This window comes from Schistocerca nitens, chromosome 8 (genome assembly GCF_023898315.1).
Source record: "Schistocerca nitens isolate TAMUIC-IGC-003100 chromosome 8, iqSchNite1.1, whole genome shotgun sequence".
Classification (NCBI taxonomy): domain Eukaryota; kingdom Metazoa; phylum Arthropoda; class Insecta; order Orthoptera; family Acrididae; genus Schistocerca; species Schistocerca nitens.
Window position 1 is genome coordinate 430,318,173 of NC_064621.1, and position 72,089 is coordinate 430,390,261.

General features: G+C 43.2%; 1 pseudogene; it reads left to right on the forward strand.

The window, feature by feature from the left end:
* Positions 1–29,559: 29,559 nt before the first annotated feature.
* Positions 29,560–29,676, forward strand: LOC126200093 (5S ribosomal RNA; annotated as a pseudogene).
* The last annotated feature ends 42,413 nt before the right edge of the window (positions 29,677–72,089 follow it).

Here is a 72,089-nt window from a genome sequence, read left to right on the forward strand (position 1 = left end):
TACATACATGAGAAACGGTAGTGGACCTAGGATTGAGCCTTGGGGAACCCCATACGTGATTTCTCCCCAGTCAGAATTACGTCCCTGGATTCCATTGGTTGAATTACTACTAAGTACGACTTCTTGCTTTCTTTTGATTAGTTATGACATGATCCATTGGTTGGCTATACCATCAGTCCCATAAAACTTCAATTTATCTAGGAGTTTACTATGATGCACACAGTCAAATGCCTTGGACAGGTCACAGAAAATACCTACCGGTGCTATTTTGTTATTTCATGCTTGTAATATCTGGTGTGTGAAAATGTAAATGGCATTATCAATAGAGAAACCCTTCTGAAACCCAAACTGTGATTTCCCGAGGATATTATTGTTGCCATGGTGAGATACTATTCTAGAATACATCACCTTCTCAAACGTTTTGGAAAATGATGTTAGCAGTGAAATATGTCGGTAGTTACTGACGGCTTTCTCATCACCGTTATTAGAGAGGGGTTTAACAACGGCATATTTTAGTCTCTCTGGAAAAATGCCTTGAGTTAGTGATGCATTACATATTTCGGACAATACTGGACTTATTGTATGGGAACAAATTTTTTCCGGACCGGGACTCGAAACCGGATTTCTTGTTTTACGTGAACAGTCTTAGCCACTTCGGCTGTCCGAGCACGCTTTCCGTCCAACTCAAATTCTCAATTTGTCGCACATGTAGTCCATTATCCTTACTGCTCGCAGCTTCACCTGATTTCCACAATAGTTCGGACGAAGTGTGCATCCGCATAGAAGGTACCAGTATTCACCATCAAACCACATATATATTATTTACATGAACTGTGTCTGTTCTTTCCAGAAACATCCAAAATTTAGTGTAAATTGTTCCAGTGTTAGCGTGATTGACATGATCTCCTCTGACTTCATTATATCCAGGTTCCTGAGAAAGTTTGTATGTTCATTTCATAATCAGCTACAGCTAGTAATTTCAGCTGTTTGTTCATTCAGTTTGTGGCCGATTTTTACGAAAATTTAGAAGTTCGGTACGAAACAATGTGATGCTAGATGGTTTCATCTCTATGATGTTTAGGTGACTTAGTTTCGTGTTAATTGTTGCAAAAATGACTCCTAGTGTGGTAGCGGCTGTAAGGAAGATGGCTCGGCCATATAAAAATTGTGTTGGGTTATGTGAAGTATAAAAGGACTGCAGCTCGTCAGGCTAAGGGTGTATTGACACTGCGCGCCTGACCGCGAAGTGACGGGCCGGGGCCGGCCGGAGTGGCCGTGCGGTTCTAGGAGCTACAGTCTGGAGCCGAGCGACCGCTACGGTCGCAGGTTCGAATCCTGCCTCGGGCATGGATGTGTGTGATGTCTGTGGGTTAGTTAGATTTAATTAGTTCTAAGTTCTAGGCGACTGATGACCTCAGAACTTAAGTCACATAGTGCTCAGAGCCATTTGAACAATTTGACGGGCCGGGCCGTGAAGCGCCGGGATACATAACACATTGATTTGCACTGCGAGAACCGTGCCGCGCCGCCGACATCCAGGACGTTTAACATTTCAGGCGAACCGCCAGCCGTCACGAGCCGCTGAGCTACGCTTCAGCTTCTGTAGTACAGACGTCAGGCACTCCTGCCTGCCGTTATCAGAATTACATTAAATTTATTCGCAGCTGCGAATACGAACCGCCATCAGCTGTGTACTGAGGTGACAAAGTCATGCGATACCTCGTAATATCATGTCGGACCTACGTTTGCCGGTGTAGAGCAGCAACTCTACGTGGCGTGGACTCAACAAGTTGTCGGACGTCCTCTGCAGAAATATTAAACCATACTGCCTCTATAGCCATTCGTCAATCCATTAGTGTTGGCAATGCAGAGTTTTGTTTGCGAGCTGATCTCTAGATTATGTCCCATAAATTTTCGATAGGATTCATATTAGGCGAGCTTGGTGGTCAACTCATTTGCTAGAATTGTCCTGAATCTTCTTCAAGTCAATCGCGAACAACTGCGGCCAGGTGTCATGGCGCATTGTCATCCATAAAAATGCCATCGTTGAATGGCTACAAGGCTACAAGTGGTCTCCAAGCAGCCGAACATAACCAGTTGCTGTCAATGATCGGTTCAGATGGACTAGAACACCCAGTCAGTTTCATGTAAACACAGCCCACACCTCCAGGTTGCACAGTGCCTTCTTGACAATCTGGGCCGGCGCCGCACTCTAACCCTACCATCAGCTCTTACCATTTGAAATCTGGACTTACCTGACCTGGTCGCGGTTTTGCAGTCGTCTAGGGTGCAGCCAATATGGTCATAAGTCCAGGAAAGACGCTGCAGGCGATGTCGTCCTGTTAACAAAGGCGCTCGCGTTGGTCGTCTGCTACCATAGCCCATTAACACCAAATCTCATAACACTGTCCTAATTAATACGTTCTTCGCACGCCCTACATTGATTTTGTACGGTTACTTTACACAGTGTTATTTGTCTGTTAGCACTGACAACTCTACGCAAACGCCGCTGATCTCGGTCGTTAAGTGAAGACCGTCGGCCACTGCTTCGTCCGTCGTGAGATGTATTGCCTGAACTTTGGTTTTGTGGGTCGTGGAATATTGAATTCCCTAACGATTTCCGAAATGGGATGTTTCGTGCTTCTAGCTCCAAGTACAATTCCGCATTCAGAATCTGTTAATACCCATTGTGCGGCCATAATCACGTCGGAAACCTTTTCAAATTACTCAACTGTGTACAAATGACTGCTCTGTTAATGCACTGCCCTATTATACATTGCGTACGTGATACTACCGACTTCTGTATATGCGCATATCGCTATCCCATAACTTTTTGGCAGTTCAGTGTATAATGAAATAACGAAAATTAAAATTTGGACTCGAAACTGGATTCCGGCTTTACGCGAGAGCTCACCGTAAATGCTTTGGCTATCTGTGCACGACTTACGGCCAGACACAAACTTTCATTCGTCATCGTCGTTCATGCGTCACAACCTGCACTCGTACACATTACGTAATTCCCGTATAGGAGGAGGACATATTAATTGAAAGTCGCTGCCTGTATTGGCGGATAAATAGGATATTGCAGTGCCTGTGTTTGTCAACAGTACGATGCAATGTTCCTTAGGACATGCATGCGAATACGGACAACGCCCAAACACGCCTGTTTTCTGAACATTGCATCGTACTTCTTAACAACACAGCCACTGCAGTACTGTATTTATTAGAAGTGTCACTGCACAGGATTTCCTTCTTTTTTTTTTAACATATCAGTGAGAAAAAATTGCAAGTATTGTAACGATGCATGTATACTTACCTTGTCCATCTATTTTTATATCTCTATAACAATGAAGAGCGACATGTTTACACATATTTAAATCATTCAGTTTAAATTGGCGAAATTCAAATGGAAACACCTTAGATACAGCGAAAAGATTGGCAAAATCATTTGATCCATTGAAAAATAGTTCCACTTGGCCCTGGTTTCATCACAATTTCTTAAAAGCTGTCATAATTCCAAGAGCTGTGCAGACTTCCTTGTTGGTGGCATTATCCCAAGAGCCGCGCGGGATTAGCCGAGCGGTCTGGGGCGCTGCAGTCATGGACTGTGCGGCTGGCCCCGGCGGAGGTTCGAGTCCTCCCTAGGGCATGGGTGTGTGTGTTTGTCCTCAGGATAATTTAGGTTAAGTTGTGTGTAAGCTTAGGGACTGATGACCTTAGCAGTTAAATCCCATAAGATTTCACACACATTAAAAAAAAGAAAAGAAAAAAAAAGAAAAAAAACACATTATTCCAAAATTTTTTCCATTCAGTCATCGTCAGAAGACAAAGAAAATCGTTCTAAAATGTTGTCACTGGCTAGAGGTCGATGAACCGTCGTCACTGACAACTACCGCATCAGGAAAAAAAGGAAAATTTTCGAATTTTTGAAACTCGACCTAATACTTTTGTTTAAAGTACAGCAAAATGTTACCGAAGATGACAGCGCTAATTACTTCCTCGTGTCTCTCAGGTCTTCTGAAGTATATACTGAAAGGTTTTATTCAACAACGTTCAGGGAAGTTTTTACTCACTGCCAAAACAGTGCCAAGAAGGTAATGAAGTCATTGTTCTATATGATAGCACAGACTTGACGGCAGCGAAGAACTGGTGGCTGCACCTATGTTATCTACGACGTTCTATGTCAGCAGTAGAAGCGTGTGGATTCCGTTGCTGGTGCAGCTTACGCCCACATTTGCATCGACCCAAACTAATTAGTCTACCAGCACTGCAATGTTTGAGGGTAGGCTGAACATATCCATTATTCTGTTTGTTACCCGTCTCTAATGAGCCCGATATCGACAAGACGTTAAATCCTTATCTTCCTCCCTCCTTTCTGTTCAAACAGAGAAACCGAAACTCCTTAGGAATGGAGCAGTCGGAGTGAGGATCTGGCATAGGTGCGCTAAAGACCGAAACGACTGGATGTGATAGAGGAAGCCAAAGTCCTCAGAAGACCCTAGTGCCATGGAGTAAGTTAGGGATGGAGGTGAGTCGTAATGCTTTACAGCATTCTCACAGAAATACGAAAATGAAAATTTCAAAACGGAACCCCTTGTGTCTTAGTCGACTTAGATGCAGAAATATCTATAAATGTAATTTAGTTTTTCATCTCCAACTAAAAAACACTTAACTAAATGTCTCAAGCTTTTAATATAGACCATCAACAGCAAAGTCCCAGAGTAATTTATTCTTATCTTGTAGTTCGAAAAACGGTCTGTACATTCTACTAATTGTAGGAGGCCGGCCGGTGTGGCCGTGCGGTTCTAGGCGCTCCAGTCTGGAACCGCGTCACCGCAGGTTCGAATCCTGCCTCGGGCATGGATGTGGGTGATGTTCTTAGGTTAGTTAGGTTTAAGTAGTTCTAAGTTCTAGGGGACTGATGACCACAGATGTTAAGTCCCATAGCGCTCAGAGCCATTTGAACAATTGTAGGACGTTGACAACAAATACACTGCAGGAAAAAAAGTAAATTAGTAATCTTGGAAAGACGATGATTTTGATCTCGTGACGGCATATGCCACCTGGGAGATAGGAGATGTACTGATTATGGTTTCAAAGTCATCTTCCAGCAGACAGCGTAACGGTATAGCTACCAGAGCGCCATCTGCCTCCACTTTAATAGGGAGTGCTCGTAGTCAGAAGGCTAATTGTAGGGCAGACGTGTGCAGCAAGCAGGCAGTAATGCCACGGAGAGGCGCTCGTGCTTACTTCAGCCAACTGAAGGAGTTTGAAAGGTGTCAAATTGTGGCCTTCCGAGTGACGGGATGGTCCTTTCGGAGAACTGCCGCACAAGTTGGGTGTGGTGCGTCAGTTGTCCATCGATACTGGGGTCAATAGTCACGTGAACATTCCCACACCCAAGAGGTTCTGGACGTCCATGCATTCTTACGAGAGCGTTTTAATTTGCTTTTAAGATTTTTAGCCAAAAGTTTAGTTTTTGGAGTGTTGTGGGTTAAAAATGACGATCTGTAGCAACTAGAAAGTGTAGATTCCAGTAAAGGCACTATAAGATGCGGGACTTGCATTATGTTTGTTTTTTCTCTGTAAATCTAGCCAACTTCACGCTATTATTTGCATTGTGTGGCTCTCTGTGGAAATACATAAGCACTCAGGTATCGATAGTAACAATCTGAGGGCCGAGTTTAGACTCGGTAACCATGGTTTGTGTCTCTTGTTGGGATTTTGTAAGCATGATTTGTTGGGACTTTTGTGTATCTTGTTGGAACTTGTTATTAGTTAACAGGACCCAAGCAAACTCCTTTTTATTAAATTCAGTCTTAGTAACAATAGACTTAGCCGCTGCTGCTGGATGCTGCTGCGAATTGCTGTAAACCAATTGGGAAAAGACAGTCATCTAAAGAGGTTAGTACAAAACTTAAGGCCAAAACTGACACACCACAACATGTCATGTACTCTAATACAGTAAATTCCGTTGCACAAGCCAGATTCTGTAGCACTTGTAAATTATTATTCATATACGCAGTCAAATATCTTGGTTATTCATTGTTACACGTAGATTGTTCCTGCAATTTTTCATATTCAAATACGCAGTGAGATAGTCTATCAAAATGTTAGTTTTAAGTTTTTCATGCAACGACCTGTTGAGGGCTTAAATGACAGTGAAACTGACCTTCATACAACATGTACATAGTGTTGTGCAGGTTACATTCATATTAGCGATAGCTCAGGTTGCTTATTGAGACAATTTTCACAGACGAACATAGGTTTTATTTGTTGTAGGTACGTTACATGTTTCAGGATTAAGATTTTTTGCTCCTTTTGTCCTATTTATACACAAGTCCCGTTCAAATCCTTATAGAACAACAGTGAGGCTGTGCAAGGAGTGTATCTGAATGAGTGTGTCTGAACTCTCCTTTACATTCGTTAAATATTTCATTGAGTATCGAAAACAATATAGCCAACTTAAGGCTATTATTTGCATTGTGTAAGATTCTGCGATTCTCTATGGAAATAATTAAGCACTCCGATATCGATAGTAACGATCTCAGAGCAAAACATGGGAGCGCGATTCTAAGCATTGTTGTGAAACGAGCTCTGTCTACGAGAGTAACATTTCAGCAGTGTTGCCAATTTAGCGACTTTGTCGCTAGAAATGGCGACTTTTACATTCGTCTTAGCGACAAAAAAAAATTTTAGCGACAAAAATTATTTAGCGACTTATCTGGCGACTTTTGAAGTACTGACGACTTTTCAAGTACAAATCAAAACTATTTTGGGCCAGTATTTTCATTAACAAAACTAAGATTTTAACTATAGAATGGGTACTACACTGACTTTGTTCTAGATTTACCAAGTTAAATTAAGTTCGTAGCAGATCATGTAGCATTGTTCAGCATTTGGTAAACCTGAATGTGGGAATTGCCTACAGAGTAAGAAAACCTTGACTATAGAACAATTCATTATTCATTACCCACTAGCCTGTTATCGTCGATAGCGTATCGATCTATAATACGTCAACATTTGAACTCCCTTTATTTTTCGAATTGACAAAAAACATACGTAATATTAAGTATAATAAAATACATTTCTGTCCAGCAACCTCTAATTTTTCGAAATGTTAACTCGCAGTCAAATTATTACCGCATGCACAGTGGTAACGCAACAACAATTCGGTGGGGGTATCTAAGAGATTATTACGTTTTAAACAATGAACAATAGGACTGATATCGAGTTACCGAGTGAGTAGATTGTTTCATGACCTCTAGTTCGCCTGAGTTTTAATGTATTTTCAGTGACTGTGAATTGGTGAAACTTAGGTTGTGGTGGTTTACATAATGGATTTACCACAGAAGAAGAAGCAGTACGCTCAAAAATATCGGGATGCGTGGGAAGCAGAACCTGAATTCAATGGGTGGCTGAAACCAGTCGTTGGAGACTTATCGAAGGCAAGATGTCAAGTATGTGCAACAGAGTTTTATGCTAAATTGTGTGATATTAAAAAGCATTCGAAAACTATTAAGCATAAACAAAAAATTGATTTAAAAAAAAACACAAACCACCTTACCTGTGAAAATTGTTCCGAAAACTATAGTTAGAATACCAAGCAGAGCGGAAGGCGCCCTTTCTTTATTTATTGCTGAACATTGTTCTATTTTAGCCGTAGATCATTTAGGAATACTGTGCAAGAAGGTGTTTTCCGGTGATGAGGGCGCTTAAAACATGCAATTACATCGTACAAAGTGCACTAACATTATAACTGAAGTTTTGGCTCCATATTTTACACAATCATTGGTTGAAGATATAGGTAACCAAAAATACAGTGTACTAGTAATTGAATCCACAGATGTATCAATATCTAAAATGCTAGGTATCGTTATACGGCACCATAGTGTAACCAACCAAACCATTAGATCAGCATTTCTCAAACTCGCTGTAGTAGAAACTGCAGATGCAAGAAATCTGGCTGCTGTTCTTGTGAATTCTTTGAAAGATCTCAAACTTCCAATCGCTAATATGGTAGGAATTGGCACAGATAATGCTTCTGTAATGGTTGGAATAAACAATGGGCTTTTCGAACAACTCAAGAGAGAATATAGTTTGAAGCATTTGGTATTGATCCGTTGCATTTGTCGCTCTCTTCAGCTTGCAGTTTCGCACGCCTCAGTGAATACCATACCTAGAAACATAGAGTTTCTTGTACGGGAAACCTACAATTGGTTCTCCATTTCACCCAAAAGACAAGAGGAATATAAAAAGGTTTATGAGACAATAAATTGTGGAAAACAGCCACTAAAAATTTTGAAGGTCTGTGCAACACGTTGGTTTTCACTTGAACCAGCAATACGAAGAATTCTGGAGCAGTGGGAAGAACTAAAGCTACATTTTTCACTTACCACAGTTCAAGACAATTGTTACACTGCCGATCTTTTGTACAAGATGTATTGTGACGAATCAAATCATCTTTACATGTTTTTCCTTAAACATGCTTTAAAAGACGTACAAATAGCAATAAAAGCTTTTGAAGGAGAAGACAATGACCCCACTAAATTACTAGATACACTTGTATTTCTCATGCAGTCACTCGGACAAAACATAGTTTTTCCAACTGTTGATTTGTTGACAACACCAGTTCCAAGCGAATGTATGTACGCAAATCCGAACCTTGGCTTTATGTTTGAACAGAAATTGTCTGAGTCAAGTTTGCCTGAAGAAAATAAAGTTTATGTGAAGAAGAGATGCATTCAGTTTAGTCTGAAACTCATTAAAGAAATTCTACAAAGACTGCCAAGTAACGTTACGATCCTCAAAAAAATGTCAATGCTGAATGTTGAAGAAACACTAAAAGTGAATAAAAATAATGCTGTAGCGGATGTAGCCAAATAATTGGGTTTTAGTGGCGATTTCATAGACGGTGTGCTGCAAGAATGGCACAATATCAACTTCATTAGGTGGAATAACACTACTAACACTGTTGGATTTTGGAGTGAGGTTTTGCAGTATAAAAATGCCGCAGGGGAGAATCCTTTTTCTTTGATTTCACAGCTAGCAATGACTGTTCTATGCCTACCGCATTCAAATGCAGAAGTGGAAAGAATATTCAGTTCTATGAACATTATAAAAACTAAACAACGTAACAGTTTTTCGTTAAAGACAATTAATGCTTTTATCATATTGAGAGACCATCTGATCACTGGAAGTAATTCTTTTGCGACAAAACCAGTAGAACTGCAACATCGTCTTTTGAGCGACGTTCAACCCTCTACATCAACTACAGTTCTGTCAGAGCATGAAACAGAAGAGTTATTCGATCTTCTGAGTGACGACGATGAATAGCTCACATACCGGTATGTATATATTTTGTAACCTAATTTGAGTTCTTGCTTTCTTTTGTTACAAATATAGTTGTATACTTCTAGTATATTTGACTGCTGCGATTGAAACAACAATTTGTGTGTTGCGTCAATTATAATAACATGTTTAATTAAACGTTAGCGTATTTTATATGTATGTTGTTGAAAGCGATGCGTCATTTAATTAAGACAATATAGCAATTACGTATGAGACAATTTTTATTGATATTTTATTAACTCCCCCCTCCCCCCCTCCCCCCCCCACACACACACTGGCTTATTGCGCCATTCACAACACGAAATTTTCAGTACACCCCTAGTAAAATCAGTTTTAGCGACTTTCTAGCGACTTTTGATATTGAATCTAGCGACTCGGGTTTTTTAGAGTTGGCAACGCTGCATTTCAGTAGTGTTGGTCGAGAGCTCGGAGACAGAAGACGTGTCACGCTGCCCTCACGTCTGTGATGGTAGATCTTACCACACTCAAGGCTTGATTTCATTTATATGGCAGGAGAGATTGAGATGGCTTAACTACGTTTGAAGATGGAATTCAAGCTAAAATTCGCAAGTACAGCGTAGAGCGCAATTGCAGGGTTAGGCTCATGATTGTTAGTCCGAGTTTGCAATAATCTCATGTTTTGCTTGTCGGTTAAAGAAGCCTCCTTATCCTCCAAATAATAATTATTATTCTCCACTTCTAATTCATAAATATGCTGTGGTTATTAAATATTAAGGTAACTATGAAATTGAAATAATTTGTTAATCTGCACTCAGCCATTATTGATACTTACAAGGACATTGTCAGGCATTTCGCCATTATTAATACTTGTCAAGCTATTATTGGTCATGATGATTCCTAAAGTTTTTAAATAGACTTAATTTATGAAATCCCTTCTTACAAGTTGTTTAGTAGTTAACAGGATCCTTATTTCCTTTTATCTTTACTCTCCTGAAAACCTGGAAAATATAAATATTTCGTTTTAAATACCACCGGAGAGCAAGAGATCTATTCCACAGCAGCGATCTCGCGGAAACTCCTCGCCGTTACCCGCTCCACCTGAAATCTCTAAAACCTTTACTCGCTACGCAGATCGTTCAGCACAGCTGTGTGCTACGTTGTTTGATGAGTCTGGATGATAGGTCCAACAATTTACCAAGTTAAAGTTTATTAATTCGGAGATAATCTCTCGAAGAATTCTGACCGTGGTAAGTGCAGGTTCGCACTATCGTTCCAAACTTCACCTCCGACCGATCTACTTCTCGTAATGTCTGTACCATGATAATTAACTAAATTTGGCAGGGAGATATACACACCTTGAATACTTGATGTTAGTTATTGGATTTAATTTTGAGTAAAAAAACTATTTGAACATTTACTGTATAACGTAATTGGCGTCTCACAACAATACAATCTCTCTCCTCCTCTCACACGTCCGATCTCTCTATTTTCTTCACCAAGAGTCTCAAAAACAAAATCTTTGGTTCAGTAAGGCACAGAGATGCGTTCGTAGCACGGAACGTCCGATTCTCGCATTAGGTATATGCCGTTCACCACAAAATCAGTTTTTGCATCCAAATTAGAGCTCAGACACAGATGTCTTTAAGATCTTGCTGTGCACGGAAAAAAGCATTTCGATCAGCGGACAACAACGCCAGTAATGACATCAGGGCACCTATCAAGCGGATAGTACTTGGAGGGTAGTCTCACGTCCACAACCGCTATGTACACAGTCATAGACGGTGCAGTATGGCACAGAGAAGACGCCTACAGTCTTTCCACTGTCGAGGGCCACAGGAAGAATGAATGGATGCAGGAGAGTCGCAAACTGATGCGGCCCGTTGGCCTAATGTGAATTGTTCTGTTGTGTCTCGGATGAGGCGACAGTTGATAGGACTGAAACTGTGTCCCGGAGACCATGACAGGGCCTATCACGTGTGACATCAGAAGGAGTGGACCGTTAATTGGCTGTAAGGGCACGACAGTACCACCCTACTGCTGCACGGCAATTGGCCGAAACTGCATCCCGGAGAACAGGATAGGGCCGACCAGGAGAGACATCAGAAAGAGTGGACCGTTATTTGACTGTAAGGGAACGACGGTACAGCCTCACTACTGCACAGAAACTGGCATCTGGACTCGCTGCATCCCCTGGACATGCTGTATCGAGGCAAACGGTGTACAGAAGACTTCACAAGAGTGGCCTTTATTGTTGGAGACCGGCTATCGGTTTACCTCTGGCGTGTCTTCACAGAATGGAACGTGTAGAGTGGATCCGTCATCGTACCATCTGGACGGTCGAACGGTGGGCCAATCTTCTTTCCACAGATGAGTTCCGATTTCGTCTGGAGAGTGATTCTCGACGGATTCCCATCTGGAGGGCACGTGGAACACGATTACGGGACGCAAACATTGTGGAAAGAGACCGATATCGTGGACTATCCCTAATGGTGTGGGCAGGGATTATGTTCACCACTCGAACGCCTCTTTATGAAATTGTACGGATGAATCAGCAAGGTTTTACTGCTGTCACGTACCGTGAGGTGATCTTGGGATCTCATTCGCAGTTGTTGCGAGGTGCTGTGGGTCCAGACTTCGTACTGATGGACGATAATGCTCGACCTCATAGAGCACGGGTGTTAATGTTTTTTTGGAAACGGAACATATTGCACACTTGGTGTGGCCTGCTCGCTGTCACGATTTGAATCCCATGGAGTAGGTCTGGAACGCACTAGGGAGGCGGGTTTCATCATGTCAGCATCCACCAACCACTCTCAAAAACTTGAGAGCACCTCTACAGGACGAATGGGCGTTATAGTTTCAATATTGATGATATCATTCACAGTATGTCCCGTCGTTGTCAGGTCTGTATTTGCGCCAGAGGTGGTCACACCTCATATTGAGCACATCAACCGTTCGTCAGAAAGTGTGTGCAAATCCGTTAAGTTGGAAAAAAAACGAAGAACATTTTTGCCTACCGTTATGCATGTTGCAGTTGATTACGTTCTCTATTCTTTACTATCAGCTGTTTATACGGTTTCCTGGCAAAATCAACGCAACAACATTTCCATTTGTTTCTTTACTTTTGGACACCAGTATACTTCTTTCAATTAAACTAACTCCACTGGATATCGCTGGTGCACAACTATCGTTCAGTATTCGAATGTAAAGTATGGCAGCGGTCAGTCGCAAGCTGCGTAATTTACTGCACATTTACATTTAGAGTATAACTTGGCCGTCATCGATGCATTACTACATAGGCATAATCATGTCAAAACATAAACATGTGACAATTGTCATATGACATGTCGAACAGCTGTTCGACTATCTTATAGTCGAAATCTAGACATTTAATAAGTTACTGGTTCTGCGACTGCTGTCCATCTTTACATTTTAATATTTCTTTCTTATTTTTAGACACTTCAGACTAAATACGGTTGACGGAGAAGATAGCGAATGCGTCTGATTTACTTCAATGTTGTACTAGAGCTGAACTCGTTATTCGTCATTTCCTTCTTCGGCAAAAGGAATATAGAGGGACGAAGGCGCAGATGAACTGATGAACTGTAATTATCATCTATGGTCTACCCAATTTTAAACTGAAGTAAATTTTTGATATTCTCTTCAATACGTATTTAATTACCGATTCAATTCCGAAATATTATGGCGGTGGAAAATGAACAAATATCACAAGCACCAGCCGAAATAAGCGAATATGCTTCTGTTTAAAAGGCTTGACTGAAACGTGAGGTACCAACTGCCTCATTCTACCTTCCACAGAACCTTTTAAAATTTTCGTAAAAATGTTGGCATGCGAATATGTTCGCTCTTCTTTTTAACTTACAACTCGCCCCTCACTCCCACGAAGTCCCCTAACTGTAACTCACTCACACCCACTAGTCCATCACTGTAAGTCGCTCACATTCATCCACTCCCACTTGCTCACTTCACTCTATTTGTGTCCCTAATCGTCACTATCTCCTGTCTCACAACCACAGTCTCCTTCTTTCTGTCCTGCTATTACTGCCTCCTGTAACTGTCACTGTCTCCCTCTTGCTCCCTCGTACTGCTACTGTCTGATTTATTCCTTCCCACTGCTTCTTCCGCTTCTCGCCGGCACTGTCTCTTTCTTCCTCGTTGTCATTGTCATATACTCTGTCTCTCATTATTACTTGTTCTCATCCACCTGCACATTCTCGTCCTCTTCCACTGGCACTGTCTGATTCACTCTTTTCCTAACACTGTTCTGTCACTGTCAACTATGTTCCACTGCCACTGTGTTCCTCTCTTTGTCTCCTACTACTATTATTTCCTTTGCTCTTTCTATAGCAGAAACACTGTGTTCTGTCTTCCAGTACTTGTTACTTTCCCGTCTGTTTCCCACTGCCACTGTTTCCTTCTCTTTCACTACAAAAAAGTGCGAATGTGTTCGCATGCCAAAATGGTTTTAAAGGTGTTGAGGAAGGTAGAAAGAGGCAGCTGATAACACACTTTTCTGTAAGAGTCTTTCAAACATGAAAAAATTCGCCTTTTAGTGCTCCGGCTTTTCCACTGGTATTCTTTTCCCCACTACAGCAAAGCATGTCACCCACATCAAAAGAAGTTTATGGTTCGTAAAATTTTGCTAATTTACTGATGTGAAATTGAAATAATGGAAAACTAATTTTACACCTCAACCGAATTTTAAGCGCACAAAAATTTTGTATCTGCTTCATTACTGCAACATGGGGTTCCAAAACCATTCTTATGATAACGATGAGACTTTACAGCACATTTACCCGTGCTACGCCACTTTATAAACTACATTTTTGTCTCTCACCGGATTTTAGGTGCATATTTTACTCGTACAAGTCGGGTAACTTTGAGCCTCTGTATTTCGGAAACAGACGAGGATAACAAGAAAATTTTTCAGTATTGATCAAGATAGCTTAGTAATCACAAATTCCTTTTTTAAACATAAGAACATTCACCGGTATACTTGGGAAGGCAGGGGAACCAGATCTGTCATTGACTATATAATAACAGATCAGGAATTCATGAAGGCTGTGAGGGACACACGTGTATTCAGGGGATTCTTTGATGACACTGATCATTATTTAATCTGCAGTGAAATTGGGATTGTGAGGCCGAAAGTGCAGGAGGTCAGGTCCATATGTAGGAGGATAAGAGTGGAGAAAGTTCAGGATAAGGAAATCAGGCACAAGTACATAACAGTGATCTCAGAAAGGTACCAGTTAGTTGAATGTAGTCAAATACAGGCATTGGAAAAGGAATGGACATGGTACAGCGACACAGTACTAGAAGTGGCTAAAGAATGTCTTGGTACAGTAGTGTGTAAAGGTAGGATGAAGCAAACAGCTTGGTGGAATGACACAGTCAAGGCAGCCTGTAAAAGGAAAAAGAAGGCGTATCAAAAATGGCTACATACTAGAACTCAGGTAGACAGAGAAAGTTATGTTGAAGAAAGAAACAAAGCCAAACAGATAATTGCAGCATCCAAGAAGAAATCTTGGGAAGACTTTGGAAACAGGTTGGAGACTTTGGGTCAAGCTGCTGGAAAACCATTATGGAATGTAATTAGCAGTTTTCGAAAGGGAGGCAAGAAGGAAATGACAAGTATTTTGGACAGGTCAGGAAAACTGCTGGTGAATGCTGTGGATTCCTTGGGCAGATGGAGGGAATATTTTGAAGAGTTGCTCAATGTAGGTGAAAATACGATCAGTAATGTTTCAGATTTCGAGGTACAATGGGATAGGAATGATGATGGAAATAGGATCACATTTGCGGAAGTGGAGAAAATGCTCAATAGATTGCAGTGCAATAAAGCAGCTGGGGTGGATGAAATTAAGTCGGAACTCATCAAATACAGTGGAATGTCAGGTCTTAAATGGCTACACAGGATAATTGAAATGGCCTGGGAGTCGGGACAGGTTCCATCAGACTGGGCAAAAGCAGTAATCACGCCAATCTTTAAACATGGAAACAGAAAAGATTATAACAACTACAGAGGTATCTCTTTAATCAGCGTTGTGGGTAAAATCTTCTCAGGTATTGTTGAAAGGAAAGTGCGAGTATTAGTTGAGGACCAATTGGATGAAAATCAGTGTGGGTTTAGGCTTCTTAGAGGTTGTCAGGACCAGATCTTTAGCTTACGGCAAATAATGGAGAAGTGTTATGAGTGGAACAGGGAATTGTATCTATGCTTTATAGATCTAGAAAAGGCATATGACCGGGTTCCTAGGAGGAAGTTATTGTCTGTTCTACGAGATTATGGAATAGGAGGCAAACTTTTGCAAGCAATTACAGGTCTTTACATGGATAGTCAGGCAGCAGTTAGAGTTGACGGTAAATTGAGTTCATGGTATAGAGTAGTTTCAGGGGTAAGACAAGGTTGCAACCTGTCTCCACTGTTGTTCATGTTATTTATGGATCATATATTGAAAACAATAGACTGTCTGGGTGTTATTAAGATATGTGAACACAAAATAAGCAGTCTTGCATACGTGGATGACTTAGTTGTGTTGGTAGATTCGATTGAAAGTTTGCAAAGTAATATTTCAGAGCTAGATCAGAAATGTAAGGACTATGGTATGAAGATTAGCATTTCCAAAACGAAAGTAATGTCAGTGGGAAAGAGAGATAAACGGATTGAGTGCCAAATAGGAGGAACAAAGTTAGAACAGGTGGACGGTTTCAAGTACTTAGAATGCATGTTCTCACAGGATGGCAACATAGTGAAAGAACTGGGAGCGAGGTGTAGCAAAGCTAATGCAGTGAGCGCTCAGCCACGTTCTACTCTCTTCTGCAAGAAGGAAGTCAGTACCAAGACTAAGTTATCTGTGCACCGTTCAATCTTTCGACCAACTTTGTTGTATGGGAGCGAAAGCTGGGTGGATTCAGGTTACCTTATCAACAAGGTTGAGGTTACGGATATGAAAGTAGCTAGGATGATTGCAGGTACTAGTAGATGGGAACAATGGCAGGAGGGTGCCCACAATGAGGAAATCAAAGAAAAACTGGGAATGAACTCTATAGATGTAGCAGTCAGGGCGAACAGGCTTAGATGGTGGGGTCATGTTACACGCATGGGAGAAGCAAGGTTACCCAAGAGACTCATGGGTTCAGCAGTAGAGGGTAGGAGGAGTCGGGGCAGACCAAGGAGAATGTACCTGGATTCGGTTAAGAATGATTTTGAAGTAATAGGCTTAACACCAGAAGAGGCACCAATGTTAGCACTGAATAGGGGATCATGGAGGAATTTTATAAGGGGCCTATGCTCCAGACTGAACGCTGAAAGGCATAATCAGTCTTAAATGATGATGATGATGATGAAGATAGGACTAGGATGAACTACACGTGCCACAACGCTAAACCGCCTCTTATTTTAACAACAATGTGTTTTATGTGATTCTTCAGTTTCTCCCGGCGTATGTTCTGTCTTTTGCCCACCAAATAAAATACGAGCATTATTGGGAACTGTCAAAGACGATCTCGGTTTGCGGAAGGCCGGCATATACCAGATTCCGTGTCAATGTGGAAAGACTTATATTGAACAGACAGTGCGCACCATCGAAGGTCGTTGCCGAAACATCAGAGGCACACTCGACTTGGGTACCCCAACAAGTCGGCGGTCGCAGAACACTGTTTGTCCGAAAATCACGAAATGGACTACCAACATACCAGGGTCTTGGCACAGACATCTAAATACTGGGACAGCGTCGTCCGAGAGGCTATCAAAATTCGTACAAGGGACGGACTCATCAACCGAGATTGCAGCTACAGCCTCAGCAGGGCATGGGAATCAGCATTGAGTCTAATTAAAAAGATGCTCAGCAAAGGAAACGAACGGGAGACGAGGCAATTACACCGACGCCACCACAGGCGCCGACTCCAGCTTCTCAGCGACGGGTGACGCGCGGACGCGGACCGCGGAGAGAACGCCTCGCGAGGCTAGGGGATTTAAGACGGCCGCCCGCTCTCAGGAGCTCAACTCTACGAGTTCACCGGGATCCTGCCTCTCTGAGACAGGTTTCGCGCCATCGCCAGGAAGTTCTACGAGAAGACGGGACGCTCCCGCAACCGGCTCATCCGTGGACTGGGCCAACAACCTCATTACAGGCCAACCACGCGTTGGCCTAACCTGCTGAGGGATTAAGTTTTACTAATCCCTCAACAGAGTGTATCTTTCTCTTTTTCAGGTTACACCAGCTAGGACCAATCAACGAGAGTGGTAATATATCTTTCTCTCTCTTACAGGAACCGCAGGAATGACAAATTTTTGTCTAAACTGCACCACCACGAGCCAAGGGCAGGCTCGTCATTCCAGCGTCAGCGTCAGCGTCTCAGGAGCTCAGTTCGGCAGCGCACCTAACGATGGCGAATGTCTGATCGCCGAAATATTGTGCCCGTTGGACACTATGGAGCAACAGTACACCCGTGGACTGTTCGAGCAATGTGTTTTATATTTATTTTTCATTTTGAATTTATTTATTAGGCTGCGTGGGACCAAGCGAGCCTAAGCTACTTGGTCATGTAACAAGTCAGTACACAGTTTACAAGATGGCGTTCAGAAAATTTATAAACAAATTGCTTATTTAATAAAAAAAACGAAAAAATGTGGCAGAGAATGCGACTATGTGACATATTACAGAGAAAAGTTCTCAACTTCTGCGAGAAAATTCTGTACATAATAGGAGGAGAGTGTCACAAGAAAACCATCGAATTTTTCACTTCTGCTGGAAGCCATCTTTCATTTCTGCTGGGAGCCTACTGAAAATGAAATATGCTGAATAGGACACATCTTTATCTACGATGCTTAGGGAAGTGTTATAAAAGTGAATATCGTTTCTCGGTCTAGTACTCATTGCTCTAGGGACCGGCACGGTAGCTCAGCGTGTTACGTCAGAGGATTAGCTGCCCTCTGTAATAAAAAACCGAGTGAACGGATCAGCGATGAACTTGAGCGGGTGTTGCGGAGCGTCCGCCCCGAACAACTACAACGAACAAAATCAGATAGAAAAGGGGGTAGGGTCAATGAAAACTTCCTCGGTCCCGAGTTCGAACCCCACAATCGCTCAAATTTTGGATAAAAATAATCAGCAGTGGCGTCCGAAGTCTTCCGGCATAAGAACGCGGTTTTGCCTCGTCGCCAATGTTTTGGTTGGCAGGAGAGCCAACACCGTGTTAATAGAGGAGGCCAAAAGGCACGCGTTTTAGCTCACACAGGCTGGTGTGAGGTCTGGAACAGGACAAGGAAATTAGAATTTAGAAAAACGGACGTAGCTGGTGGAATACTTAACTTTAATCCGTTAATGGTGAACGTCGGTCTTGACGGTAAATGATTCCATATCAATAGTAACTGATAATGGCGCCTTGCTAGGTCGTAGCAAATGACGTAGCTGAAGGCTATGCTAAACTATCGTCTCGGCAAATGAGAGCGTATTTTGTCAGTGAACCATCGCTAGCAAAGTCGGTTGTACAACTGGGGCGAGTGATAGGAAGTCTCTCTAGACCTGCCATGTGGCGGCGCTCGGTCTGCAATCACTGATAGTGGCGACACGCGGGTCCGACGAGTACTAACGGACCGCGGCCGATTTAAAGGCTACCACCTAGCAAGTGTGGTGTCTGGCGGTGACACCACAGTGATACTCCCCCATTCGGATCTATGGGAGGGCATTACCAAGGGCAAGGTGACCATGAGAAAAAGGTTGAATAACCACCAAAAGGATAACGTTCTACGAGTCGGGGCGCGGAATGTCACAACCTTGAACGTGGTCGGAAATGCAGAAAACGCAAAGGCTCAATCTAGATAGAGTAGTGGTCAGTGAAGTGAAATGGAAAGAAGACAAGAATTTCTGGTGAGATGAGTATATAGGTAATATCAACAGCAGCAGAAAGTGGTATAACGGGAGTAGGACTAATTATGAATAGAAAGGTGGGGCAGAGAGTGTGTTATTGTGAAAGTTAAGTGATAGGGTTGTTCTTATCAGGATCGACAGCAAGCCAACACCGACAACGATAGTTCAGGAATACATGGCGACGTCGCAAGCTGAAGAGACAGAGAAAGTGTATGAGGATACTAAAAGTTTTATACAGTACGTAAAGGGAGATGAAAATCTAATAGTCATGGAGGAATGGAATGCAGTTGTAGGGGAAGGAATAGAAGAAAAGGTTACAGGAGAATGTGGGCTTGGGACAAGGAACGACAGAGGTGAAATATTGATTTTGAGAGGCACCCACATGCCTTGCTCATACTGTGGCATCAAGCAGTCTGGCCTGCAAGATGAGTGGTCTGCCAAGCGAGTGGATTCATTCTTATTTATCGAGTAACATGAACTCTAGTACCCACACTTAAGTTACAAGTTATCCTCCTATATGATTAATACGCAACGGAAACACGCATCTGACTATCAGTAATTTACAGAACTCTGACTGTACACTACGCACTGGCAATACATTTTCTTTTTGTCTTTTATTTAACGGCTTTTGTCAACACGTGGCCACCACACTGAATATGAATGGCGCACACATTATAAATTCGGGACATTATGACAACATACAATTCGAAGGAAAAGTCCACCAATCTTTTTCTTTTCACTATCTTATTTATTCCGATAAATTCTCTAACCTAAACACACAAATTCTATAATCTACAACAATAACACATGAGAAATTCCGCCCAGTGGGCATGGCTTTACATTGGTGAATCTCTATATTATGGTCTCGTAATTATTTAACGCTACAGTGCACTTTCTGGATAGGATGGTGGATCTATTATTATTTCTCACACTTCGACTCTCACAATCATCATCACGAAACTATCCTCCAGACCGAGCAGTACAGAAGGAACAAGCATAACCCACTAATCTTTTGAAACTACCTTGCTACTCTCCCATGCAAACCACACATACCCAAATTACATGAAATACATCACACTACAATATGAAAAACAAAACACTAAATAGTCACAACACCATCACTTTCAGCTTTCCCACTTCAATTAATATTTACCCCAGTTTCACACGACACTGCCCCACTTCGTAATTCTACTTTCCTACTATGAACTCTGGAGATATATGCACGTCTTTCTGTGCAATGCAAGCCAAGTGGCGTTGCTGGATAGATGGCCGACTCATATCACGCAAAGTAATATTAAGAACGTATTCATCACACACGCGAGTCCTCAACTGATATCATGGACGAGTACTTCTCTTTATCTTTTGTCTCATACACAGTTTGAGACTCACACAGTACTCACCACGTGGAAGTACTCGTCTCTAATTTCAAGTCCTGCACACGCCATTTCTTAAATATTTCAACTTATGGTACACACGCTATTTCTTAAATATTTCAACTTATTGTACACACGCTAGTAATTCAGCTTAACTTAAGCACACGGAAGTATTTCAACTTATTGCTACACGTGGTTTCATTGTGACCGTTGGTCACTACCGAAGATTACTACAATCCCATTAATATTACCTGCCTGACACTTAATTCTCCCCACAAAAGTTCCTGAAATAGAGAAATTATTATTTCAAACTACTCTTAAATATTCCACATGCATACCATGTCTCCACTCTTTCGTCAGTACGAAGCACAACTGAAACAAGTCTTAACAGCACAAGATCCAGCGGCAGAGTGCTGAAACATGGCCGTTCTCCAGGTCATCTCCCATCTCTGTCGAGGTGGGGGAAGACCATGCTACCGTATTGGTCAGCCACATTTCAGGCGCTCAAAGCTCAGGTAAATTTCATCTCTTTGGTCCCACCAAAGGTGGCCAAAGGATCGACTCAAAGATGATCATATATTCACATTCACTATCTGCGGTTATCAGACGACCATACATTCATTCATTTCACAGATCTCACCAAACTGGATGTAGGGATTTACTTTGTGGGAGTGCACATGTGATTAATTAAATAAATAAATTGTCATTCTTTCCCACACTTTTATCCGGCTTCGTTGTATTAATTGAAATTGAGTTATTTTACAAAAAAAATGTGTTGTTCTGACAAAAATAATGAAGTATGTTGTACCTATTTTCAATGTCGGGCGGTACTGTACCCTTTCACCACCGGCTACCCATGCAGAAAAAAATGGCACGGTACTATCCTTGCAATGCGAGGGTAGTTCCGAACATTTTTTTAGAAAACTATATTAGAACAAACATCGCAAGTCATCAAAATAACCAGGAGGAGACCTTAGCCCCTGGTGACCTCAAATAGACGACCAAATTCCTTTTACTTTACCAAATTATTGACACAGTTGTTGCATTATTGTACTCTCCACAATCCGGAGTAACGTACACCCACAAATTTACAACAATCCACATGACAAATAAAACATTACATCACACAAATAAAAAATAATGTTGAGATAAAAATTTGCTTAGTTACTTGGATCTTCGTTATTTTTATGAATAATCCAAACTTCACTAATTCTATGACAAATAAAAAAAAATTCTAATTGTAGTCATGAAATTTCAAATAGCTTAATCTCCAAACACAGAACAAATAATCTGACATTCATAAATTGCGTTGTAATAATTTTTACACGGCAATGTCTAAATACAAAACAAAATCAACAAAAGAAAAAAAATCCGTACACTAGTTACACGTAGAAGTCAGGCTCCATATCAGTACTCTAAAATATACATCAAACCTACAGAGAAATAAAACTGAGAAGAAAAACAATGAAATATACCACAAGCTACATACTGGTTACGTAATATAGTTCGTCTAAGACATCATGTCATACCCCATTAACTATCATCACCTAAGCAATTGCCACCATTACTCGACTGTGAGTTTAGCCTTATCCTTGTCCACCAGTACAAATACCTGCTGCTGAGCTAGTCAGTCCATCAACTTTGATCAATACACGCAATAAATAATTAGCAATAAGTGCTTGAATCCACCAGTAGCTCTCGTATCTAACTCTGCTGCTCATTTCTCTATTGTTACATATTTAGACGACAAGAACTTGCATTTCGACTAGCCTTCGTTACACTTTAATGTGAAATATCACCACTGTGATAATGAAAATAAGTGGCTTCAGTCAACACACCAACAAGATCATTACTGTCCACGACATCAAAATACATCAGTTAATTCCGATATTTGTTGTGCAATGCAAACTCTTGTCCCCTGTGACAACCTTACTGACCAATGCAACAAGAGCCGCTACGTTAGTATTACGCCACTGGCTAATAATTAAAGCATTTCTGTACCAAATATTCTAATAAACATGCTACGTGAACTGGTAACCCAGAACAAACAAAAACAAAAACACTAACTATTCTATACACAAATGTTAATGAAATACAATTACACTTGCTGTCCCTTCAGGAATGAAACATATAATAAAAAAAAAATTACACAATTACAAGTACAAATACATTATTCCCTATCTTGCGAGTCACACGGAATCATTTCATTCTGTGATTTTCTTGGGGTCAAAAAAGTTGCTGACAGGTTCCCTAGAAGCACTGTCTCGGTGTCAAAGCTCTCCCATGGTTACCTGGACGAGAGTCTTTAAGTCACTCAAATCGGCATTTTGAACACGCACTGAACAGTAAACTGTATCTCACATTAAACACAAATGTCATAGTCACTCTCAGCGTACCATCCACACGAATCTGGTCGTCCAGAAATGACCCTACAACTACTATTACCCCCGGTTCTGTCCTTTCAGTTCATGGTGTAATTAAAAGTCGTAAGATCCAAGAAACAGCACTTATTCCCGCACCAATTCAAGAAATGTCTCCTACTACAGACGCAAATGTCAATGTCCCACTCTAGTTTCTTGCGTTCATACAATAATTAGTCACCAAACGACAACTGTCCTCTTCAAGAATACCAAGCGTCCCACATGCAATTCACAAAGCACACTTAACAAGTCACTGCCAAAAGTTTATGGATCCCACCGTTCAGTGGTCAAGACAAAACAAAACGATCGTCCTGTCTGCTAAAGACAAAATCTTTTCCACCACTCACAACGTGGAAACACCAGTCCTTCACTTTCCACCTTATGGAGACGTAACGAGCAGTCATCTTGTTTCACAGCTCCACAGTCCAATACTAGTTAATAGTAGCTGGTAAAAAATTCCCGCCGGACTCTGCGCTGCGTCGTTCATTCTGCCGTGGCGCCACCACGCGACCCGTTGAGCAGCAGAAACCACCCGCTGTTGCCTCCGCGGGATACTTTCCCCAGTCGTAAGGGTGGTGGAACTTATGAATGGCCAGTGGTACGTGCGTGTCGCCCCAGGCCGTTGAACTGTTGTAGCGGGCGCGTGGAGTGTACCCCGACCGGCAGTGGAGTGGGGTGCGCACCGGCTCTGTTGCCGACGTCTGCTTGGCTTATGTGGTACAGGCGCGTTCGGTGTAGCCCTCAGCGCTACAACACCCAATCAGTCAGACCCTTCCGTGCATCTCGCAACATTACAGACAAAAGGATATTCTTACAGTATTTAAATACTCATTGATTACATGTATGATCTATTAGATACATTGGTAATAAAAGAATATTTGTTCTGAAAAACATAAAATCATACACCCTAGTTTTCTACACATACCACATCAACATTTATCCCTTTTCTATATACAGCCCACACTTGTGCTATTGATTGTACCTGTTGTCCCTCATACAAAACATGAAAGTGTAAAAAAAAAACCAAATGGAATAATAAGCAATCTATACAGCTCATAATTACAATATCAAATAGTAGGCTACTCTAACATCCTATCACAGTAGAAACTTTATTCTAAAACTACAATATACAATGAACTTTTGTGCTTGTGACAGACTGAAATTAATACCCCTTGAAAGTGTTCTAACAAAAAAATAAGAAATAATCTACACAGCTCACAATTACCTACCACATGTTATTAAATAGTAAACTACTTCAACATCCTAACACAATAAACATTTTAGAAACTGGTGACTCTAAATCTACAACATACAATGCACCTTTGTGCTTGTGACAGACTGAAATTAGTATCTCTTTATATATTTTACATTTTATTATATATAACAACATTTCTAGGACATGTATGAACCATCCACATGATATCAGATCCTGACCTGCCATCGAGGTTCATCCAAATCAAACAATAACACAATAATGTTTTAGTTATGGGTCGGTAGCATCCCCTTTACAGGAGTGTGCGCATTGATCACACTACTCTACGACTCTCACTCACCAGACATCACATTTTCCTTCTCATTCAATCCATTAATACATTAACAGAATAGGTCCTTTCACTCTGGCACCTCTCTCCATCGGCTTGCTTCCGCATTCACTTTACCGATTATTCATACTGCTAAATATCAACTTAGAATTGCGACATTTCATCTAAGAACAAAAAATACACAAATTATTCATCCTGCAAAATAACTGTACACATTCTTAGTACCGTTTTGATTAGTTATACTGGTACCAGGCTTCAACAACAACAACAACAATTTTTTTTTTATATAGCATATGTTATGGTAGGAATTAGATTTACACTTATATTACATCTTACGTCAGTATTCCACAACGTTCACCATCTGGATCTCATACTCCCTTTATGTCCTTTCACATTGTGCAGTTGTACTCATCTCTTCATTCATATTTCGGCTCTCCGTCCGTCCATTACTCCATCATTTCCTGGTCTTCCTTCGCCATTGGCATCGATCTCTATTGCAGCATACACAGGCCTCTCTGTAACATACATCTAAGACATCTCCACATTCTTAATTCTACTCACCTTTATTTACCACTGTTTCATCACGTCGAATCTCTCTTTATTAACCACACTGCTTCACGTCGCTTCTCTCCTTAAATATCACCTTTACCCACTGCTATTTATCACATCGCTTCTCTATCTACCATCTTTATCCACTCATTAATCATCACGTCGTTTCTGCTTGATCCTTATTCATATGACAAAAAATACGTACATACACCACTCTGTCGACTCCTGTTCATGACTCATTCGACCAGTCTATTCCGTCATACTTCCTGACATCCCACCTGAAAATTCTTATGTTCGATTTGACCCTACACAACGTTACACACCACAAATAAATACACTGACTATCTACCATAAATTGCCTACTTTCGATCTATCCTTAACTTTTCCATAATTTGATGTTAGAAATGTGATGAAGCCCACACGATTGTTTTCCCTTGATCGTCTCAATCAGTACAGCATTTTCATGGACAATCCGCCTCACTCTGAATGGTCCACTATACACAGCAAAGAATTTGCTAGTTAGGAATCTAAGCTTACATGAAAATTAAATGTGTGCAGAGAATATAGAAGCTGGGAGAGATGGGACAGCCCAAGTGTTAGAAACTTTGGTGCTAGTGGTCTCTTTCACTAACACCAGATTCCGAACAACCATACACAGCACCTCATTATAACTGTCACCACGACTATGACATACTATAGATCAGATGGCATCTAATTTAAAAACTTCGATCACATTACTGATGTTACCTGTAACAGCAGTATAAACGTACCCTATTCCATACAGTTCACAATGTTTACTTTTTACATTACGTGTTAAGTACCTGCAATAGTCAAATCACACTAATTAAATTGGACTCATTGGCTTTATTACATAACTTTTTTTTTTAGCAACTGGTTTGTTTTGAGGAAACAGTCCTTTTACTTTAGTGTTCGAAATAAAAATTTGCAAATTTTGCTCTGAGAGACCAGCCTAACAGATGCCATTACTGGTGTTTTATTCTCTGATCAGAAGTTTGGTATTTGCATTCCTACATATCAGTAGAGTATATCTGTTACATAGACAATTTTCAGTGCCAGCGGCATGTGTTTTAAGGCAAGATGCTAAGGGCTGATATGTTGGATTAGTTTCTCCTATCCTTCAATCCATTATGACAAGAATGAAATGCCAGGATTCCATGCTCTCCTGTCATTCTGATAGCTTCTGCCGTTCCTATCCTCGACACTATCTGACCTATGAGTCGTGTCTCCATTCATGATATTGCTCTCATTACCCAATCCTTGTAACAAGTGCTGAAATGACGCAGAATCGTCTACGCCTCTGCCTGCTACCGCTATATCTCTGCGCAATTTCACTGGCAACTTCGCTATACAGATCCTAATGAGCTCCCCAGGTTCGTATGACACATCCAAATACCTATTTCGTCTCAGCATTTCCTGATAGCACGACACTGGATCTCTTATGCCACCTTCTTTACAATTTGGCATCATCAATATGCTTTGTTTAACCTGGTCCTGCTTACTTTTAGACCAGAATTCATTTAAAAACTTGTCACAAAATATCTTGTAGCTACTACAGTCTTCAATAACTTCCTGCATTTTCGCTCTAGCCTCGTCCCTCAAATGGTTACACACAAACTTCATTTTGAGGAGCGGTCCCCACGATGAAGGTAATGAATCTTGTAATTGCGACAGCCACAGACATGGATGTTGGTAATTATCAGGATCCGGAAAACAAGTGTACATTTGTACCGACACGAAGTGCCTACTGCATTCTTCTTCCGCATTTATCTTTTCCGACCTTGGACTATACCCAGTTGGGTTTGCCACCTGTTTTATCCGACACAACCGTTCTTCTAACTCTCTGAGTTCGTCTTCCTATTTCTGCCTATTTTCTTTTTTTGAATTTATCTCACTCTCCCTCTGCAATCTACCTGGTGGTGTGTCCCCTCCGCTACTGCATGCTAATTGCAACTGTGCTAGTTCTTCCCTATGTTTCCTATTTATTTCTAATTGCGCCTCTTTAAACTGTAATAGTGATTGTATCTCTTCCAGCTCGGCATAAACCTCTCCTGCGTACTGTCAGAGCCTGTCTCGCCTCTTCTACTGACCTTTTCTACATCTGCACTAATTATATTCATTGTGACCACTACCTCCGCAACTTCATCCCTGTATTTATTTAGCGCCACTTCCTGCTGGGTGACTTGAGCTTCCACGCTGTCTAATGCCCCTTGTTTATCTGCAAGTAAGTCCTCCACTACCTCTGTGATTCGCTCATCTGGCAACACGTCCCTACGTTCTGTGATATCCCTCTCTATTGCAATTATTCGTACCTCCAAATTATTGGCTTTTTCTTTCACGGCGTCACATACTTGCTTCAACGCACCCCTCATCTAACCGATTATTCACTGCAGACAGATGCTCATCGATAACTGAGAGTAGCTTCCTCATTGCCTCTTTATTTCACTTATCCATTGCCTCCAATCTTTCCTTATTTGCTTCCAACCTTTCCTTAGTCTCCCTATCTCTCTCCTTATTATCTCTATCCATCGCTTCCAATCTTTCCTTATTTGCTTCCAATTTTTCCTTATTTGCTTCAAATCTTTCCTTATTCTCCCTATCTCTTTCCTTATTATCTCTGCTCATCGCTTCCAATCTTTCCTTATTCTCCCTATCTCTCTCCGTATTATCTCTATCCATCCTCTGTAAAAACTGCAGTAGCACATTGTCATTTGCTACTCTCAGTGCACTCACCTCATTCGCCTGAGAAACCGTAGCTTCGCTAAGGGTAGCTGCACTTTCACTGCATACCTGACCTAGTCCCGGCTCGCCCGCGTCGTCGGGAAAAGCCCCCGATTGTGGACAAAGCCCACCGCATAAAGGATCACCTGGCAGCGGTCCACTGAACAATTCAGCCCCTTCCGAGTGTTTGCCGTACCCGCTCATTAGCCCATGGTCGACACATACTTCCTGCTGCACTGCTACATTCATCCCAGAATCGCTATTCTCCATGGTGACTACACTTTTCGACTGCGACCTAGTTACTATGGACATTACGCAAAAAAGTTATACAACGATCTTCCAGCCTTGGACGATATAGCAATTAATTACATAAAAAAATAAAAGATCCTCACCAATCCAGAAAGAAATTGCAAACAGAAAAAAATTTACTTCTTAGCGCTATCACAATATATTCCATCAAAAAATAAAAAAAATCTTAACAGCAAAATATCCAGGCAAAATATCCTGGTAAAAATATCCTGGCAGGGTCGAAATTATGAGAGGCACCCACATGCCTAGCTCATACTGTGGCATCAAGCAGTCAGGCCTGCAAGATGAGTGGTCTGCCAAGCGAGTGCATTCATTCTTATTTATCGAGTAACATGAACTCTAGTACTCACACTTAAGTTACAAGTTATCCTCCTATATGATTAATACGCAACGGAAACACGCATCTGACTATCAGTAATTTACAGAACTCTGACTGTACACTACGCACTGGCAATACCACATTTTCTTTTTGTCTTTTATTTAACGGCTTTTGTCAACACGTGGCCACCACACTGAATATGAATGGCGCACACATTATAAATTCGGGACATTATGACAACATACAATTCGAAGGAAAAGTCCACCAATCTTTTTCTTTTCGCTATCTTATTTATTCCGATAAATTCTCTAACCTAAACACACAAATTCTATAATCTACAACAATAACACATGAGAAATTCCGCCCAGTGGGCATGGCTTTACATTGGTGAATCTCTATATTATGGTCTCGTAATTATTTAACGCTACATTGCACTTTCTGGATAGGATGGTGGATCTATTATTATTTCTCACACTTCGACTCTCACAATCATCATCACGAAACTATCCTCCAGACCGAGCAGTACAGAAGAAACAAGCATAACCCACTAATCTTTTGAAACTACCTTGCTACTCTCCCATGCAAACCACACATACCCAAATTACATGACATACATCACACTACAATATGAAAAACAAAACACTAAATAGTCACAACACCATCACTTTCAGCTTTCCCACTTCAATTAATATTTACCCCAGTTTCACACGACACTGCCCCACTTCGTAATTCTACTTTCCTACTATGAACTCTGGAGATATATGCACGTCTTCCTGTGCAATGCAAGCCAAGTGGCGTTTCTGGATAGACGGCCGACTCACCTTGCTTCTCTCTCAGAGTTTGAATCTAGTGTCACACGAAATCATATCACGCAAAGTAATATTAAGAACGTATTCATCACACACGCGAGTCCTCAACTGATATCATGGATGAGTACTTATCTTTATCTTTTGTCTCATACACAGTTTGAGACTCACACAGTACTCACCACGTGGAAGTACTCGTCTCTAATTTCAAGTCCTGCACACGCCATTTCTTAAATATTTCAACTTATGGTACACACGCTATTTCTTAAATATTTCAACTTATTGTACACACGCTGGCAACGGCCTTGCCACAGTGGATACACCGGTTCCCGTGCGATCACCGAAGTTAAGCACTGTCGGGTGTGGCCGGCACTTGGATGGGTGACCATCCTGCCGCCATGCGCTGTTGCCATTTTTCGGGGTGCACTCAGCCTCGTGATGCCAATTGAGGAGCTACTCGACCGATTAGTAGCGGCTCCGGTCAATGAAAACCGTCTTAACGACCGGGAGAGCGGTGTGCTGACCCCATGCCCCTCCTATCCGCATCCTCGCCTGAGGATGATACGGCGGTCGGATGGTCCCGATGGGTCGCTTGCGGCCTGTAGACGGAGTTAGTAGTACACACGCTAGTAATTCAGCTTAACTTAAGCACACGGAAGTATTTCAACTTATTGCTACACGTGGTTTCATTGTGACCGTTGGTCACTACCGAAGATTACTACAATCCCATTAATATTACCTGCCTGACACTTAATTCTCCCCACAAAAGTTCCTGAAATAGAGAAATTATTATTTCAAACTACTCTTAAATATTCCACATGCATACCATGTTTCCACTCTTTCGTCATTACGAAGCACAACTAAAACAGGTCTTAACAGCACAAGATCCAGCGGCAGAGTGCTGAAACATGGCCGTTCTCCAGGTCATCTCCCATCTCTGTCGAGGTGGGGGAAGACCATGCTACCGTATTGGTCAGCCACGTTTCAGGCGCTCAAAGCTCAGGTAAATTTCATCTCTTTGGTCCCACCAAAGGTGGCCAAAGGATCGACTCAAAGATGATCATATATTCACATTCACTATCTGCGGTTATCAGACGACCATACATTCATTCATTTCACAGATCTCACCAAACTGGATATAGGGATTTACTTTGTGGGAGTGCACATGAGATTAATTAAATAAATAAATTGTCATTCTTTCCCACACTTTTATCCGGCTTCGTTGTATTAATTGAAATTGAGTTATTTTACAAAAAAAATGTGTTGTTCTGACAAAAATAATGAAGTATGTTGTACCTATTTTCAATGTCGGGCGGTACTGTACCCTTTCAATTTATGTAATAAATTTTAGCTATTAATAGCGAATAATATGTTAAGAATCACAAGAGAAGCAGGTATACTTGGAAAAGGCCAGGTGATACAGCAAGATTTCAGTTAGATTACATCATAGTCAGACAGATATTCCGAATTCAGATATTGGATTGTAAGGCGTACCCAGGAGCAATATAGACTCAGATCAAAATTAATTATGATGAAGAGTAGGTTGCAGTTTAAGAGACTAGCCAGGAAGAATGAATGCACAATGAAATGGAATATGGAAGTACTAACGAATGAAAACGCGCTGGAAATCCTCTGAGGCTATATATACTGCAATAAGGAATAGCTCAGTAGGCATTTTAGTTGAAGAGGAACGAGTATTTCTAAAAAGAACAATCACAGAAACTGGAAAGAAAATCAACAGTACATAGAACGTAACTGCGAAGAAACCACGAGTAACAGAAAAAATACTTCAGTTGACTGATTAAAGAAGAAGTAAAAAATATTCAAGGAAATTTAGGAATAGAGAAATACAAGTCACTTAGGATCGTAACAAATATGAAGTGCAGGTGAAATGGCTGCACGAAAAATGTGAATTAATTGAAAGCGAAATGATTGTCAGAAGGACTGACTCAGCATCGAGGAATGTAAAACAACGTTCGCTGAAACTGAAAGCAAGTGCGGTAACATTAAGAGTGCAATGGGAATACCACTGTTAAGGAAAGATATTGGATCCAGTATTAGAATCAGAAGTTAAAAGATCTATGGAAGACTTAAAATCAAATAAGGCAAAAGGGATGGATAACATTCATTCATATTTCTAAAATTATTGGCAGGATTATGAACAAAACGACTATTCATGTTGGTGTGTAGACTTTGTGAGTGTGACGAAGTACCATTTGACTTTCGAGGAAACATCATTCGAAGATTGCAAGAGCCGACAAGTGCGAGAATTATCGCACAGTCAGCTTAACAGCTCACGCATCCAACTTATTGACAAGAACAATAAGCAGAAGAATGGAAAAGAAAATTATAGATGTATTGGATGACGATCAGTTTGTCTTTAGCAAAGGTAAAGGCACGAGAGAGCAATTAACAGTTGTATTCCCATTGCACTCTGACATTACGGTTGAAATGGAAGCTAGGCTAAAGAAAAATCAAGATACATTCATAGGATTTATCGATCTGGAAATTGTGTTGGACAATGTCAAATGGTGGATTATGTTCGCAGTTCTAAGAAAATGGGGTAATTAATAGGGAAAGACAGGTAATATATAATATGTACAAGAGCCAAGAAGGAGTAATATAAGTGAAAGACCAAGTACGAGGTGCTCGGATTAAAAAGGGTGTAAGACAGGGAAGCAGTCTTTCGCCTCTAGTGTTCAATCTATATGTCAAAGAAGCAATGACGGAAATACAAGAAGGTCCAAGAGTGTAATTAAAATTCAAGGTGAAAGGATATCAATGACAAGATTCGCCGATGACGTTGCTATCCTCAGTGAAAGTGAAGAAGAATTGAAGGTCCTTCTGAATGAAATGAGCAGTCTGATGAGTACAGAACATGGACTGAGAGTAAATCGAAGAAAGACGAAAGTAATAAGTAGCAGAAATGAGAACAGTGAGAAACTGAACATCAGGATTCGTGATCACAAAGTAAATGAAGTTAAGGAATTCTACTACCTAGGCAGCAAAATAAGCAGTGACGGACGGAGCAAGTAGAACGTCAAAAGCAGACTATCACTGGAAAAAATGGCATTCCATAGACATTATTTGAGAATAAATTTATGAGAATTTACGTTACAACCACAGCATTGTATGGCAGTGATACATGGACTGTGGGAAAACCGGAAGAGACTCGAAGCATTTGAGATGTGGGGCTACAGACGGATGTTGGAAATTAGGTGGACTGATAAGGTAAGGAATGAGGAGGTTATCCGCAGAATCGACGAGGAAAGGAACATGTGGAAAACAATGGCAAGAAGAAAGGACAGGATGGTAGGACATCAGTTAAGACGTTAGGGAATGACTTCCGTGAAAACTGTAGCTAAAGACAGAGATTGGAATACATTCAACAAATAACTGAGGATGTATGTTGCAAGTGCTACTTCGAGATAAAGACGTTGGGGAAAAAATTAAGAAAATTCCTCACTGAATAAATAATGCTCTTTCTTCTGAGTGAGTGAATATTGGCAACAGCGTATGTCATGAGAGAATACATGTACAGGGATGGCAAAAATCTAAGATACCTGAAGAGCGACGTACCTGGTACGGAAGATTAGTCTAACCGACCTTTTCTGGGCCAAGAACATTCTAGGTGTTGCGCACAGTTACTCCAAAATATAACTCAATACATAACAAGAGAATGAAAGTAGGGCAAGTAAAAAAGGCCTTCTTGTTTCAGTGCAAGGAATAGTGGCGTTTATTGTTACAAGTGAAGACACCGTCAATCAGTTTCTGCACAAGATCTTGAAAGTGAAAGCCTTACATTTCCCCCTGTCCTAAGAAGTGAAAATGGCCGATTTTCACTGTCAATTGGACCACACTGGAACTATAAGATTTCGCTTGTGTGAGAAACGGTATACACTGCGTTTTGTAGGGGCTAATCGTGAATCTGATCTCTGGAAACCGCTTGCTGATGCTACTGACTAGCCTATTAGCTATATCATTTATGTTGTATTCCACATGCCCGCGTTCCCGGGTTCGATTCCCGGTGGGGTCAGGGATTTTCTCTGCCTCGTGATGACTGGGTGTTGTGTGATGTCCTTAGGTTAGTTAGGTTTAAGTAGTTCTGAGTTCTAGGGGACTGATGACCATAGATGTTAAGTCCCATAGTGCTCAGAGCCATTTGAACCATTTTTTGTATTCCACATCTTTACGACAGCATCTATGTCGCCTGCAGAGATGAATAATTTTGAGCTAGCTGTGAATGTGGGCTATCAGATACCATATCATGAAAAGCAACGGACCCAGAACTAAATCGCATGGCATTCTCCCCCCCCCTCTCCCCCTCCCCCCCCCCTCACACACACACACTTTACAAGACCCCTCTCAGATACAAACCTCTTTCTATTTGTTGGAAGAAAACATTCTGTTCTTTACATTCCAATTATGAAGTGAACTGTTGTGGAGCTATCTCTCAAATGCAGTAATGCTATAACAGACACAAAAGCATTACATGGTCCAGATAAGAGTGACTGCAATATGACTTGCATAGTCAATTTAATTAATATTTTATTTTAGAGATATCTATTTCCACTTCACTGAAATGAAACGTGCTGAACGTGATGCTGAAGCTCTTTGAGAGATTTGTTAATTTCTCTTTCAGTGCGGGCCTGAGCGCTGCAGCCAGGCTCCCCCCGTGGCGCAGGACTTGCCTTCCCTTGCCGTCCCTTTCGTTCCCTTGCTCTCCTCTGCCCGCCGCCGGAGTTTCATCGCCTTAGCGTCCTCCTTATTAAAGCCGTGCCGGCCGCAGACGGTAGGGCCCCATTTGCGAGCTGTCAGACGCCTAGGAGCTCCATTATTAAGCCGCTCTCTAGGAGGCCCCGCCGGCGGCTTACGCGCCCCGCTGCCGTGCATTCCATTATTACTCAGATCGGCGCGTTCTCTCTAATTTGATGCGGCGTTCATTTATACACTTCGCCTTTCTCTCTCTAGCTGTCAATCGTCATCCTTTCCCTTGTTGTTGCTTATCTAATGACAATAGCCAGAAGCTTTGCCAAACAAATCTCTTTCTTTTCGCTGCCTTCACCTTCATTATCGGACGGTGCGGCGTTCCACCCGTTACGTATAATGCACATTTCATTGTTCTCTAACTTTCTGTGGTGATTTTATCTACCGAAATTCTCTGTCAAAGAACTTTTTATATGACCGGAGGGAAATAAACTGACAGAAAAACTCGTAACGCCAAAAAGTAATTAATGAAGAGTAATGATAATTCGAGAATACATTTGTCTAGGTAACATATTTAAATGATTAACATTGCAAGATCATGGGTTAATGTAAGCGCGAGGTAAGTCACTGCAAATGTGAAATGCTGGTACATTAATAACCGCTGTAAGTGCCAGAGTGTCGAATGCAAGTTTGCAAATATACGTGCAGTGTGTCCCACAGGTGCTTGATGGCAATTTGTGGGGAGTTAAACTTGGTCTGGACGTTTAATGACGGTTCTGCATGATGGTGGAGTTGTTACCGGATATGTGCTCGATTGGAGAGAGCTATAGCGATCGAGCAGGGCAAGGCAACATGTCGAAACTGTGTAGAGCATGTTGGGCTATAAGAGTGGTATGTCGGCGAACGTTATCCTCTTGGAAAACAGCCATAAATGATAGCACAACAGGTTGAATCACCATATCGACGTCCATACTTGCATTCATGGTGCGTGGGATAACCACGAAAGTGCTCCTGCTGTCATACGAAACCGCCCCACAGTAAATACACTCCTGGAAATTGAAATAAGAACACCGTGAATTCATTGTCCCAGGAAGGGGAAACTTTATTGACACATTCCTGGGGTCAGATACATCACATGATCACACTGACAGAACCACAGGCACATAGACACAGGCAACAGAGCATGCACAATGTCGGCACTAGTACAGTGTATATCCACCTTTCGCAGCAATGCAGGCTGCTATTCTCCCATGGAGACGATCGTAGAGATGCTGGATGTAGTCCTGTGGAACGGCTTGCCATGCCATTTCCACCTGGCGCCTCAGTTGGACCAGCGTTCGTGCTGGACGTGCAGACCGCGTGAGACGACGCTTCATCCAGTCCCAAACATGCTCAATGGGGGACAGATCCGGAGATCTTGCTGGCCAGGGTAGTTGACTTACACCTTCTAGAGCACGTTGGGTGGCACGGGATACATGCGGACGTGCATTGTCCTGTTGGAACAGCAAGTTCCCTTGCCGGTCTAGGAATGGTAGAACGATGGGTTCGATGACGGTTTGGATGTACCGTGCACTATTCAGTGTCCCCTCGACGATCACCAGTGGTGTACGGCCAGTGTACGAGATCGCTCCCCACACCATGATGCCGGGTGTTGGCCCTGTGTGCCTCGGTCGTATGCAGTCCTGATTGTGGCGCTCACCTGCACGGCGCCAAACACGCATACGACCATCATTGGCACCAAGGCAGAAGCGACTCTCATCACTGAAGACGACACGTCTCCATTCGTCCCTCCATTCACGCCTGTCGCGACACCACTGGAGGCGGGCTGCACGATGTTGGGGCGTGAGCGGAAGACGGCCTAACGGTGTGCGGGATCGTAGCCCAGCTTCATGGAGACGGTTGCGAATGGTCCTCGCCGATACCCCAGGAGCAACAGTGTCCCTAATTTGCTGGGAAGTGGCGGTGCGGTCCCCTACGGCACTGCGTAGGATCCTACGGTCTTGGCGTGCATCCGTGCGTCGCTGCGGTCCGGTCCCAGGTCGACGGGCACGTGCACCTTCCGCCGACCACTGCCGACAACATCGATGTACTGTGGAGACCTCACGCCCCACGTGTTGAGCAATTCGGCGGTAAGTCCACCCGGCCTCCCGCATGCCCACTATACGCCCTCGCTCAAAGTCCGTCAACTGCACATACGGTTCACGTCCACGCTGTCGCGGCATGCTACCAGTGTTAAAGACTGCGATGGAGCTCCGTATGCCACGGCAAACTGGCTGACACTGACGGCGGCGGTGCACAAATGCTGCGCAGCTAGCGCCATTCGACGGCCAACACCGCGGTTCCTGGTGTGTCCGCTGTGCCGTGCGTGTGATCATTGCTTGTACAGCCCTCTCGCAGTGTCCGGAGCAAGTATGGTGGGTCTGACACACCGGTGTCAATGTGTTCTTTTTTCCATTTCCAGGAGTGTAGCTCCAAGTGGAGGTCCAGCGTGTCTAGCACGGAGACAGGTTGTTGCAGGTCCTCAACTGGCCTTCTTCTAACCAACGCACGCCCATCACTGGCACCGAGCCATGACCAGCTCTCATCAGAAAACGCAACTGATATCCACCCTGTCCTCCAATCAGCTCTAGCTTGACACCACGGAAGTCACAAATGGCGGTGGTTTGGAGACAGTCGAATGCACGCTACAGAGCTGTCCTTGAAGTAACACATTTGTAGCAGTTCGTTGTCTCTCCTTAAATTTCTGCTGCAGATGAAGTGCGATACGCTAGAGCCATACACCGAACACGATGGTCTTTCTTGTCATTAGGGCAACTTGGCCGTCTGAAGCCAGGTCTTCTTGTGACCATACATTCTCGTGAACACATGTATAGTGGCTACAATCTTGTCAAGCCGTTTGGCAATATCACAGAAGGAACATCGAGCCCATCGTAGCCCTCTTACGCGACATCGTTCAAACTCATTGAGGTGTCTATAATGGCGTCTTTGTCCCCTTACAGGTATTTTTGACTAACGTGAACTCAGCACGTGTTTTTATTTTTGTGTCGAGATAACATGTTTACTTTTTTGTCGATAGATATTCATACGATTTCTTTCCAAGCACAGATTTTTCGCACCCATTAAGTGCTGTTGTGACTGTGTACTGTTCATTTGTTTTGTGGCATGTTTGTTTAAGATGTGGCGGTAGGTAACAATTAACGAAACATGGACGTAAAAGAAACGACGAAAGGCACAGAAATTATTTACCTGCCACGAACAAGCGATGTCACAGCAACAAATCAGTTTTTCACTAGAGGTCTGTGTATACAGTTTGAAACTAAAGGATTACATACAGAGTAAGCAACTGATTTCTTTTATTACAGATCAGTTTGGCACTCAAACCTTTAATTCTGAGCATACTGTTTCAGCTGTTGCAGTCAATTATTCAGTGCAGTGACTGAGCTATATTATCTGTATGAGTAGTTATTGTGATTAGTCCATGAGCAGTTTTTTAATCTACGCTACGTGTGCGAGGTGCCGGGACTAGCAGTGTATTTAACACTACATTCTTCTCGAATCTTCATATGGAAATGATGCTCTAAGCCCCCCCCCCCCTTTCCTAACTCCGACTTTTGCTGTTGCACATGGATTAAGAAGAAACGCGAACTGACTGTAATCGACCCTGCAAGTGGAGTAGAAAAGAGTTTGGCACGTGCAATAATTTAATTGGATAGAAATTACTTAGGTAAAGGAAAGTTTCATTAACGTAGTGAGAAATGAAAGGGTTGCTCTACCGATTAACAGAATGAAAGTTCTGTCCAAAATAACAATTTGATTTATTATGACTAAACTCACAATAATAAACAAAACACGTGAACCATTTACAATACATCAAATTGCATACTTAAATAAATGCTGTGAAGGTGAAGTTGTCCATAAACTAGATTGTGACATTTATGACCAAGTGGTATGTGGAGCCAATTCCTTGCAACTCAAATCTTAAGAGAAACACCCAGCCAACCCAACTTTAATTGCTGCTACAGTAGGGAGAACTCAGACAATGAACACACAAGACAGAACAAAGTTATAAAAGACGAACAGGCGCGCTCTGCTGAGCTCTGATTATCACCTAGGAAAATCCCTATCTGCCGGTGCTGCGGACATACATTACCAAGCTGTCTTCTTAACTGCAAGGACACGATCTGGCATACCGGAGGCGATGGCTGGCTGCTTCGACGTCCCGTCGTGGTGATGATAATGTCGCGAGTATAGCCCGAAACAAATTATCCTGGTTTGGTTGTTCCAGGCTAAAGACTTCCTAGCGACACAAATGAGGGAGAGGAAGAAGGCTCGCTACACAATAACTGGCGGTACAGTGAGTGATTTTAACAAGCGAAGTCACACAGTAACTCCGATACAGTCAACTTTAGCCAAAACTGATCAAGACGGACAACATAGGTCGCTTGTACGCAGAACGCTCAATTGCCAACTGTACTCAGAAAGTTACGTTGAAGTCGAAACTTCAGCAACTTCCTCAAACAGTTACAATTAAATGAAAGTATATTACACAGCCGACGAAAGGCAGGCTGTCCAGAGGAGCGAGAGCTCAGTCTTGTAACCTACTCCGACCGAAAGGCGAGAGCCGACTCTCTCAAGAGCACCCGTACAAGCCGAACACAGAACATTCCCGCCCCCACGACAGTGGTCGTGGTTAAACGTTCCAATCAGCAACTCGAAAACCGGCGGAAAATTCCCCACTATTGCCGACGCAGTACTATTCCACCAATGGAAATACTTGGCGCCAATTTCTGCGCCGATTTTTGCTACGTCATGGAGCTATTCCCTGAGCAAGCCAATCAATGTGATGATTTTGCAGAAAACGCGGGAATTTGCCCGCCAAGACTGCCTGGGAACACAAGTCATTCCCACACTTCGCTGGTAGCCCGCCAGAAACTGTTTTCACTAAGTTTCTGCGAATTAACGGAATCTCTACCCCAGCTGCTCCGTCAGGCCCCTGTGGGCGTGTCGCCGCCGCTCTTATGACAATGTCGGCGTCTGGAAAGCATCCACTCGACTCCCTCACACTCGTCAGCTTAACCCTTTCAAGCTCAGCAGAACACGCCTGTCACCGGACCACCCGGGTGACGAGAGACGCTGCATGGGAAGTCCACGTGTGAAGGAATAGCGAGTTTTCACTGCATGCAATTAGAGAGGAAAATCGAATTACTCAGAGTAAGATAGAAATATGAGGGGGGGCTCATGCCACCTCTCACGTGATCAAAAGTATCTGGACACCTGGCTGAAAATGACTTACAATTTCGTGGCGCCCTCCGTTGGTGATGCTGGAATTCAATACGGTGTTGGCCCACCCTTCGACTTGATGATAGCTTCCACTCTCGCAGGCATACGTTCCATCAGGTGCTGGAAGGTTTCTTGGGGAATGACAGCCCGTTCTTCGTGTAGTGCTGCACTGAGGAGAGGTATAGATGTCGGTCGGTGAGGCCTAACATGAAGTTGGCGTTCCAAAACATCCCAAAGGTGTTCTATAGGATTCAGGTCAGGACTCTGTGCAGGACAGTCCATTACAGGGATGTTATTGTCGTGTAACTACTCCGCCACACATTATGAATAGGTGCTCGATCTTGTTGAAAGATGCAATTGCTATCCCCGAATTGCTCTTCAACTGTGGGAAGCAAGAAGATGCTTAAAACGTCACTGTAGGCCTGTGCTGTGATAGTGCCACGCAAAACAACAAGGGATGCAAGCCTGAGCTGTGTGCAGCTCGTGTCCGTGCCATTATTACTTCACATCTTGTCTTGGCGGTACTGCCGTCTCGTTTCTTATTCGATTTACTGGCGTCACTAAGTTGCTGGCTTGCCTGCCTGTGAGTGGCAGCAGCAGCGCTTATCAATAAGAGCACTGTCATACTATCTTTGGAGCGACCACTAGTATTTCCGGGTCATCACGTGTCCTGAGTTCAGTGGGGACGGAGCAGCAGTGAGGTCTGGACAGCTATGACTCGCCCAACAGTTGCCAGCACACATGACTTCAGTGGGGTCGACCTTGGTTGGTCGTTCGGTCGGTCGTCTCATCGGACAACGTGTATTTGATCGCCGACCGCTTCCGGGTTCTCTGTGTCTGTTGTCTTGTGATTCCTCCTAGTTGTTCCACAGTGACTGGTTTTAGTATTGTTCGTGTTGTTTGTGGAAGTGTTTTTGTCGTACCGTGTGTAGCTTGTGAGGTTTTGACTGAGCAGTTATTTTAATGCTGTCTGTGTGCTGGATTGAGGTGGTCAGTCGGTTGGGACGGAGCAGGGAGGAAGTCTCCTCGGTGCAAGGCCAGGCCGGGACTACTGGCGGCATGCACGCGCGGTCGGATTGTGAGGCGAGAGCTACAATGATCGTTGCCCACCGAACATGGACGCTCAATTTGAGTGATCAGTTAACCTGTTATGAAACCTCAACTACTGTGACGTCTCTCTGTTCCCTGGGCTGTTGGGGTTAGCAGCAATGTATGATGTGTTGGAGTCACCGAAATCTTGCAGCCGTCTTCCTTTATTGTGATTAATTATTAAATTGACAGTTACTTGCCAGTGAAGTGCACCAGCGGTTTTTTCTGCCTTGTGGCCGTTAACGTCCCAGTTACCTGCCCTGGTCGTTAGCATAGTTTTCTGGCAGTGTGCCTTTCCTCGCCGTATTGATGCTGTCTGGCAAGGCGTGTAGTTCGACAGCCTTTTAAATTGTTTGGTTCATATTTTGCTGAGAGTGATTATTGTTCCCCTGGCTGTTTTTAAATGCCAACTTCTGAAGACGTAGTGCTGTTCGTATCCTCGTCCTCAGCCGATATTTTCCATCTTTGTGCAATTGGTCGGACAGAAGGGAATTGTTTAAATTGTTGGTCTGTCCTTGGGCCATCCCTAGTTTTGGTTGCCATCCGATTATTTAACTTCAACTCTTGGCTGCCTGTCTCACCTCACCTTACGTTTGAGCTACCTTCTCAGGCCGGCCCTTGGAACACTCCTGAGCATCACTTGTTCTGTTTGTTTTAGACTGTGATTTTCATTTTAGTTTGAAGTATTGTGCGAGGCCTTCAGCTGTGTACTAATTCAGCTCTTTTTAAATTTTACATAAAGGCCTTCAGCCATGTTAAATTAAAATTTTGGAAATTGGTTTTATTTAATAAAAAAATTTCCTTAAAATTGGTTCTATCTGAAATTGTTTGTAATCCTGGCCCTAAGCCGTTAGTTGTTCGATGTGTTATGTGTGGCCTTCAGCTGAGGATTTACGTAAACCCCTTTTAATAAGGAAAAGTTTTTATAAGAAGGAAGGCGTTTTATTTTAAATTGTTTGTCTGACTTGGAATTCAGGTATTTAACCGTTGTTTCAAATTTGTTTGTAGCCTTCAGTCGTGCAATAAGTTAATATTTCTTTAATTAGGCTTTTAGCCATTCTGTTGTAGGTTTAAAAAGAAATTTGTTGGTTGGAAAAATTGTTTATTAATGTGTTTTAATTATAGTTGTCCTTCAGACGTGCAGTGTAGGCCTTAGGGACTGATGACCTTAGCAGTTAAGTCCCATAAGATTTCACACACATTTGAAGATTTGAACAAATTCACGGGAGGTAAACTGTAGTCCGTTGTACGATACAAGTACTTCTGGCAAAACTCCGATGCAAAATATTGAGGACGACGCTTGAATGGTGCTGTGTGACGTGGTAGAGTTCTTAGACACCGTAAATGCGAACTTATTAAAAGAGTCTACCACTATGAACCAACGAGTGTTCCAAAATAGTCCTGAAAAGTCAATGTGCAGTAGTTGGCATGGAAATTGATTCTTAGGCCAAGCTGAGAATGTCAGTGGCGGAGTGGATTGGTGACGTCATCTGTTCAATGTGGGCGTCCATGCCCTGCCAAGTACAGTGGCGGCGCGCTGTTTTGTGCGAAGAAATCCCCAATGTCCTTGATGGACATTGGGAGTAAGCACACGGGATTGTCTACTGTCATTCTGAACTACAATCACACCCTGTTGAACTGAAAGTCTATGCCGTTGTGCAAAATATCGGCGTACAGCTGAGTTGTGGATGCTGTTCAATGAACGAGACCAAGATCTGCGAATGTAATGCAACCGATTCTTGAGGTCTGGGTCTGTGTCCTTGGTCTATGTTGTTTTTCTGCAGTGTAAGGGAAAAGATCCGGCAATTCAGAGCCCTGCGCATCGACTTGGCAACAGGATGCGGCAGATGGATCAAAATCAGAGTCTGGCTCAATCGGAAGGTGAGATAGGGCATTTGCATTGCCGTGCTCTCCCGTAGGTCTGTACACAATTTCATACTGATTCTGTGAAAGCAACGAAGCCCCACGTCGCAATTTTTGAGCAGTGCGTGTAGGAACAGGCTTTGACGGAAGAAACAAGGACTGCAAAGGCTTGTGATCTGTCACTAAATAGAACTTGCGACCATACAAATAGAGACGAAATTTTGTCACACTATACACGATAGCAAGAGCTTCTTTTTCAATTTCAGAATAATTGCACTGAGTTTGACTTAACAATTTTGAGGCAAAAGCAACAGGCCTATCTTGTGCTTCAATTCTGTGCGAAAGCACAGCGCCGATTTCGTAGGAAGAAGCGTCGACCCGCAAAACTATTGGTTTGACAGGGTGAAAAGGCACTAAATATCTGTCACTAAGCAAAACATTTTTGAGTTTCTGAAATGCGTCTTGATAATCTGTAGATCACATAAAAGGTACATTTCTACGACGAAAGCGATGCAACGGAGCCGCGATCTGAGCGGCATTCGGTATGAACCGAACGTAGTACGTCATCTTGCCTACTACTGACTGCAGTTCAGACACATTGCGAAGAACAAGCACGTGACGGATTGAGAGCAAATGATATTGGAATGGGTGCACAACCTGACTGTTTATCATATGAGCTAAGTACTGTAGTTCAGTTTGAAAAAAGTCGCTCTTTTCGAGACGACGCTTGAGTCCTGCTTCTGACAACACTCGAAGAAGAGCACGCAAATTGGCAATGTGTTCCCCTGGTGTACGACCTGAGACGACAATATCTGTAAAGTAGTTGAAGAAAACTGGCACTTTCGCAGTCAACTGTTCCAAGTAACGTTGAAAAATGTTGGGTGTGGGAGCACTGCCGAAGGGCAAACGCAAATACTTGAACAGTCCTAAGTGTGTATTTACAACAAATACTTTCTGTGATTCTTCATCCAATGGAATTTGCAAATAGGCATCATGCAAATCTGTCTTCGAAAAGGAACGTCCTGCACCAAGCTTGTGCACGAGTTCTACAGGGCGAGGTAACGGGTAAGTGTCAACTACTGTCTGTGGGGTTGACTGTAGACTTGAAGCCAACACAAATGCGAATGCGACCAGAAGGCTTAGGCAACAGAACTATTGTGCAATGACGAGCTGAAATGTGAGCAATTACACCATTATCTTTCAGTTCTTTCAGTTCACTGACTACTTTGTTTCCTAATGCAACTGGAACGGGGCGGGTCCGAAAAAACTTAGACTGTGCATTGTCTTTCAGTGTAACATGCGCTACAAAGTTATAAGGTTTTCCTATTCCTTCTGAAAATAGTTACCTAAATTCTTTAAGGGGATGTGGACATGAACGGCCTGTGTTTTTTTGCTTCGCTTTCGGTGCGCGTTACCCGTGACCTACAATGCGGAGGAAGTTGCGGTTTTGTACCAACACTGAATGAATGACATTAACTGAAGCTGTACAAGGAAATGTATTAAATTGTCAGTTATAGTTTAAGGATTACAACATTTTGTAAAAAAGATGGTTTCATAACACTCGTTTCATTTCTGGTACTATTTTCTGGTGCAACATCAAACAGCATTCATACTGTGGCAGACTGCTGTCAAAATTCATAGGAACACATTATGCCTGCCGGCCGGCGTGGCCGAGCGGCTCTAGGCGCTTCAATCTGGAATCGCTCGACCACTCCGGTCGCAGTTTCGAATCCTGCCTCGGGCAAGGATGTGTCTGATATGTTTAGGTTAGTTAGGTTTAAGTAGTTCTAAGTTCTAGGGGACTGATGAACTCAGATGTTAAGTCCCATAGTGCTCAGAGCCATTTGAACCGTTAGAACATTATGCCTTTGAGGAAACAGAAAAATCTTTATTATACCACGTAATTATTTTGCTCAGAAATTACTGCTAAAATTATATGCAGAATGAAAAACACAGAAATTTTCTGCAATGTATTAGGCGTAATACAATGAGACTATACCACTCTTCACTTGGGTGATATTTGGTGAACATAGCTCAAACCATAGTGAAGATATATGTACCTAAAGTTAGGAAAATGTAGTTTCGATGAAAATAAGAAAAGGCTGTTCACAGTACTTTTGACTCAGCGAATGCCTCTTTCAGAACATTCGTGTTGGCCAGCTGTTTCTTTATCCTCTACACATTTTCAGGCGTCCTTTCCTTACTCTGAGCTCTTCAGTGGCGGTCTCCGCAGCCTTTCAGCTTCAACTACTGGCTGACGATCTATGGCAGTCGGAGGAACTATCATATTATTTCCTCGTTTGATGACCGATTTGTCCGTTATTTTTGTCCTGCCAATTGCACCATCATTGAAACCGATGACTGCGGCCATCACACCTGTTTTGAGTACCGTCATTCCAACAAACACTGTTTTTGGTACTTGTTGCCACACACAACCGTCGAAACTCTTATTATGGTTCTGTGTGTGGCCATGTAGACATCTGCTAAATAATTTTGTATCTCCAAGGTCCCTGTATATTTACTTTATTGTTTGCATGATTGTGGCAGTGCGACAGTGAACTGAGAGGAGACATGGCTGGTGTACAGACTTTTGTTCAAAGAGCGTTTAAGAACAAATAAACAATCTGAAAGTTGATAATGCACACATTTTTGGAAACCGGAGAAATTTGTCTTTCAGATGGAGATAATTTTTTTTCTATTTTTCAGTCATTTTTACGTCCAGGTCCAGGTCCAGGTCCCCTTAAGCTTCGGAACAAAACCCGATATTTAAAGTACGTTGTTTTGAATGCTAAGGCCAAGCATATCACAGACATCTAAACCGGAAACGTTCTCATTGTCTCTGCATTTCAACACAGTAAAAATCACAGTCCTAGTGTGAGATTTGTAAGTGGCAGGCAAACTACAATGAGCAGGTACTGGAATTTCCTGTCTTTTGTAAGCAGTGAGGTGCTTGCTAGATTACGTGGTACCATTAAGCAAGGTTAAGAGGCACCTGTGCCTAATTGAAGGTTCACACGACGGCCAGCAATTCGTACTGAGACAAATAGTTTGTCAGAGCGTCATTGCACAGCTCTAGGGCGAGAATGAGGCACAACCTTAATCTTACGTTTGTCAGAACCTGCTGTAGGTTTGGAAAACACAACGTTCACTGTATGTGCACGAGCCTGTTCTTACTGGGAGCGGGCAAATTTGACGTTTTTGCGCCGTTGCAAAGCTATAGCTTGTACACGGCCCTCTCTTCCACACGAATAACACGTTGCGTTACGTGACGGCCAGTCTTGTCTTTTATGACGAGGAAAACATCAAGGGCAAGATTTCACTAAGTTCGCAGGTCTGTTTACATTTTTACGAGGCTGTCCGCGCGGCTGTGAACGCGCTTGCTGTTGTGGCTGCTTGGGGCGGTCGCGAGCAAGGGGCGACTCAACCCCACAAATCGGGGCGTGGTCAAACTTGTCTGCCGCTATGGCACCCGAATCATATTGTTGTAAAATTTACAACACTTAATGAAGTGAAGGATCAGAGTAGTTTAGTATCTGTTCCTGTATTCTACTATCGGGGACATTGAATGTTATATCATAGCGAATCATGAGGTCACTGTAAAAGTTGCCACAACTACACTTAAATTTACATTTCCTAGTCATGCCCCTCAATCCTGTATATCACTGACGGTATGTCTGTTCCAGCTTTTTCTGCAATCCAAAGAACTGATATCTGGCTACAGCTACTTGAACTTGCTGGTCATAGTACTTGGTTAATGCAGCGATTACTTCGTCGTAACCGAGTCCGCCGGGAGACGCAGTTGGGAATAGTTTTTGTATTAACCTGGACACTGGGGACCCCGCAATCGAAAGAAATATTGTAGCTTCACAGTACCTTGAACACGATGAACTGTACAATGAGCTTGGAACTGTGTCCGGTATTCGTGGCATTCCTATTCGTGACTTTACGAAATTGCTGGAACGTGGCTATGCTGGGCTGCGGCACTTGTTGGGCGTGTCGGTCGGTCAGTTGTACGGCCCCCGTTGCTTGTGCAGCCAGAAGTTGTTGTACCGTCGTCGGCAAGGCAGCAAGCAATTTGTTCGTTCGGAAACTGAAAAGCTTGTGTGAGATCCATTACATTGGCCGTCTGCGGCTGTGGCGCGGGGGCAGGGGACGGAGGGGCGGGATAACCGTGATTTATACTAATACGTTATAGCAAAAAACAAGCAAGCAAAGGCTCTGAAAAGAGAAATTTGATTAGTTATGCGGCTCCCCTCCCGAAATACATGCAGCGACACAAAAAATTTGCAATTACAAACCCCTACAACTGAAACACAAGAGAAGCAAGCAAAATCTTCTTCGCTGAAGGGTTTCGTCGCCACTGTCGTATTCTCTTTAGCCGCTTTTATGTCGTCTCGTTGTCTCTGTAGAGCTGTACCATGGGACGCAAGGACAGGAGGTTGGTTGGCGGTCAGTATCCTCGTTCTATAGCAAAAAGTGCACGCAGTTAATAACTGGGTTCTTTATTCATAAAGAAACAGCTACTTAAGTTTCCATATGCTGTGATACAAGCTCTCTTCTGTATAGTCCACGTAGGCCCAATGCTATTGAACTAGAAGTCCGCTATGTTCACCATAATGTTACTAAGTGGTTGCTCTGTCTGTGTTAGAGGCTAAGTCTGCGGCTGCGTCTCCATGACTCTTAGGACAAACACACTCGAATTAACTGGTGTGACAGGCTCGAACTAACTGGCTAAAATGGTTGGCTAAACTGCCTCTCCGGTGCGCGGCGGCGATCCAAAATATTTGCGGCTTAGAGGGCGTTGGCGGCAAGTTTCCAGCGAGTCTTGTCGTTGGCCTCTATCGATACTCTCTTAAGCTGTATGCCGCATGGTGTGCTGGTGCCAGCGTTGTTGTTGTTGTTGCTGTGATCTTCAGTCCTGAGACTGGTTTGATGCAGCTCTCCATGCTACTCTATCCTGTGCAAGCTTCTTCATCTCCCAGTACCTACTGCAACCTACATCCTTCTGAATCTGCTTACTGTATTCATCTCTTGGTCTCCCTCTACGATTTTTACCCTCCACGCTGCCCTCCAATGCTAAATTTGTGATCCCTTGATGCCTCAAAACATGTCCTACCAACCAATCCCTTCTTCTAGTCAAGTTGTGCCACAAACTTCTCTTCTCCCGAATCCTATTCAATGCCTCCTCATTAGTTACGTGATCTACCCACCTTATCTTCAGCATTCTTCTGTAGCACCACATTTCGAAAGCTTCTATTCTCTTCTTGTCCAAACTGGTTATCGCCCATGTTTCACTTCCATACATGGCTACACTCCATACAAATACTTTCAGAAACGACTTCCTGACACTTAAATCTATTACCGATGTTAACAAATTTCTCTTCTTCAGAAACGATTTCCTTGCCATTGCCAGTCTACATTTTATATCCTCTCTACTTCGACCATCATCAGTTATTTTACTCCCTAAATAGCAAAACTCCTTTACTACTTTAAGTGTCTCATTTCCTAATCTAATCCCCTCAGCATCACCCGATTTAATTTGACAGCGTATGCCAGCACAATTTGTTTATTCTTAAGTGGGATTCTGTAATAAACTCTCCATTCGTTTAAAAAGATCCAAGCTTTGTTTCCATACAACAGGATCGGGCATGTCGTCTGTGAACGAGATCTTGGAAACTGTCCCTACGCACCTTTCTTTGTCAACTTTATCTTTGACGGTCATTATTGCTTCTTTGACATACGACTTGCATAACGGTTGTGATAACTAAAGCCTACCTTAAACCCTTCACAGCACGAACTTTTCTCCCTGAACTTGGATTTTAGAGAACCCTGCGTCAACCTGGAGGACATTCCGTTTTACAGATCGAGGCTCGGAAGCCTTATAGAATTGCTTAGTTGTCCGTCTGTCTGTCTGTCTGTGTCTCTCTCTGTCTGTCCGGCTGTTAAGAACCCTTTTTCTCAGGAATGCATAGACCCATCAAATTCAAATTTAGGTCACGCATTAAGCTCTACAGTGTGGTCCATTGATCGTGACCGGGCCAAATATCTCACGAAATAAGCGTCAAACGAAAAACCTACAAAGAACGAAACTTGTCTAGCTTGAAGGGGGAAACCAGATGGCTCTATGGTTGGCCCGCTAGATGGCGCTGCCATAGGTCAAACGGATATAAACTGCGTTTTTTTAAACAGGAACCCCCATTTTTTATTATATATTCGTGTAGTACGTACAGAAATATGAATGTTTTAGTTGGACCACTTTTTTCGCTTTGTGATAGATGGCGCTGTAATAGTTACAAACATATGGATCACAATTTAGGGGAACAGATAGTAACAGGTAGGTTTTTTAAATGAAAATACAGAACGTAGGTACGTTTGATCATTTTATTTCAGTTGTTCCAGTGTGGTACATCTACCTTTGTGAACTGATCATTTCTGAGAACGGATGCGGCTGCAGAGTGATTACCTGTAAGTACCACATTAATGAAATAAATTCTCAAAATGATGTCCGTCAGCCTCAATGCATTTAGCAATACGTGTAACGACATTCCTCTCAACAGCGAGTTGTTCGCCTTCCGTAATGTTCGCACATGCATTGACAATGCGCTGTTGTCAGGCGTTGTCGGTGGATCACGATAACAAATAGCCTCCAACTTTCCTTACAAAAAGAAATCCGGGGACGTCAGATCCGGTGAACGTGTGGGCCATGGTATGGTGCTTCGACGACCAATCGACCTGTCATGAAATATCCTATTCAATACCGCTTCAACCGCACGCGAGCTATGTGCCGGACGTCCGTCTTGTTGGAAGTACATCGCCATTCTGTCATGCAGTGAAACATCTTGTAGTAACATCGGTAGAACATTACTTAGGACATCAGCATACATAGCACTTTTTAGATTGCCATCGATAAAATGGGGGCCAATTATCCTTCCTCCCATAATACCACACCATACATTAACCCGCCAAGGTCGCTGATGTCCCACTTGTCGCACCCATCGTGGATTTTCCGTTGCCCAATAGTCCATATTATGCCGGTTTACGTTACCGCTGTTGGTGAATGACGCTTCGTCGCTAAATAGAACGCGTGCAAAAAATCTGTCATCGTCCGGTAATTTCTCTTGTGCCCAGTGACAGAACTGTACACGACGTTCAAAGTCGTCGCCATGCAATTCCTGGTGCATAGAAATATGGTAGGGGTGCAATCGATGTTGATGTAGCATTCTCAATACCGACTTTTTTAAGATTCTCGATTCTCGCGCAATTTGTCTGTTGCTGATGTGCGGATTAGCCGCGACAGCAGCTAAAACACCTACTTGGGCAGCATCATTTGTTGCAGGGCGTGGTTGACGTTTCACATGTGGCTGTTTCCTTAAATACCGTAACTATCCGGCGAACGGTCCGGACACTTGGATGATGTCGTGCAGGATAGCGAGCAGCATACATAGCACACGCCCGTTGGGCATTTTGATCACCATAGCCATACATCAACACAATATCGGCCTTATCCGCAATTGGTAAACGGTCCTTTTTAACACGGGTAATGTATCACGAAGCAAATACCGTTCGCACTGACGGAACGTTGCGTGATACCACGTACTTATACGTTTGTACTTATACGCCATCTGTCACAAAACGAAAAAAGTGGTCCAAATAAAACATTCATGTTTCTTTACGTACTACACGAATATGTAATAAAAAATGGGGGTTCCTATTTAAAAAAAAAAACGCAGTTGATATCCGTTTGACCTATGGCAGCTCCATCTAGTGGGCCAACCATAGCACCATCTGGTTTGCCCCCTTCAAGCTAGACGAGTTTCGTTTTTTGTAGTTTTTTCGTTTGATGCTTATTTCGTGAGATATTTGACCCGGTCACTACGAATGGACCACCCCGTATAGTTCCTTGGAAGCCTAATAATTTTAAGCTTCTAAGTCATTTTCTGAAGAAGAGAAATTTGTTAACATCGAGTATTGATTTAAGTGTCAGGAAGTCATTTCTGAAAGTATTTGTATGGAGTGTAGCCATGTATGGAAGTGAAACATGGACGGTAAATAGTTTGGACAAGAAGAGAATAGAAGCTTTCTAAATGTGGTGCTACAGAAGAATGCTGAAGATTAGATGGGTAGATCACATAACTAATGAGGAGGTACTGAATAGGATTGGGGAGAAGAGGAGTTTGTGGCACAACTTGACCAGAAGAAGGGATCGGTTGGTAGGGCATGTTCTGAGGCATCAAGGGATCACCAGTTTAGTATTGGAGGGCAGCGTGGAGGGTAAAAATCGTAGGGGGAGACCAAGAGATGAATACAGTAAGCAGATTCAGAAGGATGTAGGTTGCAGTAGGTACTGGGAGATGAAGAAGCTTGCACAGGATAGAGTAGCATGGAGAGCTGCATCAAACCAGTCTCAGGACTGAAGACCACAACAACAACAACAAGTCATTTTAATCAAAAGATTAGGCCATTTACGTCACATGTTATAAGACTCGAAAACTCGCTCATCAAAAGCTATAGGGTACTTATCGCTGACCTAGAATCATGAAATTTTGCAAGAAGCAAGGTTTCGTGGTTCAAGTATAAAGGAAATATCCGAAAATAGTTAATTTGTAGTTACATAACACGAAAAATATTTGTTGTCATTGTTCACCCGTCTGTCTGCTTGTCCGCCCGTCTGTTTTATGTAAAATGCTAAGGTCTACTTTACCTTCGCAGTGTAAAAAATTTAAGCTTCTAAGTCACTGCAGTAAAAAGATTAAGCCATTTATGTCACGTGTTTTGATACTTGAAAATTCAATCGTGAAAACGTATAGGGTGCCACCCGTTGACGTGTAATCATGAAATTTGGCAAGAAGCAAGGCTTCACAGTACAGGTAAAGTAAAAAAAAAATCTCAAAATTGTTAAACTGTAATTATATCAGAGAAAATATCTTTTTGCCATTTGAACGCAGACTGCAGTCATTATGCGTCAAAAGTGTCATAGAGGAAAGTTACTGCATGCAAACACAAAACGTTAGTTGTAGACATGTTTTAGTAAGTAAATAAAAGTATTATGTTATGTCTTTTATATTTTCATGTATAAAGTGGCATCGCCGGATCGCTTCTTTTTGCACCTACGGGCTAGTCTGAGCATCTACTGTAGAGATTCTGATAGCAGTTTTTTATTATTTCCGTTACTTGTGTTTGACTTAGAAACCGAGCGAGGTGGCCCAGTGGTTAACACACTGGGCTCGGATTCAGGAGGATGGCGGTTCAAATCCGCGACCTGCCGTCAGATGTCGGTTTTCCGTCATTTCTGTAATTCGGTAAAGTTGATTAGCGGGACTCTTCCTTCGACAAGGACACGGAGTATTTTCTTTGCTGCCATTACTTCAACCGAGTGTGTGCTCCGTTGCTAATGACCTCGTCATCGACGAGACGTTAATCACAAAATTACGTCCTTTAACCATAAGTATCTTTCGAGGCCTGACTTGAATTTTGTCGCCTATGTTTTCTCCTGTGAATTGTGAACAGAATAACCAGAGCTCCTCACACAAAATCTGAGGTGGAGCACCATGACGTTCCTTGTAACAAGCGGATGTATCATTTCATTTAATTTTACAGAAATGAAATGAATCAGTTCGAGTCTCGGTCCGTCACGTACTCACGAGTATCATATATGAGCTCTCGGATGTTCATTGACAAAATCAAGCATATCAGAGTTGGCCACAAATCTAATTTGGTCAGTTTGGATTTGATCTCGCTGTTTGCAAAAGTTACAATAAACAATAAATTAAGTCTGTTGGTAAAACGTTGTTATTCCATGCTCTCACGACTACCTACTTCTTGCATGACCGAAAGAATGGCCACGGATCTGCATTGTCTTCACCAGAACATCTTGAGGAACTAGTAATAAACTTGGCTCCATTTCGCCAATTTTCATTTTATCGATATCGCGACAGCACATTTATACCAAAGCTCTGGAGCAGCTCATTGATCATATGGACAGCACGCATCCAGACAATCTCTTCATTGTCGAAACAGAGACAGAAGGAAAGCCACAATTTTTAGATGTTTGGCTTAAACGAGAATCCGGTGGGCGGGTCGGCCACGTTGTGCACCGGAAGACGATGAAGATTGATTTACATCTCAGCGCACATAATTTACCCCACTAGCTCCACAGAAAAGCCCTCTTAAGTGCATTATTCTGTAGGGCTACAACTGTTTGTGACAAGGGCTACCTGGATTTTGAAATTAATCATTTATCATACGCGTTGCGAAAGACCTGACGATTTAGCAATTGTAATTCTGTCTTTACCTCTAGTAAAATACGAGGGCCCCTGGGGAAAAGAGGCATAAGACTCATTTTTCGACCGACCAAGACGATAAAGATTGAGAACAGTCTCGGTCTCACAGAGTCGCTTGAATTTATGAGATCCCTTGTGAGATAGGAAGTAACTAAAGCGCTCAGTCTACCCACCCGTTACCGGCCTCTGAGCAGAACACATAAAGTACATTAAGAATCGAGAACTTGAGAAATCTGCAGTTACTGAACACAGTCTCACAAATAAATACAGAACAGTGTTTACTGAAACTAAACCCTTGTCCCACACTTCTACACGCCGGCATTCCGTTACTAAAGAAGCAGTAGAAAAACTTCAGTCGTGACAGAGGCTATAGCCTGAGTATTGCGTGGAAGTGAACTCTCGACGCTGAGAAGGCAGAGGAACACGCTGGATTGTTTACGTTTCTGCGAGAGAGCTGCCGCCACCTGTACACACATGGAAACATTCTCTGGCAGCATAGCCTAATAATGACGTACGCCAAACAATCACAAGAAAGCAATGGGAGGTAAACATTTATCACAACAACAGCCATGGCACTCGCTAGTCCCTGACTAAATTGGCTTAGAATTTCGTGGAAAGCTACAAACTGAATACAGATTTGATGCGACAGCTAAACTGATAATGATGTGTACGATGATATCGTTGAGAGAAACTTTGATCTCATATTCACTAAATTGCCAGTGCGTCTTTCTAATCGGTTTTCATTCATATCGTTATGTTTCATTATACCTTCAGCTCATTTGACTTGTCTAACTAAAAGAATGTGGGAAGTTTTACTCATTCAGTGTAAGCACGGGAGATTCTTTTGACTCGGAAGGTACCAATTATGGAGATTCACAAGGCCCAATCATAGATGCGCTGTTGTTTCTCAAATACATTAATCTTCAGAAAAAAAAACAGAGTACCTGGAACGACCAGTGACAGGACGTTTATATTCAAAGGCTGGGTACATTAGTCTCTTCTGCAGCAATGATTATCTTTTGAAGCATGTCGGCTCACGAGTTCAAGGTCGACATCGATGGATGTGTACATTAGTCTCTTCTGTAGGAATGATTAGCTTTTGAACCAAGTCGACTCACGAGTTCAAGGTCGACATCGATATCGCGACGCAAAACCGCCTACCGATAAAATGTGATGTGCCTGTGGCTCTCATTTTCACTATAAACCGAAGGTAGTGAGTCATTGTAACTTCAGCAGACGTGAAAGATGCCTCGCCGACATATGCGCGAACCGCACCGTCAAATCCGTGAGTTTGAAAGAGGGAGCACTATTGGCATGAGAGAATATGGTGCAACCATCCGGGAAATTGCTGCTCTTATGTAACGGGCGTGTGCCGAATGGTTCACGAAAGACCGTAGAGCACGACGAGGTGGGTCAGGTCGCACCACCCAGACCACCCCCTGAGAACATCGACACCTCATACTAAAGGCACTGCAGGACAGATCTGCGTTCTCCTCGGTTCTGGGGCAACAGTGGAACATACCGTATACTGTCAGGGGTGATAGTCCGTCGCATTTCATTAAATCGTGAGTTACGTGTGCGTCGTCCACTTCTCCGCCTACCTTTGACGAATGTGCAGAAACATGCTAGACGGTAATGGTATACGAAACGACGTCGCTGGGGACAGTAATGGCATCACATAGTGTTTTCGGACAAATCCAGGTTCTGTTTTTTAATTTTATTTTTATTTTTTAAAAATGATGGTCTTAATTGATTCGCCGCGGGTAGGGGGAGCGGCATCACAGTCACTGCATTCGCTAAAGACATACAGCGCCAACTCAAGGCCTTTTGCTGTGGAGTGCTATTGGGTACAACCACAAATCACAGTTGGTGTCCAGGGCACTTGTGACCAGTGTACCTACGTGAATGACGTCCTGCGATCACCCCTGATGCCTTTTTTTAGTAAGACAATGAGCGACCCCATGTTGCTGCACGAACACGTGCCTTCTTGGTGTCACAGGAAGTCAGCCTTTTGCCTTGGCCCACCAGATCACCAAACTTGTCGCTAATCGAAAATGTCTCGTTTATGGTGAAACGACGGATGCAATGCTGTGACCCAATGCCAACCATCACAGTTGACCTTTGGATCCAGATGAATGCAACGTGGATGGCTATACCAGAGGACGCCATTCGCGCCTTATACGCGTCGATGCCATCACTCATGGAACAAGTTATCAGGGTCTATGGTGGACTCTGTGCCTAATAGGCAACAGAACACATGCTGAACCGAGGTGACTGAAGTACTAATTATTTCTGGATTACGTACCAATGTAAATGTCTTGTGAATACGTACGTCGTATCTCTAGTCGTTCAAAATGTTCTGCTTTCCCTGAACATGAGAATACGTAAACTACTTTCCATCTAATACGCAATAAACAGAACTAGTTCTGTAAAATATTATTTCCCTGCGAATCAACTGTTTAAAGAGATTTCGGGACTGCAGCCGGTCGTTGCAAACTTCATTGCATTGGACAACTGCCAGCCATCTTCAGGTGAGCCGAACGAGAACTGTCGAAGAAGTTCTCTGCTCCGTCTTATGGTACTGCTGCGTATCCTCGCTGGTGGAACTGCAGGACTCAGCGGCCGTCGGTATTGTCGCTGGCCGCAGCTATCGAAGTATTCTGGCGTCTTCCTCTCGAGCAAATTTCGGAGACGACGGGATTCCACGCGTTATTCAGTTGGTAACCACTGTCGCGGTTCATTAAATTTTCCGCAATGCGTATTACAACGGATTCTTTGATAATGGAGTCCCAAAAGGTTGTTGCTGTGGCCAAAATCGAAGTTTTGTCATACTGCATTGAATGTCCGTTGGAAATACAATGTTCCGCAACTGCAGACTTACTGGGTTGAAGTAGGCGAGTGCAACGCTGATGTTCTGTACAACGCTCTTCCACTGTACGCGTTGTCTGTCCTATACAGGCCATACCACATTGACACGGTATTTTATAAATTCACGCCTTCCGCAGTAACAAATCATTCTTTACCGATCCCAGCAGATCCGAAATCTTCGAAGGTGGACGAAAAACCACTACCACATGAAAATTATTAAGAATTCTCGCTATTTTGAAGGAGATATTTCCGACAAAGGGAAGAAAAGCTAGGGACTTGGTGGGCGCGTTCTCCTCTTTATCCACTTCCCGGTTCCTGGCTTTAGTTGAGAAGGCCCAGCCGAAATATCGTGGAATGAAGTTTACGACGACCGGCTGCAATCCCGAATTCTCTTTGAACAGAACTAGTTCTTTTTGTCGATGACAGTAATATTGTAATCAATCCATTATGCATACAGCAACAGAACAAATGTTAAATAATACAGCATCCAGTCACATCGATGTGACCACTGCCTATGTTGGACGTGAACGTGCAATAACCACTCACAGACAGCAAGTGCCAGCACTAGCGGTTCAGCTTATACAGGGTGTTACAAAAAGGTACGGCCAAACTTTCAGGAAACATTCCTCACACACAAAGAAAGAAAATATGTTATGTGTACATGTTTCCGGAAACACTTACTTTCCATGTTAGAGCTCATTTTACTACTTCTCTTCAAATCACATTAATCATGGAATGGAAACACACAGCAACAGAACGTACCAGCGTGACTTCAAACACATTGTTACAGGAAATGTTCAAAATGTCCTCCGTTAGCGAGGATACATGCATCCACCCTCCGTCGCATGGAATCCCTGATGGGCTGATGCACCCCTGGAGAACGGCGTATTGTATCACAGCCGTCCACAATACGAGCACGAAGAGTCTCCACATTTGGTACCGGGGTTGCGTAGACAAGAGCTTTCAAATGCCCCCATAAATGAAAGTCAAGAGGGTTGAGGTCAGGAGAGCGTGGAGGCCATGGAATTGGTCCGCATCTACCAATCCATCGGTCACCGAATCTGTTGTTGAGAAGCGTACGAACACTTCGACTGAAATGTGCAGGAGCTCCATCGTGCATGAACCACATGTGTCGTACTTGTAAAGGCAGATGTTCTAGCAGCACAGGTAGAGTATCCCGTATGAAATCACGTTAACGTGCTCCATTGAGCGTAAGTGTAAGAACATGGGGCCCAATCAAGACATCACCAACAATGCCTCCCCAAACGTGCACAGAAAATCTGTGTTGATGACGTGATTGCACAATTGCGTGCGGATTCTCGTCAGCCCACACATGTTGATTGTGAAAATTTACAATTTGATCACATTGGAATGAAGCCTCATCCGTAAAGATAACATGAGCTCTAACATGGAAATTAAGCGTTTCCGGACACATGTCCACATAACATCTTTTCTTTATTTGTGTGTGAGGAATGTTTCCTGAAAGTTTGGCCGTACCTTTTTGTAACACCCTGTATACAGTGTGTCGGGGAGGGGGAAACAGTGCAGTCTTTGACGTAATGGGGAAACGGAACGGTTTATCTGACGTGCAAAAGGGCATGACCATTGGCTTTCTGGCCAAGAGTGATTTCCGAAACGGCTAGATCTGTAAACGGTTTGCGTGCCGCCATAGTTAAAGTATACCGCGCATGGCAAAATGGCGCTATCGGAAACAGGCGTCGAGGCAACTGTGGTACACCATGGACCATAGATGATAGGGGTGAACGATGGGTGCGGAGATACGTGCAGGCGAAAAGACTTGCAAGCGCTGAGAAGTTGATCGCCCAGTTGAACCCAGGGGCTGACAGCAGTGTCTCCTCAACGACCGATCAGTGAAAGTTGCTGTGGATGGGCCTCCGCAGCAGGCTCCTTGTCCGTGTACCCATGCTGACTGCCGTTCACTGGCGACGAAGGCTCTAATTTCCACGCCAATACCGCAGCCGGACGACCACTGACTGGCAACAGGTGGCCTTTCCAGATTACAGATCACCTTTAGCTTGTACGGCGTGAAACGACTGAAAGCAGGCACACTGCATTAATCATTGGAAAAGTGCTGGCTAGAGGAGGGAGCTTTATTGTCTGGGGAATGTTTTCGTGGCTTTCCGTTGGTTCAAATGGTTCAAATGGCTCTGAGCACTATGGGACTTAACATCTGGGGTCATCAGTCCCCTAGATTTAGAACTCCTTAAACCGAACTAACCTTATGACGTCACACACATCCATGCCCGAGGCAGGATTCGAACCTGCGAGCGTAGCAGCAGCGTGGTTACGGACTGGAGCGCCTAGAACGGCTCGGCCACAGCGGCTGGCTTTCCGTTGGTGATCTCGTTATTCTGAAAGTCTCGATGGATCACCGTAAGAATGTATTTATCCTTGGGGACCATGTCCACCGCTACAGGAAATTTCTTTTTCCTCAGCACAATGACAATGCGAAGTTCTACACCGCTCGCAGTGTACGTGCGTGTTCTAACAGCCCGTAAACGAAACTAACCTGATTTAAACCACGGCTCCACGTCTCTATCAGAACCTTCCAAAAGCTCACTGAAAAAAAAAAAAAAAAAAGGTTCAAATGGCTCTGAGCACTATGGGACTCAACTGCTGTGGTCATCAGTCCCCTAGATCTTAGAACTACTTAAACCTAACTAACCTAAGGACATCACACACATATCCATGCCCGAGGCAGGATTCGAACCTCCGACCGTAGCAGTCGCGCGATTCCGGACTGCGCGCCTAGAACCGCTAGACCACCGCGGCCGGCAAAGCTCACTGACCTTCTTCTTGCACGTCTTGCAGCGGTCTGCGCTGCGAAAGGTGGTTATTCAGGCTTTTGACAGGTGGCCACATTAATGAGACTGAACATTGTGTTCTTAGAAGTATCATTCCGCTGTTTTCTCTGAATAGTTTCACTCCCAATTTCAAAAAGATTCAACGTATTCAGTCCTTTCACATCTAGAGGTATATGGTGAGATATAATAATTAGTGTGGAAACGTAAAATTTTTGGTCGTCTTTGTTGATGAAAATTTAAACTGAAAAAATACACATTTTGAGTCCCACTTGCAGTTCGAATAACAGCAAATCTTGGAGAGAGACAAATCAGTGCGATGACATGTTTTGCCTTTTCATTTCCTAATGCCATATGGAACAATGTTTTGATGTAATTAGGAAGCTTTAAGGAAGAAAAAAATGGTTCAAATAGCTCTGAGCACTGTCGGACTTAACTTCTGAGGACATCAGTCCCCTAGAACTTAGAACTACTTAAACCTAACTACCCTAAGGACATCACACACATCCATGCCCGAGGCAGGATTCGAACCTGCGACCGTAGCGGTCGCTCGGTTCCAGACTGTAGCGCCTAGAACCGCTCGGCCACCCCGACCGTCTTTTAGGAAGAAATTGTCCATTGTTAAGAAACGTGTTGTAACAGTAATTTGTGATGTTCACCCACTATCATCTTCTAGACATCTGCTTAAGAAGTTAGGGTTTTTTACCATTCCTTCGCAATTCATTTATTTCCTCATGAAGTTTGCTGTAAAAATTCCACTGCAGTTCAAAATGAATAGTGATGTACATGATCACAATGCTAGAAGAGAAAATGGCATTCATTACTCCACAATAAGTTTGTCTTTAGAACAAAAATGCCTGCACAATGCTGCCACTAAAATTTTTGTTCACCTTCCCAACATATAAAATGTGCGAGAGACATTAAAGTTAAAACCGAAAGCAATCTGAAAAAGTTTCCCCATAACAGTTCATTCTATTTTGTTTGTTTGTTTCTTGTTATTTCATCCCTCTCGCCCAATATAGGCGGGGAAATGGAGGGCTGTTGGCGGTATAACATTCCGCTCTTCAGCCAAGAGAAAAATTTATAATGAGGATTAGAAACTAAACCTGGGGCTTTCTTCTACTTCAAATTAAAAATCAAAAATGGTCAGTTAAAAATAAATAAATACATTTTAAAAACACATCGCAAAGTGTGAAATTCTTCTGATAAATAAACGCTGAAGGAGCACAGCCTCACTTAAAATCTGGCCTTACACAGGGTGAGAAATATTGTTGGAGGAGAGAATGTGCTCCATTGGGTTCAGGGGTACGAGTAAAAAGGTAGCGGTCTGTTAGGGAGGAAAGTTACGCAGATGATAGGTAGGAGCTGAGGTGAATAGGAGCTGAGATGAATAGTGGGAAGTACAGAGGGTGACGACTAGTATGTAGTTTGGGTAGGGTAGTGGTACAAGAGGAAACTGATGGAGATGGATGGAGAGACAAAGGAGAGAGGAGTCGTGTTGTGGAGTAGGATAGCTGAGGAAGGTTTATAGCCGGTAGGGGGGATCAATATCGAGTAGGAGAGAGAGAGTTGGTTGAAGTTGCGTTGTGTATGTGTAAGAAAGGAGAGATATTTTTGTGAAGGTGTGGTGATCAGAGGGGAGACAATTAGGTTACTGGAATCCAGTTTGCCGATAGTATAGGAAATGCGGAGATGTTCGATGTGGGTGAGGAGGGGTGGGAATTTGATGAGCTGGGATAGTGTCCATGGGGGGGGGGGGGGGAGGTAAACAGATACGGAAAGAGATACGAACTGGGTGGCGATTTGAGGATTTGGATGGACTTACGGAACTTTGGTAGGATGGAGATCCATCCAACGTTTGCATAGCAGAGCATGGGTCGGACCGGGTTTTTTAGGTGTGGAGAATAGTGGAGGGCTGTAATCCTCATATTCATTCTGTTATGTAGAGGAATTTCTAATTTGTAAATTTGTAAAAAGTGATGATAGGACTCATGAACTCACAATAGTACTTAACAAAAAATAAAAGAAGTAGATGAGCTGCCTGTAGCCATTTTTACCAGGGGTGTTCAATAAGTAATGAAACACTTTTTTCTTCTCCAATTTCGGTTGAAAAATGCGGAATTTTATGTGAGGCTTCGTGAAATATTCCCACTTCAGCCCGTATAAGGGATAGGTGGCAGCTTTACATGTAGCCTTCAAAATGGCGTCTGTAACGGAAGTGCGTTCCAAGTAGAGAGCTGTGATTGGGTTTCTTTTGGAGGAAAACCAAACCATCGTAGATATTCACAGGGGCTTGCAAAGTATCTACAGTGAGCTGGCAGTAAACAAAAGCACGGAGAGTCGTCGGTCGAGGCGCCATCATTGCAACAAGGTTGTGCAACCCTGTGCGATCTCCCTCACGCCGGCCAGCCGCACACAGCTGTGATTGCTACGATGCGGAAATGTGCGGACTTCAATTTATTCTCCATCATGAAAATTCAAACGAACTCCCCCCTCTGCATGACAATGCAAGGCTTCACACAAGTCTGCGCATCCGAGAAGAGCTCACAAAACTTCACTGGACTGTTCTTCGTCATACACTGTATAGCTCCAATCACGCACCTGCCGTCATCGATCAGTGTGGCCCAGTGATGGGTGACTGGGAGAATACTGATACCCGTAAGACGTTGCCGCCGACGTCCACCAATAGTGTGGTACCATGCGGACATACACGCACATCCTGTGAGGCCGGCACACTGAACGAAGATGATGCTGAACAATAGGGTTTAGTAGCCTAAAGAATGGGGAATAATATGGTGTGTCGGAGCGCTGAATAAAAGCAACCTGCTTTCAAACAAGCAAATGTATTGCATTACTTACTGAACGCCCCTCGTACATATAAAGGTGTAATATGAATGTAAAATTATTCGTTCTATATTAACGCGATTAGTCGTACAAATGATCCACGGTGCACGAAACTAACTTCATTTCTACAATTGGTTCAAATGGCTCTGAGCACTATGGGGCTTAACATCTATGGTCATCAGCCCCCTAGAACTTAGAACTACTTGAACCTAACTAACCTAAGGACATCACACAACACCCAGTCATCACGAGGCATTTCTACAATACCCATTTAATTTATTCCCGTGAAAATTTAACACGAAGTTAAGTGCCGAAGCGACGGAAATAGCGGCATACGCATCCAGACTGCATAGCTGAAGATGGCGTACCGGGTCCACATGACGTCACGGCAGGCAGCGAAAGTGGCCTCTGGGGCCGGACGGGTCCTTTCACCGTGCACAGCCTGCCGCCGCGTGTGTAATTTCAGGCTGGTCCGCCAGCGGCGCTAACCTCTCGCCGCGGGCAGCTAACAAGATGCACTTCAGTCGTCTCCTTTCCTTTAGTTTTTGTTCGCCTTAAAAAGACCGGCGTTCTGCTTTCGGTAGAGCGTTGCCGTTTAGAGTTTCGTTTGTACTTTCAATGACACCGATATGACAAAGTCGAAAGTACCATGTATAAAGTGTGAATTACTCGTCAGGGTAGCATTTTAGGACCATTATTATTCTCGATATACGTCAATGACATTCCAGTCAGTCTCAAATCTATTCTGTCTAACAGGTTTGGGGAGGGTGGTTGTGGTTGGGTAATTTGTACCCCTGAGATACAAAATTAAGGTTCCTGTAATCAGAAAATGGGGTTAAGCCCCCTCTGCAATGTGAATTTACTTTTAAAAGGAATGAAACAAGTCAGGCAATGGATAACATTTTATTAACTCAGATTGTCTCCTCTACTTAAAGCGGCGATTAATAGCGTTCCGTGCGAACCGAAAGGCACACCTTCTCTTGGCAGCTCTGGAAAATGGCTAGAAAGGCAATTACCTTCTGCCCGTGTACCTGCCCACAAAAGAAACAATAAATCTCACTCTTGCTGGCGCGTTGTCGAAATCTTGGTATTTCATTTGGGTGGTGGTCGTACTCTCTGCATAACTTGGCTAAAAAATTTAACAGGCGAAGGCCCACCTTTAAAAGTTAATAGTCATGCATGAAATGAACGGGTCAACCATCACACGACACCACATTTCAGTTAAGGAAGGCATCTAATTATTTATGAAAATGCTTGCTTATAAAAGGTGTGCTTCAGTCCGGAACCGCGCTGCTGCTGTGGTCGCAGGTTCGAATCCTGCCTCGGGCATGAATGTGTGTGATGTCCTTAGGTTAGTCAGGTTTAAGTAGTTCTAAGTCTAGGGGACTGATGTCCTCAGATGTTAAGTCCCATAGTGCTCAGAGCGATTTGAACAATTTGCATAAAAGATGCTATTTATTTCCCGTAACATGCATTCAAGTGGGGAAAACTTCAACAAAATAATACGGAATGAAATGTTAAAGCTACAATTACATGTAATTCCGATCTCGGTGCAAATTTTAGTATCTAGTAATGAATATTTCGAATGGTTACGTGAAGTGAACTCAGAAGAAACACTATTCACATATGCAATGTGCATCCTGCAAATCAAGCAATTAAATCTGGTCATCAGTTATCGAAACGACTACCTCCACAAAGTTAACAAATACCATGACTTATGAACTATTCCATTTAAAAGCATTTCTGCCCGAATCTTCCCATTAACGTTCAGTACTCGGCTGTGTGCGCCGGCTGCGAACTGCAGTTAATACCGTACTGGCCGCAGCTTCATGTGTGCAGCCCATGTGGCTGCTGGAAGACCACTTTCATGGAGGCAGGAGGCGGAGTCTGACGACAGGAATTCTTAACATCTCTCTCCAGTTTTTGCAAATGCTTCAAGTCACCCAAAATGACGGTAATGATCTCGAGCGCCCTCCAATCTCTAGCCAATTTTTGCCGGAATTGCAACCGCAACCCCAATGAATTTGAAGATTTCGACAGAATAATAGTAAGAGTGAGACTTTTTCTTTATTTTGTGGGCACCGGCAGAAGCTAATCGCCTTTCTAGCCACGTTCCAGAGCGGCCTTTGAGAAGGTATGTGTTGCAGTTCCCAAGGAAAACTTGCAACCGCCGCTTCCTGTAAGTAAAGAGGACATTCCTGTGCGTAGGCATCGTGCCTTTGCACGAGCGCTATCTAGCCGACTGGGGCGTTACTTTACATCGCATTAACATGGCCAGCTCCAAGTCTGGGGGACCAGGGCGGGTGGACGCTTCATGGGCCTTGAAGATCACTTAAAACTACAGACAGCTTTATGCGTTTATGGCTGTGACGAAGGTCGAATGCTTCTGTCCCTCCACCGCCCCTCTCTTCTGAACTGCTGTGCCGAGTAAACGGAAAAATGTAGCTTCTCACAAACAGAAGCAAACAGCTAATTCAATTCCCGGCTTGATCATAGGCAGTATGTGGAATCACATATAAATTTTGCAAGTAGTAATAGGAATTATGAAAGAAACATTTCAGTTACCTATTCACCGTGTTAATAGACCTGTGGAGTACTATCGGAGCATAAAAATATGAATAAGATAATTTGTGCGGCACTACGTTAATAATTAAGCCACCTCACACAGTGTATGCACGCTACACCAGAGACGCAGCAGTGCATGTACATCTGTTTGCTGACAGATCTCATAGAGGAAGACGAAAATTAACATTATGCATAAAATATTCACCTAGTAAGAAAGAAGGAAGTAATGTTAGGCTTTAACATCTTGTCGACATCGAAGTCATTAGAGACGGAGCAGAAGCCCGGGTTGTCTCGCGATGGGGAAAGAAATCAGCCATGCCCTTTCAAAGGAACCATCCCAGAATTTGCATGGAATTATCTAGGGAAATCACGAAAAATCTAGAGCAGAATAGGTGGACATGGATTTTAACCGTCGTCTGGAATGCAAGTCCAGTGTGTTAAATACTGCGTCGCCCAACTCCGTTCGACTAGTGCCACGCAAACGTTTGTTATACGTCGCCGCTTTAGGTAGAGAGCAAGAAAACAAAAAAATCTGAAAGTCTTCTATTAATCTTATTATTTTATTGTCCTTGATATTTACTATTCATGGAGATTTAGGTTACAGTGTAGTTTTTTTAAACGGTTTCAATGAAGGCGCAGACAAGTTGTGTCAAGAAAGAACCTTGTTATAACGACCTACTTTCTGTAAATAAACTGTAATATTACTAACAGTCTTTCAATAACTTTCATTTCTATAACGTTACGACTTTTTTTGCCTTTTTTGTCAAAGACAATATTTCACGATCACAGTTCATTACGTATTAAGGCAATATTTTCATACAGAAAGATTTAGCAATACTGTACAAGTGGAGGGGAGAGGGAGTGATGTTTGCGGGATTCAGCAACATTTTAATTATGAATAAACACCAGAGCTCCAGATGGAGAAGGCAAGTGACACTCTCCGCGATATTTACAAGTGGATAATATGCAATAAACTGACGCTGGACACGAAGATTACAAACGCATGAATTTCAGTTTTTAGAGCGATAATAATATTGTCGCGTTAAATGTGCATTATAATTACATACACTGTGTAACAAACAAAGTTTTGGGGATGGATACCGACATCATGAGGACGTAAATGAACAGGAAGGACTATACCACAATGAAACCGGAAAAAATGACGCACCACAAAGAAATGATCCGAATGGTACGGAAATCGGCATATGTGATGTAGATGTACAAAAAAAATCAAATGATTACTATTTCAGAAAAATTGGATGGTTTATTGAAAAGAATCAGCTTTACGTATTGGGGGAGACAATAAAGCGTTGGTCCACCTCTGGCCCTTATACGAGCAGCCATTCGCTTTGTCACTGAATGACAGAGTTGTTGGATGTTCTCCTTCAGGATATCGTGCCAGATTCTGTCCAACTGGCGCGTTAGATTGTCAAAATCCCGACCTGGTTGGGTGCCCTGCCCATAATGCTCCAAACGTTCTCAGTTGGGGAGAGATCCGGCGACGTTGCTGGCCAAGAAAGAGTTTGAAAAACACGAAGACAATCAGTGGAAACCCTCGCCGTGTGCGGGTGGGCATTATCTTGCTGTACGGGTGCCGTGGATGACAGCCAAAGCGGTCCTGCTGTGAAATTAAATGACGCCCCAGACCGTTTCTCCTCTTTGTCGGGCCTTATGGTAGGCGACACTCAGGTTGGTATCCCACCGTCTTCTGGTGTGTTCCTATACACGTCTTCTCTGGTCATGGGCACTCAGTGCGAAGTGGGAGTCATAACTGAGATAATTCTACTCCATTCAATGCGATTCCAAATGGAATGTACTCGACACCACTGCAGATCGGATTGATGGTATACAAATATCAACGGCAGTCGGCGCAAGGGGTGCTGTAAGTTCAGCAACCTTTCTGTATGCCGTCTGTAAATGATCTTTGTGGTCACTGAAGTACCAATTGGACGTCGGATCGATCACAACGATGAATCCGGGGCTCTGGGTGCCTGTCTCACAATTGCTCAGTCCACAGGCTCTGTTGTCTCCCTCGGTCGACAGCTCCCTTCTTGATGCTGTGTTCGGCCAACATTTACCCATTCCTGACATCGCTCCTATTCAAATATCGAACTATTTATCTATTACTCCATCAGGCATCTCTGAGGGCAGCTACACGTCCTCTTTCAAATGCTGAAATCTTACATTATTCAGGTGCCTGTCTATGAGGCTTAGTTACTGCCCGTCTGAGTACACGGAACGAAATTCGCAAGGGTTTCATCCCCTGGTACCGACATGTCCCCTGTTTTCTATCCTTGCCAGCCGCGCGGTGAAACTATGCTACAGTGTTACCCTTCATCCAACGGCTGCCAGAGTTGAAAATTTAGCTTTTTCTGTCGACATCTGAATGAGTATCAGTTTGTGGCCAGTTTGCGTAACTCCTTCGTCCTTTTTTTTTTTTTTTTTTTTTTTTTGTCTTAGAGTGTCTTATGTGTCAGAGACTTATATATCCCTCAGCAAATAAATATTTTGTTCTGAAATCGGGGTAAAAAGTCTGTCATGTCCGTGATGGTAATATCCATAGAGCCGGGATTTGTCCTCAGTTCACTTTGACGTTAATAGTAAGGAGTGAGATTTTTACCTCTACTCCAAGTTTCTCGGGTGTCAACACGACGATGCAGCGGGCCTGTCCATATCTTCAGTTTGCTTTTCTGTGTAATAGGTGCAATTGAGAAAGATGAATGTTGTGTCTAACGGTGCTATCGATTTTCCCACCTCCAGGGTTTCCTTTCAAGTCATGTGTCGTATTCCTCTCGTGAAAGGGTGGATGGCGCACGTCTTGTAATGGACGCGATTGTCGCCGCCGCCGACCTGGGTACAGGCGTAGACGGCAGTGCAGAGCTCGGTGGAGCCACTGGAACGAGGAACATCGCCCGAACGCAAGTGCCGTGTTCGTGGTGGCAGCACGTCGTTGGTAGTCAACGCGGGTCCCGGAGAGCTGTGGCTTCGGCCGAGACAGACGGCTTGAGCTGTGCTTGGAGATGGGTGGCACAGTCGGCTCCTGGAATGATAGGAGGAAGATAGTTCAGCGTGGAGGAAAGTCCAAGGGGTTGAAGAAGTTAGGGTGCGGATCGATACCAGAAAAACTGATGGCCAGCGAGGGTGGGCTTTCAACGTGGACTACAGTCTGGTCGAATAATTGCTGTCTTTCCCGATGGGACGCAGATCATTGCAGTGGAGACGAGGGAAGTCTTCAGCAGATCATAAAGAATACAACCTGAGTGATTTTGGAGTTAATGGCGGCAATCTAGTGGGCGTGTGTTTGAGGCAGTGCACCGTGCTATGTAAGAACGTGTACTACGTATAGCCGCTTGCAGACAACTAAATGGGCCGGCCGGTGTGGCCGTGCGGTTAAAGGCGCTTCAGTCTGGAACCGCGTGACCGCTACGGTCGCAGGTTCGAATCCTGCCTCGGGCATGGATGTGTGTGATGTCCTTAGGCTAGTTAGGTTTAAGTAGTTCTAAGTTCTAGGGGACTGATGACCACAGAAGTTAAGTCCCATAGTGCTCAGAGCTAGCTACAACTAAATGGAAGTCTGGGCGTGTTGAGTAATGGGTTGCTCCTGTTCAAGACTAGCGGGGTGTGTAATAGTGTGTGTTATGAGAAGTAGCAGGTCCAGTAATATCCGTATACGCCACTGAATTGATTAAGCAAATTAACTAAAAGTTAATGATTTCTCGTTACGAATCAGTTGTTTTTTCAGTGGTTTTAAGAAGCGATTATATACGGAATTCTTGTGTCTGAACCAGTGGTTCACTTGTACATTAAGATTTTGTTTTTGTGTTGCTTTCTTTGAATTAATTACCATAAACGTAATTGGATAACCTATTATTGAGACATAAGTGTGGGTAGTGGGTAGTGTTGTTAGTATCTCATGTCTTAGGTTAGTAATATTAGTGCAAGGTGTGGTTGGAGGCTATGTATTTGATCCTAAATAAGTTTAACTGTTATCTGGCTTCTTGAGCTTTTTACTTACCACATAAGCTGAAGAGTGCTGACATTTTAATCTGTCTTGACCTATTTGCCCATTGTAGGCTCAGATTGAATCTGTTCTATACTCGAACTTGTTCTGATGTAAAACGATATGCTGTGTTTAATTGTTCTTTATCTGGTTATAACTTCTTGGACCTCCCCGGCAATTCGGTGCCATCTCGTAGAATCTGGTGTACTGCCGATGGACCGCGTCTTACCAACATGAGATTTCGACGTCGTAGCTCGGCGTTTTCATCAGGTGTTCGAAATATTGTGTTGTAAAGATGCAGGCCACCGACAGTACACCCGATTCTACGATATGCTTTTCCCTGCTGAATTTCTTTGAGACCACAGAAAATTATTTTATTTTACTGCAGGTGATAGCTTATTAACTGATTTTTTATGCCAAATAAATTATTGTTAAATTGAGACCGCTGTATGCACAATCCCCACCCCGAACTCCACTCCACCTAAGGCCCATGCTAAAGGAAGTGGAACGTCTGAAAACTACAGAGTCTGGCGTGGTTCCGTTGCTGGTGTAGTTAAGCCAGGCATTTGCGGAGCTGAGCCCAGCTCTCCAGCTTGTGCGCAGAAACCGGGGCCAAGGGCTCCAGTGAGGGCTTGGAGAGCTGTTGCGCTGCCCTCCAGTGAACGCCCCCCTCCCCCCTGCCGTGCTGGAACATGCGCGACGAAAGATAACCCACTTCAGGAATTAGTCCTCAGCCCGCTCGCCTGCATTCACTACTCTCGCGTTTAATGAACCTGCTCTCCCATATATGGAGCAGTGGTATCTCGAGCGGTTGTTCACCCGGGGCCTTGACTGTAGGATACTGGATTCGATGTCAGATAGGAGACGACATGTTTTAGTTGCTCACAACTAGCGCTAGTCAGGGAGCGGTTTTTCCGGAGGCCTTTTCGTTACAGTTCTCAGATATTTTATAAGTGCACGGTGTATACTTAATGGTATACCGACTGCATCCCAGGGTTTACTTAAATTTTATTACGTCGGACCACAATTAGGTCTCACGCCCATCTTTAACAAGTTGGAATGTACAAAATTCTTATTTCCTAGGGGGAATTCATTTACATGCATAGAAGTTGTACCACCACCACTACCAGTTTCATTGATTCTGACATTCGAAGCCTCAAGCTGCAACCTTGTAACTGGTGGTGGTGTTATAACTTCTCTACATATAAATATCCGGACACCTAGTCCTGGACATTAATATGCGGTGTGTCCGTTACTCGCCTTTATGACAGCTTGAACTCTGCTGGGGACACTTCCAATGAGATGTCTGAATGTCTGTGGTGGAAATGGTAGCCCATTCTTCCTCAAAACTCGAAAGCAGAGAAGGTGACGATGTTGTCCCCAGGGATTGGGAACGAATTCGAGGTTACAACTCATCCCAAAGATGTTCCATTAGGGTCACGTCAGGGTTCTGTCAGGCCAGTCCATTGCAGGGATGTTGTTGCTCTCGAACAGCTGTTGCTTACGACAGGATATATTATCCTGCTAAAACAAACAGTCTCCGTACTGTTCCTCTGTTGTATTCAGTACACAATGTTGCAAAATGTGTTCCTGTCCTTCCTCATTTGGCACTTTCTTAAGCGGAATAAGGGGACCGCACCTCAGCCTGGAAAAACATCCCAATACCGTATCACCACCTGATCTAGAATTTACTGTTGGCATTGTGAGCCGTGGTAAAAATTGCTATTTTGAAGAGCGCGCCGCAGCGCGTAGTGTGAAACAGCCGCCCTCCGTTTCTGGCGGTGCCGCCGCTGAGGCAATCGCAGCTTTGGTGTCTCCCTCTGGTGGGAAAGGGGAAAGGTTGCCTGTTCACGTGCATTTAAGGGGCGCTATGAGCTCGCCAGTCGGTCAGTTTGGGTCAGTCTCTCGTCCCCAGCTTGCTAGTCTGTCTCTCGTCCGCATTTGTTAGGCAGTTAGTGTCTGTCTGTCATTCGGAGTGCTAGTATGTCTGTCGTTCGGATCAATCTTTAAAGCCAGCAAAACGAGAGCCTTTCCACTCCGCCGGTAAGAGAACTCAGCGAGTGGTCACCCAGTCGGGGCTTAGTTCCTGCATCTGAGTCTGCGCGTTAGGCCGCCAGTCTGCTCGAGTTTGCTCAGGCAATGGTCATTGGCGGTTGGATCGATCGGTTGGTCGGTCGCGCACTGACAAGGGGAAGGCCTCAGACACGGCCAACAGATTCGACTTAGATTTGACAGGTCGCTTGTGTACAACCTAAAACGAAGGAATCTAAGATATTTTTGGTCAACACCCCCGCGTTTTTGAGAAAATCACCCCTAAAGGTTATGACGAGCAACCGACTCAAAAATGGCGGGATCGATAGATTATTCTAAATAGAGCATGTTTCATCATCAGGTATGGGGTCCGAAAACGCATACTTTTCCAGAAATCGAGGCAAGAAGCCTTTACAACTGCCCCGTCTGTACCGACATGGTAAACGTTTATCCGCAGGCAGCACCGATAGCGCAACGGCCAAGGTAACTGACTGGGAATCGGAGAACCCGGGTTCGAATCTCGAAGAAACGTCGCGGATGTTATTGTTTTCGTTTCTATTTTTCCACATCTCAGTTGATAGGGATAGGAAGGTTATTAAGGTAATTAAATCAATAAGGGATGATAATAATAAGGTAGGCAAATAAAATTCTCAAACCTCTTGGGATAGTAAACAACTAAAATGATACTCCAGGTCACTTTACAATGGCTCTTCCAGTCACCGTTACGAGTCCTCACTTTTCTTCGAACAACTAGATGGATGGTACTTGTCATACAAACATTCGAAACAAATATACTCACGGCACCAAGAACATCCAATGAATGCATTCTTTCGACAGCTACACTGTTCCTTCCGAAGAGTCGGCGGAAAACAAACTTGGTTTACATTAAAAAATATGTTTTTTTCGGGAATTAATTTTGATGCGTACCACGCATACGATATCATCGCCTGAAAAATCGGTACTGAAAGTTGGTTATGAATTATGCTGTGAATAGTTATTGCATCCGTGCGGTTGTGCAATTCCCGTTGGATTTCCAGAAGCACAATGCAGTTCTGAAGCCTGGAAACAAAGTTTTTAACCTGGCGATAGAAATAAACATCACACGGTTGGCGTACAGGTGTGCAGTTTGGCGGTATTACTTTTACTGTGCACGTCAAATGGTTCAAATGGCTCTGAGTACTATGGGACTTAACTTCTAAGGTCATCAGTCCCCTAGAACTTAGAACTACTTAAACCTAACTAACCTAAGGACATCACACACATCCATGCCCGAGGCAGGATTCGAACCTGCGACCGTAGCGGTCACGCGGTTCCAGACTGTAGCGCCTTTAACCGCTTGGCCACACCGCCTGGCCACTGTGCACGTCGGCTGACCCTCGCCATCTATAAACATTGTGTCATATATTGTAGTATTTATTTGTTCACTCCAGGAATCCAATATTAGACAAAACTTGGTATCAGAAACGTATGGTTTAAAAACATTCTCAAGAAATGTTCTGTAAACCGCATTCGTCAGTTTTCCGGATTTGGAGCAAGTAATGTAAACATTTTTCAACGAGTCGGTTAAACGATTTACCTCTTCTATAACCCGAGGACCAAATGTAACATTCGTTTCTTGTAAACACAGGAAAACCTTAGGCAACACTTTTCCAGAGGCTGTGATGGCGCATTGCGCCGTGTACGAATGTGTTAGTTTGTTTTTACTACCAACTGCGACAAGGGTTCGTTTCTCTCCCTTATGCGATAACGTGCGTCGAATATTCACCCGATACTCGCATTCTGTTTGATCGGTGTTGATCACGTAATAACGATTAAAACCGGTCATAAGTGACGCCGTTTGCGTGCTGAAAAGAGCCGCCACTTTCTGTATATCTGCTATATTTTGTACCTCCTTATGAGAGACGTATTTAGTGACGTGCCGTTGACGAATTTTATGCTCAGATTTGTAATTTCTTGCCCAAGATAATGATGCAGCAAACCAAAACTCCTTGTTGGCCGTATATTGAAGCGCTGCACCTGCAGCCCACTCCTGAAGTATTCTCGTTGTTACATTCTCGTTACGACAACGAGATTCGACAAATCTGTCGTATGTCCACTTATTTATCACCTGGTATTTGTCGTATCTTGTCCCTCCTTTAACGATATCACTTTCCCACAATTACAAGTCCTTTTTCCTTTTCAGGGCTGTTGTTGCTCCATTCTTTTGCAGTGTTTGTAAGTTCCAATTTGGATGATTCCTGGCTAGCGCTACCGCCTTTACTTTTACTTCAATGGGTATAGCACCGTAGTTCAATCGTTTAGTAACCGGTTCGTAATACTCATCGGGAACAGATGAAGCACATATTCCCAGTGACGTGGAGATTTCTAAAGTGTTATGACCATTTTGCGATTCACTAGTCGGGATATCTTGCACTGAATCATCTTCTGCTTCGTCTTCATGGTATAGTACTTCAGTATCAACAAGAGTCATTTCGTT